We start from the raw sequence: 72,089 nt of genomic DNA, 5'->3' as shown, positions 1-72,089 counted from the left end.
GCCATGTGGCACGAAAATAGACTTGGTTTAAGTCACATTTCTCACATTTCACATGCATACCTAAACCACATCATTTTGGCATCAATTTCACATCTAATAAGCAACCAAAAATGACCATTTCATGTACATTTCATACCATTGTATATCCATTTCTTTACTACTCATCAAATGTCTATAAATTAGCTCAAAGCATTCCAACTCCACATGATTCATCATTCACCACTTACTATCAATTGCATTTATCACATGCCTTAAATTCAAACTAAATATCCAACCAAATCATTCAATTTAAAACCAAACCAAGTTATGCCAAAGTATCATTTCAAATTTATATTTAAACATACCATTTTTTAAGCCGCATTGCCACCACATTTGCATTCATGGTCAAGCCACAAATAACCAAACATATACATGTCACTTACCAAATGTCTATTGAGCTATTTGAACCATAATCAAACATACCAAGATATACCATTTCACAAGGAAATTTACATACCAAACTAATATAAACATAGCTTATACACATTAAACTTTACATCATTATTAAACCAAATCTCATGGCTAAATACATATCAAACACATATGCATAAATAGCCAAAGGTCACTTATACACTTCATAAACCCACTAGCCTATACATGCCACATAACCAAAATCACAAAGCTTTTGAAATACCAAAACGATAGCTGGATAGTGTGATGAAATCTCTGACAACTTGCAACCCGAGCAAGCCTCCGAAACACTATAAACATAGGAAATAAAACAAAGTAAGCTCTACAACTTAGTAAGCTCGTATGATAATGTATTCAACTTATCAAATAACACATATTAAGTATTTACAAATTACAATGTTACTCATTTGCTATCATTGTTATACCATGAATCCATACCATAGCTAACCAAGGGTCTTACAAGCTTATTCATTTCCATGTTCATATAGATCTAATATATTCTCACCAATTCATTCACATTTACATATGCATAAGTAATTTAAGATATCCCACATTCAATCCAATATTCATTACATATTCATAATCAATATAACCATATAGATTTCTCATAATTATCCACTTACTCATCATGTGAAATTCGATACCCTCAATAAGCATTTATATAAATAAAAAACTTACATAAACTCAAACCTTTCCATGTAATATACACGAGCTCACATCTATTTATCAATATTCTTTTATTCAATATAAGTATAAGTATCGTACGCACTTGTACCATTTATTTCGTTTACACTTTTATTCTCGTCTTGACTTTTCCCGTTGAACCATTCAGAATCTCTAAGGATACTCAAAAATCTCGTATAACTCGCAAATGCCATATCCTAGATATGGTCTTACAAACTATCATATATCGATGCCAATAGCCAGCTATGGTCTTACACGAATCTCAAATCGATGCCAATGTCCTAGACATGGTCTTACACGAATCTTATATCAATGCCAATGTCTCAGACATGGTCTTACACGTAATCCCATCTCAGTATCCTAAGTTATTCCTAATGTTCGTATGAGACTTTCGGATGTCGTAACTTTGTCGATTCATGCTCGTACTTATCCAATCAACATTCAATTCAATTCGATGATAAATGAACATTTAGAACACAATTTAAAAACATTATTTAACATACGAACTTACCTCGTTCGTTGAAACGACGAATTAGGTCGACTAATCCAATACGTAGTTTTTCTTCTGTTTCTAGGTCCAAATCTTGTTTTTCTCAATCTATATAATAACAAAATTTACTTATTTAATCACTAATTCACTCAATTTAACACAATTTACACATTAGGGAAATTTTACACTTTTGCCCCTATACTTTCATATTTTTGCAATTTAGTCATTGTCGAAACCGTTTTTTTTGAAAACAAAATTTTAGTTGTCGACTTTAAAAAAAAAACTGGAGTCGCCACCAATCGCTTATTAAGGTGTGATCGGCCCACCTTAAAAATAATTTTGGTCTGCGAAATTTTAGAAAATAGGTTCGGGAGTCAGTTACGCACGAGGAAGGATTAGCACCCTCGTAACGCCCAAAATTGGTACCGAATTGATTTTTTTTAATGCTTTGGTGTCAAAAATTTGAAAATATTTTAAAAGGAAACGAATAATAAGACATTCTTATTTCAAAGAAATAAAACACCACACAAAGTGAGTTAGGGCACAATGTTTTTAAATCTTCAAAATACCCGAATATTGCCTTTTGCTTTTGAAAATTCTTATTTCGAGAAGAAAATGTCATGACCAGTAACTTAGGACCCAACATTTTGAATTCCCGAGAATAAGCTTTTTATTTAAAATTTGCGAATTTATTGCAAAACAAATACTTGGCTTTCTAAATTCATCGAAAAAAATAATCGCGATCCAGTAAGTTAGGACACAATCTTTCCCGAGAATCGTGAATGCCAAATATTTTGGAATTTATAAAATAGGATGATTTCAATACTTTGAGAAAATCAAAAAATATATTTTTTGAAAAGGGATGCTAAAAAGGTTAAGGTATAACATGAAACAGATTCTCTAATTTCAAATATAAATGAATAAGTATTTACAAATACATATACAAGTAGATATAATATACAAAAAAATTTACAAATATACGTACACATATATTTAATGCATACATAGAAGTGTACATATAAAAGGAAGGTAAAGAAATATATACAACAAGCTCACAATAGTTTCTAAGAATATGCATGCAAAACACGTGTATGTATATGTGAAAATTGTGAAGATAACAATTATCAAAATACGCATATGTATATATATTTACAAAGAAAAGTATAACTATATCGTGAAAAAAACAAAATAAAAATAAAAACATATGTACATAAATCAATAAAATAAAAATATAAAATTATATATACATATATATTTACAAAATAAAGAATGTGTAAGTATGTATAAAATATGAGCATGTGAAAGAAAAATAAAAACTATAAAAAAGAAATTTTAAAAATGTGCGAACGAAATGTATGCATGCATGTATATTATACATAAAATATGCGTATGTATGAATGAAATAATAAAAATAATAATGTTAATAATAATAACAATAAATAAAATAAAATAAGGGTATAGCATAATTATGATAAGAAACTAAAATGGATTAAATTGAATTAAAAACGAAAAAATGGGGCAGATTTAGAATAAATTTAAAAAGAAAGGACCCACTTGAACGCGCGCGCGACAACAGAGGACCAAAAGGGGAATTATCCCATCCTTCCAAAACGCAGTGCAACGGGGGACCCAATTGAAACAAAAATAAAATATATGGCCCAATTTCTAAAATAAGTAAAAAGGATTAAATTGAAAAGTGTTGCAAAAAAGGAAGGGCCAATTGCGCAAATAGACTATGTAACGTCAGAGCGCGCGGATCCTCCCATTCGGGTCGGGTCACCGCGCGGGTATGGCCACCTAAACGGCGCCGTTTTGCTAATACAATTTTAAACAATTTTTTTTTAAAAAAATTTCATTTGTAGCATAAAGGTAAAAAAAACAAAAAAAAAGAGCGCCAAAAGCTCTGCTAGGGTTTTCAACCCCTTCTCCGCGCCACCGCCGTTCTCAACCAACCGGCCAATTCAAATCCCGGTCATTCTAGTCCGGATTCAAGCGAAGCAGGCTCGGGTTTCAACGGCGTATCCTTGAAGGTGATATTCCCTTTTTATTTTTTTGTTTAATATACAAAAATTCAGAAAATAAATAAAACAAACTAAGAAATAAAAAAACTAAGATGAAATTCACCTCTTTTGATTTTATTTCACTATTTTTCCTTCAATTTACAGTATTCTCTCTGTATTTTTTCGATTTTCTTGTGTATTTCCTCCCCCGTATCCTCCCTTTACATATTTCTAAATGGCCTTTTAAATAGCCGAAAATGGGAAAAAATGAAACCAAAATCTAAAGAAATCCCTTCTGTTTCTCTTTGTTGGCCGGATCTTTTGCTATTCTCTTTCGCTTGTTGCAGGTACGTGCTTGTGGGGAAGGTGCAAGATTCGCGACGGCGCGATGTGCGGGATTGACGAGCAAAGTGCGGGAGCGAGGGGCGCGGCATTGGCGAGGCCGTTGCGGCGCTGAACTTGCTGCTAACAGCCTAGGGTTCTGCAATGGTTTCTGCTTTGGGCTAGCGGGCTAGGGTTAGGTGTTGGGCCATTCTAGGTTTAGTTGGGCCCGAGCATTGTTGGGTTTGTACAGTCATTATCACATAAAATCATAATTTCATGAAATTAAACACAAACCCAAGCTAGCCAAATTTTTATTATTGCCATAACAGCCCACATTTTTCATTTATTCACACTTTTGTTTAGGTCACCGTAGATCAATTGACCAAGTCCACTCATTTTATTCCAGTTTAGACGGACTACTCTTTGTAGAAGCTAGTCAAGCTCTATATCTCTGAGATCGTAAGACTGTATGGGGTTCCTGTTTCAATAATTTTTGATAGAGATCCTCGCTTCATTTCTCGATTTTGAAAGAAATTGTACAATGCTCTGGGTTCGAGATTAGACTTCAGCACTGGATTCCATCATCAGACCGATTGTCAATCTGAGTGGGTGATTCAGATACTGGCGGATATGTTTCAGAGTTGTGTAATAGATTTTCGAGGTAGTTGAAAGGATTATCTACCGCTAGTTGAGTTTGCCTACAATAACAGTTTCCAGTCTAACATTCAGATGGCACTTTACAAGGCTCTGTATAGTCATAAGTGTTGTACTCTGCTATGTTGGACTGAGTTGGGTGAGCATCGAGTTTTGGGTTCTAAGTTGGTTTCCAAGACCGAAGACAAGGCTAGATTGATTCGAGATTGTCTGAAGGCGGCTTCTGATAGACAGAAGTCTTATGTAGATCTGAAGAGGAGAGATATTGAGTACTCTGTGGGTAACTTCATTTTTTTAAGGTTTCTTCGTGGAAGAAAGTTCTGATATTCGATCGTAAGGGCAAGTTGAGCCAAAGGTTTATTGAGCCGTATCGGATTTTGAAACATGTGGAACCGGTCACTTATCAGTTGGAACTACCTCTAGAGTTAGACCATATCCATGATGTGTTTCACGTCTCGATGTTGAGGCAGTATCGATTTGATCCATCTCACGTTATTTCTGTTGAGAAAATTAAGATTAGACCAAATTTGACATTTGAGGAGGAGCCGATCTAGATTTTGGATCATGATGTTAAGATTCTGATAAGGAAGTCTATTACATTAGTAACGGTTCTGTGGTAGAATCATGGCACTGAGGAAGCCATATGGGAACCTGAGGACTCAATGCGTCAGCAATATCCTCATCTGTTCTAATCAGGTAAATTTCGAGGTCGAAATTTCTTTTAGAGGGTAGAGTTTTAACGCCCTGATAAATTTATTTTTGTATCTGTGAATTCTAACACAACTGTGTATCTGCTTCAATGGTTAAGTGTTTTGGGGGTGTGTCTGAGGTCTTGGGTTTAAGTCCTACTTTTAGCAAATTTTGTTATTTTTCCAATCCTAACATTACCCTTGTTGAGTGGGTTTATATTAAACCATTTGCTAATTTATATTAGAATGAGCCTGTTGGTTCAAATGGTAAGGGAGTTGTTATGTTGGAGGTCCTGTGTTCGAATCCCTACGTGAGCGAGGGAATTTATTTTTGCTCGGTTGCTTGTTAGAGTTTCGGTTGAACAGAAATTCTGATGAAGTTGAGATTTAGTAGGTTAGTGGATTTAGTGGGTTAGTAGGAAGTTAATGTAGATATTATCAGATTTAATTATATATTTTTTTCAAATCTCGGCCTTCTTCCTCATTTCTAAATTTCTGACATTCTTTTTGCTTCCTCCCCTACTCTCCTATTCTGTTATTTTCTCTTCAATCTGAATCCTCTTTTTATTCTTTCAAATTACGGTTTTTCGGTTCATGGTGTTCGTACGTGTTGGTAAGTGGTGGTAGTATCTTTGTTCGAATATGGAGTTTTTCCTTTGAAGTTGTTTTAAGCGATGTTGTCTTTTTTGTTCGTATTGAATTGGTGTTTTTGGCAGCAGAGAATCATGGGGTGTAATTTTTTTCTCTTTCGAAATCGTAAGCGAAATCATTCGGGGAATCGGGTAAACTCTGAACACTCGAATTTCACCGTTGTCAGTTTCATTAGCCCAGTTTAATTGAGAATTTAGACTGATGTTGGGAAATTTATATATCAATTTTAGGTTTTGGTGGTATCAAGTGTGTTCTCACATCAAAACTGAACCAGATGTGTTCCCAAAAAGTAAAAAATAAGTTTCAGTGAAAGCCGAAAAACCAGTTTGTCAATGCCATACAGGCGTGTACCTGGCCGTGTGGTCAACGAGGGCATGGCCGTGCGTAAGACACGACCATGTAGTGCGCAAGACACGGGATAGGCCAAGTTGAGTGTGTGGGCCACACGAACGTGTGGGTTTTGGGCCAGTCCGTGTGGATCACATGGGCAAGGCCACTATGGCCGTGTGGGCCCATATTTTTTAAATTTTCCCTAAGGTCGCATGGGTCATTTCGATCGGCTGTGGGCCTACCGTAGGGTCGGTAAGGGCTAACCAAATCCTATTTTGTGTGCTATGACATTCTGATAGACTGATATGAGTAAGATACTAAATGTATGTCTGACTATACTGTTTAAGCAAGCATGTTAGACATGTTAAATCTGTTATTTCTGTATTTGTATTTTGTATCTGTATTTGGGGTGGGATTTGTATATATGGAGGAAGTGATTTGTATAGCGACATTTCGCCTATATTCTGGTAGCTTGACTGCATATTATCTGTAATGTATCCATCGACACTATATGGTGTGTAAGGATGGGTGAGTGTTTTTAACCCCACATGGTGTGATGGGATGGTCGGAGATAGTGTGTAGAGGATGGGGGTAGAACTCACTGTATCTGTTCTATTTATCTGATTCTGTTATTTGTATCTGTAAAGGACTTAGGTCTGAATCTGAATCTGATTATATATATGAATTCTATATTTATTGTATGTCTATTTCTGTTGGGTTACACACTGAGTTTATGAAAACTAACATCTGTTGGTCTGCTCTATTTAGGTAATCCACAGACTTAGGCGGATCAGTGCAATGAAGTCTCATGGTGACCACGAGATGTAAACTGATTTAATAATGGTTTTAATTATTTTAAGTGGTATTTCTCTGAGAGTGATGTAATTTTTGGACTCTCTGGACTGTTGGATTTTATGTCTGGTTTCGAAGGTGTTTTTAACCTTTATTACAACATTTGACTAAAATCGCAGTTTTACGAAAACTAAAGTTTTTCCAAAAATACGAACTGGATTTTCGAAATATAACGAAGTTACACACTGAGTTTATGAAAACTAACATCTGTTGGTCTGCTCTATTCAGGTAATCCACAGACTTAGGCGGATCAGTGCAATGAAGTCTCATGGTGATCACGAGATGTAAACTGATTTAATAATGGTTTTAATTATTTTAAGTGGTATTTCTCTGAGAGTGATGTAATTTTTGGACTCTCTGGACTGTTGGATTTTATGTCTGGTTTCGAAGGTGTTTTTAACCTTTATTACAACATTTGACTAAAATCGCAGTTTTACGAAAACTAAAGTTTTTCCAAAAATACGAACTGGATTTTCGAAATATAACGAATTTATTAGACTTCCACTGTAAATTGTGTTTTGGCAAGATAAATTAATTAAATAATGTTTTCAATAAAAGTTGTATAAACAAAAATGGGTTACAAAGCTTTAATGAATTTACACCATTTTCAAAACCCATTTATGGTAACATTACAAGATTCAGCCATAATGTTTAGGCCGGGTTTGGGGTGTTACAAAATGTGCCAACATGAAAGAAAAAAAATGCTTTACGCTAACTTGTCACTCAGGTCTTCAACTTAATCCAATTTGTTAGATTGTAACAAAGTATGTATTGGCCAAAACTAGAAATCACAAACCTTTAACCTGTTGATGCCTAATAATGTTATGTTTATTACATTTATTTAAGTAGTATGTGACAATCGTGATGGAATTTTAGTTCCTTCAAATTCTATTCCTGAATATGTGGATGAGAATGATTTGCAAGCTAAAATAATTTGTTAATTTCTATCCATTATAAACATTAGTTGAAATGATTGGAAATCTCACTCCAATCGCCTTAAATAAGTGTTATGGACTTATAGCTTCTTTCATCTTTGACTATTGATTTATTTATTTTTATTATTTATTGTAAAATTTATTTCTTTTTATTATTTATGTGAACCACAATTCTTCAAATAAGAGTTTTAAAATTTTGACTTTTTATTCTCAGATTTTTTTAAACTTTTGTTACGTTTACTCAATTATAAGTTTCGTTAATATATCTGATAAGTTAAATTAGTATATTTTATAAGTAAGTTACTCTGTTGTCTTTGTTTTGAGTTAATTTTTAATGCTTTAATTTGAATTGTTGATGGATATTTGTGTGGAACATATTTATGAGTATAAAACTTTGATGGAATTATAGCCCTTGACCATTTTGTAATTTTAATTGGTTATATTTATTTTTGAAGATGAATGACTCAATATCATTGCAAAAGTCCCAAAGCAAAAAAAAAACATTACAAGAAGCTACACCTATTTCTCTTACTAAAGTTGTCCGCACAACAAAGAAGGGAAATACTCGAATAAAGACCAAACCAAGGGCACCTTGTTGGCAACATTTCAACAAATACTCAGTAGAATATGGGGAGAATAGGGAAAAATGTAATTATTCTGATGACTTTTACACAATGGAGACTAGGTCTTCTACCACCAGTCTAAAAAACCATTTGAAGACTTGCTCAAGAAAACCCTAAGGTAATAATAGCTCTGATCTTAAGTAAGCAGAACTTGCATTTGTAAAGTCTAGCCAATAAAATGTAGATTTGTCAACTTGGGTGTTTAATTAAGATGATATTAGAAATGCATTGATTCATACGATCATTGTGGATGAATTGCATTTTAAATTTGTAGAAGATGAGGGTTTTAAGTTCTTTATTTCTATAGCATGCCCAATGTTTCATTTTCCATCTCGTTGGACAATTAGAAAATGTTGTCTTGATTTGTATAATTCCATGAAAAATACATTAAAGCAATCTTTTCAAAAAGAGACAAGTAGAATTTATTTGGCAACAGACACTTGGACGTCATTGCAAATGATATCCTACATGCTTCTAATAGCACATTGGATAGATGATGAGTGGAATTTACAAAAGAGAATTATAAACTTTTTCCCAATTTCTGCTCATAGAGGTGAGAGCATTGGTCAAGCCCTTGAGAAATGTCTTCAGGATTGGGGGATTGAGAAGGTCTTTGCTGTTACTGTTGATAACGCATCTTCTAACAATGCTGCTATTGGTTATTTGAGAAATAAGTTGGTTCATTGAAAAGCTTGTGTTGTGAATGGTAAATATATTCATATGAGATGTGCGACACACATTATTAATCTCATTTTTCAAGAAGGGGTTAAGGATGCTTCTATATCTATGGATCGAGTTAGAGGAGCCGTGAGATATATTAGAGCATCACCATCAAGGTTGTCTAAATTCAACCATCGGGCAGAAGAATAAATGGTAGGTACTAAGGCTCATTTATGTCTAGATGTTCCTACTAGATGGAATTCAACTTATATGATATTAAATGCGGCTAAAAAATATAAATGTGTGTTTGAAGCTTATGTTCATGATGATCATAACTTTTTTCTAGACCTTAGTGTTGGATATTGAGTCCCCACATGTGATGATTGGGAAAATGTTCGAAGAGTTACGAAAGTACTTGAGCCTTTTCATGAACTTACATTGAAGGTGTCTGAATCATTACATGTCACCTCTAATACTTTTTTTAAAGTAGTCACAGATGTGCATTGCCTTCTCGATGGGTGGAAACATTGTGGGGATTTAGACATAATGTCTATGGCTTCAAAAATGAATGACAAGTACAAGAAGTACTAGGGTGATTCAAAAGTGATGAACTTGCTTATTTATCTAGTAGTTATCTCTAACCCACGGTGCAAAATGGATTTTCTTGCATTTGGAGTCAACTTATTTTTTCCTACTATTGTAGATGACATTATAAGGATGGTCAATAGAGAATTGCATTGTTTGTTTGATGAATATTCTGCAATTGTTAGGAAAATCATCACATGAATGTTGAAGTTGAATCTAATTTTCTTATCAGAGCTCCAAGTTCAAGTAAAAATGAAACAGATCAAGTAAAACTGAAGATAGGCTTAGTCATGCAACAATATATGAAGAAAAAGCAACGTGTTGGCTTGGAAAGTAAATCTGAATTGGATAGATATTTGGTAGAAGATTGTGAAAATATTTCAGATTCATTTGATTTGTTATTGTGGTGGAAAGTTATAGTCCAAGATTCCTAATTGTTGCGCAAATAGCTCCAGATGTGTTATTCGTTCCTATCTCAACCGTTCCATCCGAAAGTGCTTTCAGCACAAGTGGACGTGTTTTAGATAGTTTTAGAAGCTCTTTGACTCCAATGGTTGAGGCTTTGGTTTGCACACAAGATTGGCTTCGAAGGTCAAAAGATCCTATCAACCTTGAGGAGTATGTGGAGGAACTTCAAAATATAGATGATGGTAATGGACTAACTTTAATCCAAAAGGTTAATTGATTATTTTATTTATTTTATAAACATTCTCACAATTTAACTAACATTTTTCTCTTTTGATATTTATTAGAATTTTCAAAGTTATCAGAACATGAAGATGGTAACATACTTAACTACAACTCACAAAATTGAATGTTTATTTTTAATTTTTCTAGTAAAGATTTTCATAATTTAAGAATACATTTTTATTTTTGTTACAGAATTGTCGGTACTATCTACAGTGTTTGAAGAAGATGAAGCTTGAAGATAGTTTGATTTTAACTCTTTGGAATAGATATTTTGTTAATGCTTATGAAAACTTCAACCTTGCATTTGCTTTGTTTTGGTCAAAACAATTGGTTAAACTCTGGATTTTAGTGTGTGGGAAGCTTGAATTTATTTTGTTGAATTCGAGTCTTGGAGCATCACACCATGACGATCTATATCATACTTTTGGTGTATCATATTTTGTGTAGTAGTGGCATGTATCCCTATATCATGCTTTTGGTATATCATTTTTTTTATCTTGTATATAAGATAGTTCTTGACGCATTATTATGCACTATGTAGTTTACTCGAATTATGGCCATAATGATTGTCTTGTGACGTTATATAGAGTTATTTTGCATGCCTAAAATAGTTCTTTACATGTAATTATTTAGTAAATTATATTGTTTATGTAGTTAAATAATATTGTACTTCGTTTACTAGTTAAATAACCAGTCTAAGCAAACGCAATATTGAGTATAAATAATATGATTCATTAACTCGACTCGACTCGAAAATTTTTTACTCGATTTGACCCGATTTGAAAAAAAATTCAAATTGAGTTCGGTTGCTAAAATAGGATTCATCAACTCGACTAACTCGAAATTTTTTGACTCAATTCGACTAAACTCGACCGAATACTCACCCCTACTCCCAAATACATTTTCTTTCGTATGCTTCTTTGTTTTCTGTGCAAGCCACCCATCCAAAGATTACCCAACAACTTCAAAGCTTAAATGTAAAGGTGGATGACTCGAGCTAGTTGATGCTTCTTCTAAGGAAGTTCAATAACCTCTTAATCTTTTGTATTGGTCTACACATTGAGGATAATGTGTAATTTAAGTGTGGGGGATGCACATTATTTTATTTTGATTTGTTTTTATTCGTGCTTTGCATGTTTTCGGCTTTTATGCCATATTTAAAAAAATCAAAAGTTTTCAAAAATATTTTTCTTTTATTTCTTTGATGTTTGTTATTGTGTGCATGGTGCTTGGACATGAACTAATCAATATTTTTGAATTGTGGCATGGTATTGTGGATTAAGTTTTTTGAATGTGTTAGTTTTTAATTGATGCTTGATGAATTCTTTGCTTTGTGAATAAATTGTTTAGTTAAATTAATTACAATGTATATAGGATAGAGTTAGTTGAAAAATTCTTTTTTTATCCAAATGATCAATAAGAATGAAAATAGGTGTGTACATTTATGTTTCAGAAATTTTCATTATTAATTGAGATGAGTAGAAATATGTTTCGATTTCGTATTCGTTGAAAATGCTAAGGGATGACCTAAGACATTGTTTTGGTAGCCTAGAGCCCAAAATACTAACCTATATGCTACATTACCTTAGTCCCCAGAATTTGAACATTAAATTGTCCTTTCTTGATGAGCCTTTATGTTTGAAACCTTAAGTCAAAATTGAGTTCGAAACTCAACCCTTCATAGCCCCTAAACTTTGTATTGCACTATCAAATGGATGTTAGGATATGGACATTAAGGGTTAGGTAGGAACAATGTGTGGTTTATTACAAAATTTACTTGAGTGACTAGTGAAAAAAGGTTGATTTGGCTCATAATTGATTCTTACTAAAAATTGTGCATAAAAAGAAACAAAGAAAATATGAAAGAAAGAAAAGATAGTGAGGATCAAAAGCATTGTGAGAGAAAATAACAAACAGATGAAAAATATGTTCAAAGTAAGAAAAAGAAAAGAGCATAACATTAATGTCTCAAAATCATAATGTACAAAAATGAGCTAAAATTGACCCATCTCTTCCACATTATTGGAGAGATAAGGAAGGTGAGAGAAGGAAAAATAAGGCGGAGAGATCAAATGATCACATTTGGTGGGAAATGAGAACAATGTCGTGTGCTATACTATTCATAGTGCTTGACCGTTTTGAGCTTATCTTTCTTTGAATCTGTACCAACCTAAGCCTCAAAATGTTAGCCACTAATTCCTATGTGAGCTTAGTGTCTCCTTTTACAAACCGAAACTAGTAAAAACTTATTGTAAATGAATAAGTTTATTTCCTTCATACGTAAATACATCATATCTTCATGTCTTATTGTGATGGAATAATGTATACAAATTTGATTTTCATAAACTACCTCTACTTTTGTTTGCTCTATAAGTTTTTGAACTAAGACGATTTAATCTCAAACCTATGCGTTTACAATGCATCAATTAGGAGTTGTACAATAACAGAACTTGGTACATAATGTATGTTCGTTCATCAAATGTCAAATAAATTCCTTTTTCAAAGGTAGTTGTTTGTTTTGCGTGTTTTGTGTGTTTACTTGAGGACAAGCAAAGAATTAAGTGTGGGGGAGTTGATCTACCACAAATTTATGTGTTAAATTGGGCCCCGTTTGTCACTTAACAAGCTTGTTTTCAAATGTTTTCAAGTGTTTCTAGAGTATTTTGAGTATATTTACATAATTGTAGTTTTTACAAGTAGATTTTTGAAATATTCTTTTTTTCCTCATTTTCACTCCAAAATGGCCAATTGTTCCGTTAGGGAATTTAATGGTTGATTGAGTGTTGTAGGGAGTCATCGAATGCCCGAAATGAAGAAGAAAACGAGTCATCTACAGTGGTATTGTGATACCAACCCTTGGGTATCACAATATCCACCCCAAAGGACCCTTACTTGTAAACTATTGTAGGTATCACGATACCTAAGCCTGGGTATTGCAATATCGCTACCTAACGTGGAGAAAAATGACTATAGAGGGTAGTTTTTGTCCAACACCAATCAAAATACAACGTCCAAGGGCATTTTGATCACTAAAATGGTTAAATAAGATATTTAAAGCCATTTTGGCTTAGAACAAGAGGAGGTTGTAGTTTTAGGTTAAAAAGCTATTTAGTTTTAAGGTTTCTTTCATCTTTAAGCTTTGGAGTAAGGTAGTTTTCTTTTCTATAGTTTTAGGGTTTTAGTTTATGTTTCTTTCTTATTTTATTTAGTTTCATAGTTGCTAGTAGAGTTAGTTTTTGCTATAGCTTAGTTTTATTTACATATTAAAGACTTTAAACTTAGTTGTAATCACGCATTAATCTTTGAGTTAATGTTATTTGAGTTTTCTTTCTTTTTATCTGTTAAAGCTCTCATCTTTAGTGTTATTGTTTCTTTATATTTGTGTTAGTTGTTTCTAATGTAAGTTTATCAAGTTAAAAATCAAAGCTTTCATCTGTTTGTCCAAGTTTATGTTAATGGCTTCCTTAGTTGTTTCTTTCATGTTTGTTAGCTTTAATATGGTAATGGGTAACTAAACCCTATGAGGTTGGTTGATGGAGATATGGGTAAACTAAAATCTTTGGACAAAAGACTAAATCTAACAAATTGGACTAATTTGAATAGAACCAAGAACTTAGGTAGTGACGCCCCTAAGGGAATATCAAGATAAAGTGAGACCGAGAGGTAATCTTGTCTCACACTCATTCATTAGTCCCATATTAACTAATGAGATCGAGAGATAAATTGAACCTAATTCGTCTAAGTCAATAAAATTGAGATCGAGAGATAAAATGAAGTCACTTAGTAATTTAAGCGATTTAAGTCCCTTGTTCAAGGATCGGTGAAGTACATCAAAGTCAACAAACTACCATTAGTCATTTATTTGATAATTTCTTAGTTTTGTGTTTTTTTTCAATTTAGTCCTTAATAGTTAATTTAGAAATTAGTGTTAAAATATTTGTTTATTCTTTGTCGTACTATAACAATTAGTGAGTACCTAGCTAGACTCACTTCTTGCATATATTTTTTAATAGAATTCATTAAATTATCGACTCCTTTAGGTTCGATACTTGGAATACTTTGGTGTTCTATTGTAATACTATAAATATTACAACTAACCTGTAACACCCAAACCTGACCTAGACGTTATGGCTGAATCTTATAAATTACATTAACGAGATGTGAAATTATTTGTTTATTTTGAAAAAATAGAGGTTTGAGTTTGAAATTGAAATTGTAAAAATTCTAAGATTGACTAATTTTATCTCTTTGAAAAATATTTAGTAAAAAATATATTTTTTTTAAAAGCATCATTTAATTGTAATGTTGTTTGAAAACATCTAAATATGAATGATCTTATATTATAATTATAAAAATGATTTTTTTATAAAGAACCCTACAGCGGATTTTCATAAATCTATTTAGGAAATTCACGAATTATTATTTTGTTTAAAATTTAAGAAAAACATAATTAATTTAAAAAAATGAAATTATTTAAAATACTTAAAATCCCATAATTTTCCAGCATGCATGATAGTTTTAAAGTCATAAAAATATAAATCACAACCAAAATAAAGGTAAAGTCCAAAGTCCAAAAGTCCACAAAAACACAACCCAAAATCCAAATAGTTAAAAATCCAATAAATATCCATGATGTAAAATTTTCTGAGTGGCTCCACCATGTGTTGATCCAAGTCCTATGTTTGAGTGTTACCTACAAGGCTGAAACACTAATGGGGTGAGCTTTTTAAGCCCATTTTAAGCCCAGTGTGAGATTAACACAAACTCATTCACAACATAAAAATATACGATACAAAGTCATAAAATCACATATCTCAATATTTCATAAGCATATGGTGCCTGATCATATCAATGCATAATTCATAAAACAATGCAGATTTTAGGAAAACGGTCCTACCCATCTCCGCTACACACCATAATCGAGTTTATCGAGAACTCGTCTAACCAACACATCAAATTATGAATAGTGTAACTGTAATACCTCAAAAATTACTACAGTAAGAAAATAAGATATTATCCTTGATATGGTAAAGTAAGGAAATAAAGTGACAAAAAGGGAAATTTTGAGTTATGTCAACATTGGGAAGTATATTATGATGTATTAATTCAAGAAAGGACTAAATCGCAAAAGTAAGAAAAGTTTTGTGGCCCAAGAGTAAATACTCAAAATTTGAGGGGTTGAAGTGTAAATATGAAAAAGTTGAAGGACCAATAGTGCAAATATTTTAAGGGTGGAATGATCTAGAAACTAAGGAAAATGGATAAATTAGGACCAAATTGAATAGGTGAAGAATTATGAGGGACTAAATCGTAATTTTACCAAATTAAGTTATGACTCAAGGATGAAATTTTACAAGATCATAAAGGGAAAAATTGTCAATTAGAAAGAAAGAGAACTCTAGAGGGCAATGATGATATTAGAGATATTTTGATGATATTTTATAATTATTTAATTAGATAAATATTATTTTATTAATATTTTAATAAGATATTTTATTATTATTTTATTTAGTATATAAGAAAAGAAAGATGAAGAATTCTCTTCATCTTTCCATGCACCCACGTGAGAAGAGAAAAGAAGAAACAAAATTTCTTTTCTTTACAATTTGGTCATTTTACCAAAAAATTCACCATTTTCACTTAGAAATCAAAAAAATTTCCATAGCTACCAAGAGAGTAAAATAATAAGGAGATGATGGGGAGATAGAATATCAAGTTAGATTCAAGAAATAGAAGCTGGAGGAGAGAGAAAATCAAGTTAAAGATTGAAATCAATAGAACAAGGTAAGAACATCAAGATTTTAATATATTTTTAAGTTTGATATTATTAAAAAAGCATGAAAATGATGTTAAAGTCGAGTTTTATTATATAAGGTTCTATATTCTTGATATGTTAGTGAAGGGAAATAAGAGGAAGTGATGGGAAATATTGTAGAGAAAGGAAATGAGAGCGTTATAAACTTAGTTATCAACATTTTACACTAAAACAGTTTTGGACAGCAGCAGTAGTCTGACTTTGAAAATTTATCAAAAATTGTAGAAATTGAATTAGACGTTAATTAAAATATTAAATTAAATTTTATTGAGTCTAGTTTTACATAGAAGAAACGGTGTAAGCAAAAGAATTTCACATTATGAGATATATGAATTTTTGTGAGACAAGGTCAGATTGATTTCGGGTTTCCCTGTTCTGAATTTGGAAAATAAAAAATTGTAAAAAAAATAATTAGGGGTTTAAATTTATATGTTTAAATTTTTAATGAGTCTATTTTCAAGAGAAATAAACAAAAACATCATTCAAATCTCGTACTATGAGATAATTAATTTTTACTAAAGAAAGGTCAAAGCTGTCAAACAACAGAACAGAGATAAATTTGAAGATTTTATTGTACTTATTGGCTAAATATTAAATTCTGAAATTTTTATGGTAAAAATATATTTGAGTCTAGTTTCAAAAACATCAAGATGATCTTAATTTAGAATTTTTTAGCGCAAGATATAAATAATTTAGTGATTATGGCTCAAGTGGACAGCTTTGATATGAACATAAGTAAATGGTGGAATTATAGATAATATTATATATAAGCATGTTATATACATTAAGGATGTGAAATGGAGAGGAGAAAAATATATGAATATTAAGATAGCATGGGTTTACAATAAAACTGGTTAATTTGCATATTTTAGGCTCAGGGACTAAATTGAATAAAAGTAAAATTTTAGGGGAAATTTTGTAAAAATGTTAAAAATGACCAAATTGCATGAAATGAATTGTTTATTGTCTAAATTAATATATATTGAAAGAAATTATTAATATCAAGTGGGTCTAGAGCTTTAATTTTGTTGTATGATGATATTATAAAGTGATTTTGTAAATATTAATGTTAGTATCAAATTGTGAAAATAGTTAAAATATTAGGGTTTGGTATTAAATTTCTATTTTATTAAGGGTTGTATGATATCCTAGAATATTTGGATAAATTATTAATTGAGAAAAATTATTTGATTTGATAGATTAACTAGTTAAGGGACTAAATTGTAAAAGTTGAAAAAGTTAGGGTAATTGTGTAAATTTGAAAAATGGAGGGTATAAATTGTGAAATAAATTGGAACTGAAGTATATGCTAATGAATGAGTAATTTTATATTTTAGATTAAGATTCCGTAGATACTTTTAAAAAAAGGAAAAATAATGGAATAGTCCCTGAACTCCTGCAATTATTACAATTCAATTCAGGTAAGTTCATATGTTTAAAATTTCATGGTTATGTGTTAATTTAGGAATGGTATAATATATTTATTCATATTTTGTTGTTGAAATTAAGATTATTGTAAAAGTATGAAAACAGAATTGAATGTTTAAAATGAGTAGAACGCATGATTGAGTACGAACGTTCCGTGGCAAAGAATGAATTGACAGATAAGACAATGGTTGGACCATCAAGTCGGCAGCTCAAAGGACGACACTTAAAAGGCTTCTCCCAATAAGAGCTTTGATTCCCCCTTAAGGTACCAGGTATGATAAGGTAAGGCATGTAAGGCCTTGGTTGATAGATCGATCCCTTGTAGGTGTACTTTCCATAAATTAATTTCTAAAAATATTGACACCTCTCCCATGAACTTGTAGTTCGAATCCACATCAACCGAGACGTTTCCTACAGGAGGCAAAACTCCAGTGTGGGACAAGACCTTCTATTGAGGGTCCAAGACCAACCTCCCTTGAATAGAATTGAAAGATAAATTTATAAGTAAATAAATTTTGTATACAAATTTTAACAAATTTGAGTATTTATATTAAAATTTTTATTTTATTATAATGATGTAATGTACAAAAAAAAAGAGGCTTGTAAGGGGTTAATTTCGTAGCACAGTAGGGTCTCATATGTTTACTTTCTCTAGTTAAAAATACACTTGTACTCTAGTTAGGTATAAAAGTACACTTAACAACTAAATAATAATAATAATAATAATAATACAAGTCCCAAATAATTAAAATTTAAACGAGCTCAATCTATAAAGGACTTGAACAGAGAAGGACTGAATTCAAATTCCAATGATCCAAGTCTAAAATAAACCCTAATGGAATCCACCCGAAGACAGTAAAGCCCCTTGTACGTAACTTATGGTTAAAGCACTGACTAGTGTGACTAACCCATGGTTTTAAGGAATAATATGAATGAATAAACAAAGAAATCCAGATTCGGTCTTCAACTTATACCTTGATAATATTCCCATTGTCTTTGTTTTTGGACGGCACATTTCCCTCCAATTTCAGGTATACTATCCGAATATCCAAAAGTATATCTGCTCTGATTTCTTCAACCATCTCCCTATCCCTACAAACCAGACAAATTACATTACATGGATTGAAAAAAAGAAAAAAGAATTAAAACCCTCCTTCAAAACAAAACTAAATCTATACAATCATTGGATTACACATCTCTATCCCCCAGGCCACGTTTCATGTTTGAATCAAACCACACCCCATCAAGATTTTCAACCTTTTTTTGAAAGTCATATATATACAAACCATTGGAACTCCAAGAGAGTTGCAGACTCAACAATGGAGGGCAATACAACTCCTCATACACCGTCTTATGTGGTTATCGCATTCGATGCAACTAAGGATCATAATGAACGTGAGTTTAGAATTATCATCAATCATATACGAGTTAGAGGTGATATTCTGCGTGGTGGGGATACGCTTCTTATGCTTGGAGTTTTGCATAGAGTCACTCACCCTAGTAAGCACTCTTTTCTTTCTTCTTATATACCTATTAATGATGATTTTGATGTTTGTGTTTGAGTATATTGATTTATACTTTAAGTGATAAAGCAATCGTGATGGCCTACAGATTTTTGTTGAATCTATTAGGTGTTGGATGAAATTACATAAAATACAAAATATGAAAGTGGGATATGTATGATCAGTCAAATTAACTCACTGTTTTATCCTTTTCTTTTCCCCGGTTTGGTATAGTGGGTTACCAAAGCAAACCATGTCCAGAATCTTTTGGAACAAGCCTTCGTGCCATGGAGGAAGAACTCTCAAACAAGGTTGATTCATATGTTAATTTGCTCCACCAAAGTGCTGAAGAATGTGAAGAGCAAGGGGTACTATTTATTTCTTCTTCTTTTTATTTTTGCATACATACTATACTTAAACAAAAAAGTTCATTGCGGATTCAAACTCTGTTCATGTACTTTAATTGTGGTTTTGTGTATTTTTCATGTTTAGGTGAGCATTGGAGTTAAAATTACAGCTGGGGTTCCCATAAAGAATGTTGTTCTACAAGAAGTGGTTGCCTCAAAGCCAGCATGGGTTGTACTTGATAGGTAATTAGTTTGCAACCATCATTTGCCTTATATATAGTTTCATAATAATTATTTGTTTTCTTTGGAAAATGAACGCTTTTGTGGTTTAATTCGATTAATTCATACAGTAACCTTTAGAAGATGATATTGAACATGTCTGGTGTTGGATACGATATTTGATTGTATGGTATATCTCTAGTTTTTCATTACTGATGACATTCAGTCTTAGCAGACACCTCAGACGGGATTTGAAGTTATACCTTAAACAGATACCTTGTAAAGTTGCATTAGTTCAAGACAGCTTGAACGTTGATGTTTTGAGAAACCATACAATAAGTGAACCAGATATTGGAGACCAAAAGGTGTACTCCATGTCCAAGTACAAGTCTGTACCTCCATCCAACTTTCACTTTACTGAAAATATCGATCCTTCGGAAACCTCATCAAGAAGATACTCCTTGTCCACGAGTTACTTGGAAAGCTCCAAGAGTGGCCTCTTCACCCCTTCATCTACATTGAAATCAGAAGAGCATAACTTTTTATCTGATTTTGGTCCCTCTTCTAAGCTGGAAATATCGGGTAAGCAAGCAATCTTGGCAATTTTATATGAATAGACGCTATGAAAACTAGCTACGAGTATGTATCTGACAACAATGGAACATCATTTCCTTTCAGATACATATACCAAAGGAGGAAGTTTGCTATTTGACACACCAAATATTATCCAAAAGCAGCAAAGGTATGGCTTCCGCAACAAATCCACAGGATCACCTCTTCTTTGTGTTGCTTGTGGACTAAGGACTGAACTGTATATCGAAGATTCAAAGGCATTCACTTACACTGAGATTCAACAAGCCACTGAAGACTTTTCAAAGAATAACTTGTTAGGGGAAGGTGGATATGGTCATGTATACAAGGGTAAGCTCAAAGATGGACAGCTGATTGCAGCAAAGGTCCGGAAACAAGAAAGTACACAAGGATTTGCCGAGTTCAATTCCGAGGTATCTGTCTTAAGTTTCGCACGTCATAAGAACATTGTGATGCTGCTGGGTTATTGTTGCAAGGAGAACCTCAACATTTTGGTTTACGAGTATATATGCAACAAGTCCCTTTACTGGCATTTATTTGGTAAACTAAACATATCTTTACAGACCCAAGTATTGATTTGTGTGTCATTTCATCTTTACAAAATTTTCTATATGTTTTGGAATTGTGGATTTTTTTCTACAGAGAATACAGAAAATGTTCTTGATTGGCATCAAAGACGTGCTATTGCAATTGGCACTGCAAAGGGTTTACGTTTTCTGCATGAAGAATGCCGTGGTGGTCCTATTATTCATAGGGACATGCGTCCAGGCAACATACTTCTCACACATGACTTAGTCCCTATGGTCAGTTAAGTCCTTTAATCAACTAGGGCTGGTCCTATTTTTAAGGCCTAATAATCCTTACTACTTAGCCCATGTAATTTAGGTGTCTTTTATCAGATCACATCTTCATACCCAAGTTCGATTAACATTACAGTAGACTGTCTGCTAAAGCGAAAAGATTCTTAAAACCTTAAATGCTGTCTGTTTTAGAAATTTATATGATAATTAGCATTTTCTATGGAACTGCATGCTCATTGAAATGATTGTGTTTCTACACACAGCTAGGTGACTTTGGTCTAGCCAGATGGAAGATAAATGATGAAACACTACAGACAAAAGTTCTTGGAACATTTGGGTAGGAGACTTCTTTTCTATGACCTCTCAATTCATTTTCAGACTGAGTACATACACCATTGATATGCCAACTAGTGTAAAATGGACCTTTGGTTCATGTAGATATCTTGCTCCAGAGTATGCAGAGAATGGGTTTGTTTCAGTGAGGACAGATGTGTATGCATTTGGGATAGTTCTCCTACAACTAATATCAGGTCGCAAAGTAATTGACTACAAAAGCGAAGGACAGCAAGTATCTTTGAGACAATGGGTATGTAGGTCTCAATGAGTGTTCATATATATATTTTTTGGCAATATTGATTAGTTTTACACTTGTACCGTCTTGGTGTTTGATCATGTAGGCAGAACCACTGATCGAAAAGTTAGCACTACATGAGCTCATTGATCCTCGTATTGAAGAGTCATATGACACCTATCAACTCTACCTTATGGCTAAGACAGCTTACTTATGCGTGCAAATGAACCCTGAAATGAGGCCATCAATGGCGGAGGTAATGACCCTTTGATACCATATCATATACTCCTCATCATAACTAATTTTTTATGTTTGACATGGGTATACATGCTTGATTTTCATTTTTAAAATTTTCAGATTATACCTTCATGCCCTACCCAGTATGTGTTGAACACATATTATATGAATACTTCAAAAAAGAAATGAATAGTACTAATAACATCTTGTTTGATCTTGTTTTTGCAAAATCTTGTTTTAGATTAGGGGGTGAGTATTCCATCGAATCGAATAAAAAAAATTTTAAGGTTTGAAGAAGTAAAAGTTTTAAGAGAAAGCAAAAAGAAAAAAAATTTTGGGAGGGTTTGAGGGGAAGTAAAATTTTTTTAGGGAAAGTAAAAAAAAAAGATCTTGAAGGAAAGTAAAAAAATTTGAGGGGAGGGGTTAGGGGAAAGAGAAGTTGGAGGGTTTGGTATTTGGTCTGCTCAAATTATTTGAGTTATTTGAATTTGCAAATTTAATTTCATTCAAATTCGAAATTTAAATAAAATTTGAGTTGATTCGATTAACTTTGTACTCGATTAAAATAATTTAAATTTTAAATTTTTTTCAATTTTTTGGAGTCAAACAGAATTTTGCTGACCCCTACTTTAAATAGTAGTAATGAATTGATGGGTTGTCCCACAGGTATTGCGCCTTCTGGAAGGAGAAGCCGATCATTTCCACCAATTGAAGGAAAAGGCAGTTCCTCAATTTACAAAACGATGAACAATATTTACTTCAATTACTTGCATTTAGAATTTCATCTTAGATGTCACTGCTTTTCCAACATCAACATGGAAAAGGGTAAAAAAACCAATGCAATATACTGTTTTTGCAGTCACCATCTTAGTGACATTTAAAAGACTGTTACAGTCAAAACATCTCAATATATACAGATATAATTGTCGCATTAGGAGTACTGCTTTAGAACCATAGCCCTACAAACAAGTAGGATCTTCAATGTAACATGCTAGGCATAACGAAGTTTTGAAGTGTGAAGTCATTTCATGCATAGTGACAACAGTACTGGGTATTGGCTACCATGATCGGTCTCGAAAGTTCCAACAAGACAAGAATAAGATAAGGCTTAGAGGGGTTTTATGAGACACTGAAAACCTGTAATTTGGTTCTGTATGTTAAGACCGAAGTACAGTGCTTCCCACAAGGTGGGGCTTTGCTTGGAAATCATTAGCATTTTCAATTCCATTAGCGAAAAGAACCCAAGGCGTGAGAGCCGTCTAAAGTGTTTACTTTACCAATGTTCATGGACCCTGTCATTATTCGTATGCAATTGCAATGGTGAGCTTTGTATGAGTTACAATTATACAAATCATTATTCAATTATACTATTTTGTGCAATTAATTACATATTTACACAATCATTATCTAATTACATAACTTATTACAATTTTTTATAATACAAAACATTATCCATTTACATAAATAATTACAATATTAATAACTTTTTTATAATTACATAAAACATTATCTACATGTTGATTCTTTTTAGTGTTTAGTAAATTAAATATTTTTATTGGCAATTATCAATTTGACCCAACCATAATCTACATGTTGATGCTCCAAATGTTCAAACTAAATTATATATATCGTTCTACTCTTAAACCAGATTTCACGTTCTGTTTAGATAAAAATTTCAGTATATTTTAGTCATTGCGGTGTATTTTGATCTATTTCGGTCAATACCGACTTGTATCAATGCATATTGACTTGTACTAGTTGGTACAAAATTTTGATATTTTAAACTAACTTTTAATTATTTCATCTTAACCATTTAATTTTTTTATATCTACATTTTAATTAGTAGTTATTAAATTAAATTATTGAATCTAATTAATAATTTTTAAGCTTATAGTTACAAATAAGTATATTTATATGGATGTAATTGAGATATATGTGCTTGTATATATAATATATAATTTATTCTTTTACCAAAATAATATATAATTAATTAAAAATTAAAATTTAGACTACAAATATATATATGTGTGTGAAAAATATTTACATGGATATATATTATCAAGAAATTAAAAATTAGACTATAATATATATGTGAAAAATATTTAAAAATATCGGTAAACCCAAAACAGTACACTAAAACATGCCAATACAGATACGTACTAGTGTCACGGGGCTAGAGTTTTCTCTTGCGATCCGTGCGGCCTTAGGCGATCCGTTCGTCCAAACTCGCCCAAGTCAGCCTTAACTTAAGTGAGGATTCCTTAAGAACTCCTCCAAGGTACCAATTGAAGAGCGGAAGCGATTTGTGCCAAAAGAAGAACAACAGAAAGAATGCACACAAGGTGTTTGAGTAAATACTCTCTATTCTCTTATTCACAAAGAATAATGAAACAATTACAGGAGCCTGAGTACAAATGAGGGAGAGGCTCTCTATTTATAGTTGAGCTCCCCCAAAACCGACGGTCAAGATACATTTACATCGACGGACGAGATTTAACCATATCCCTTAATTTTAGGGATTTACAAGATAAGCCTTATCTAATCTAATCTTTAAAAGATATGATTCTATCTTCTAATATTAGTTACCATATTAGCCTAAGTTGCCATCTCTTCATTATTGGGCCAACCAGGCCTCAATCTGACAGGCTTGTCCAATAGCTCTTTGAATCGGGCCAGTTCTCGTAGGCCAAATGATCCCCATCGGAGCAATAGACCTCTATTGGATGCATTTGGTGCGATGGTCACGGGCTTTGAACTGCGGTCGTGACATTCTCCCCCACCCATTCTCGCAACGTCCTCGTTGCGACTTTCGAATGGCACCAACTGGATTTGCCTCGGTCTCGTCTCAACGCCTTAGCCTTTCCCTTCCTTCGGGACTTTTGCCTCGGCTTACATCGCTTCTTAACTCGAACCGTCCTACTCGTCGTATTTACTCTGGTCAACTGTCTCACATGCATCACTTCTTTTCCCTTGAAGTTTGATGCACCACCCACCTCTCCCATAGGTGGAAGCCTTGTCGATGATTCGGCCAACTCCGACACTTCACTCAACTTGAGCCTCATTGGTCCCAGCTTCACTGTTTTCATCGCAACTCTTTCCTCTAAGTCCGATGACAAACTCACCTCTTCCTTGGGTGGAAGCCCTCTGATGACTCACCAAGCTCAGACGTTGTCTTTCTTTTGACTCCGGCTTGCTTTGGACAGTTTCGCAACTCATGCGGACCACGGCACAAGAAGCACTTTACTCGCTTCTTTTTGCTCCTCTTTGCCCTCTTGGCTTCGGTTTTTCCCTTGCTCAAACCAAGCTTCTTGGGCTCCTTGTCTGCTCCATCGTTCCCCTCGATGGCAGACTTTCTCGGACACTTCCGCAACCTATGCGGACCATGACACAAGAAGCACTCCACTGGCTTCTTCTCGCTTTCGGCCTCCTTGGCTTCGACACCCCTTGCGTTCGAACCAAGTACCAAGGCCTTACCCACCGGCTTCTCCTTAAGCGCGGATTTCTTCGGACATTTCTTTAACATGTGTGGACTGTCGCAAAGAAAGCATTTCAGCTTGTCCCTTTTCCTCTTGGGTTTCTTCTTCCCAACTCGTGGTTTCCCATTACCACCATTGTCGCCATTGCCATTGCCATCCACAATATCTTCCTTGTGATCCATTTCACATACGCCCCTTTCCTCGGACTTGGAAGACCCAAGCTTGTCTTTCCCTAAACCAAGCTTGACCACGGACTCAACTACCGTCATGGCTTCCGACAGCTTTTGGACACCTCTTTGTTCCGCCTCCTGTCTGACCCACGGCTTCAATCCATTCTAAAAAGCAAGCAATGCCTCTCTTTCGGTCACCTCTGAAACTTGGAGCATGAGTTCCTTAAACTCTCGAACATACTCCCCCACTGTGCCCCGTTGTATTATCCCTTGCAAATTTGCTCGAGCTTCTTCCTCGGCAAATTCTGGGTAAAACTGTCCCTTCAATTCACATTGGAACTCTTGCCACGTCCCAATCTCATTTTGCCTTTTATCTGTGGTCCTACCTCGCCACCATAAAAGCGCAATGTCAATAAGAAATATTGAAGCAGTGTTTACCTTAACCGCATCATCCATGATGCCTTTGGTACAGAAGTAGTTTTCCATCCTCCACAAGAAATTGTCCACATCGCATGCAGACCTTGTCCCCACAAACTCTTTCGGCTTCGAGACCTCCTCATTACTAAGTGCTGCATTTGCCACTCCCTTCCCCACGGCTGCTCGGCACAAGGCCAACTCTCTCTCGAGCTCCGCTATTCTTGTGCTCAAAGCCCTCGTCGTGGCCATTGTTTCCTCCTTCAAAGCCACCATCATAGAGCTTCTTCCTTTGGAAATCTAGCAACTCTCGCACGTTATCCCTTTAGGAAGTGAGACACGTGGTAACAAAGTCCCTGGACTGCTCCCTCAAGTCATCAATGCTTTCCCCAAGGGCATTGCCTGACTCTTTTGCGTCCTCTATGGACTCCTCAAGTTTTCCCACGCGTTCCTCAACAGCCGACAACATCTCCCTCAAAGACTTCCTTGCCCGCCTTTGTTCGAATTCTTCTCTCGATATCCCAACGGTGCCTTCGAACCAACTCGAATATCACTTGGTTCAAAACTTGGCTCTGATACCACTTGTCACGGGGCTAGAGTTTTCTCTTGCGATCCGTGCGGCCTTAGGCGATCCGTTCGTCCAAACTCGCCCAAGTCAGCCTTAACTCAAGTGAGGATTCCTTAAGAACTCCTCCAATGCACCAATTGAAGAGCGGAAGCGATTTGTGCCAAAAGAAGAACAACAGAAAGAATGCACACAAGGTGTTTAAATAAATGCTCTCTATTCTCTTATTTACAAAGAATAATGAAACAATTACAGGAGTCTGAGTACAAATGAGGGAGAGGCTCTCTATTTATAGTTGAGCTCCCCCAAAATCGACGGTCAAGATACATTTACATCGAAGGACGAGATTTAACCATATCCCTTAATTTTAGGGATTTACAAGATAAGTCTTATCTAATCTAATCTTTAAAAGATATGATTCTATCTTCTAAGATTAGTTACCATATTAGCCTAAGTTACCATCTCTTCATTATTGGGCCAACCAGGCCTCAATCTGACAGGCTTATCCAATAGCTCTTTGAATCGGGCCAGTTCTCGTAGGCCAAATGATCCCCATCGGAGCAATAGACCTCCATTGGATGCATTTGGTGCGATGGTCACGAGCTTTGAACTGCGGCCCTTGACACTAGTACCAAGATAAAAATGATATGCCCACTAGTACGGTACAGACTACCTTATTGTAAAGGGCTTGTTTATATGGTATGCCCATTGGTATAATATAGACTCAGTGTGTGATTGAGTTTCTTGCCACTTTAGTTGAAAGATAAATGCCTGAGACTCATAATTTCTTTTCCACATGGTGAAGCGACAACAATGTTGGAAGATGTAGCTCTACTAACAAGCTTTCTAATCAACAAAACAGAGGCATCTAAAGATACTTTGTTCTATCTGTAGGCAGTGCTCTTCATATCAAAGGCATATTCTCTAAGAAATGACTGATTTCAATGGTTGCCAAGTGAAATAGAGGTTTACCATTTACTCCACGAAAACTTAAATCTAAATACGTTCTATAAATAAATAATCTTTGACCATTAGATCACACATTGAAATTCAATTAACTATAACAGAGAAAAAGATTGTATGAGAAGATGCGACACCTTAACGTATATAATCCCTATTTAAATCATGTCTTCTAATTAGATTTTTTAAAATGTCATCATGAATGAAAATTTTACATTTTGTTATTGTTTCATAAATCATTTCTCAATTATAATGAAGAGGTCATTTAAGCCCTCTATATTGTTAAAAATAGCAAATAAGGACAAGCTAATACTATTTTAGATATTTACAGTTGTAAATAAGTTGATCTATCATTAAACTTAAATATTTATTTTTTATTTAGGGATGAAATTTAGTAATGTTATATTAATAAGTTGTTGGGTGTAATGGTAAGGTATATTGCACTCTTAAGAGAGAACATAAGTTCAAACGTTAGAGACGATATTGTTGGGAGTGGCATCCACGAACCTTGAACATAAGTTGTAAAACGGATAAGAATAATACCCAAACAAAAATGCAATGTTACACATAAACTATAATTTTATATATGAAACTTTGATTTGATTCAATTTTCACAAATTACTAACATAACTATTAATATAGCACCATTTTATGTTTACATATTGTGCACATAAATAATTTTATTTATCTAATATAAAAATAAAATGATGTATTTATTTCTTTAAACATGTACATTTGAATTAAAATCAACGTTTCATGTATATATTTGAACCACGATCAAAATTATATATATATAATTACACCAAATCAAAATTCATATATAAAATTACACGTTAAATCAAAATTGATTTATAATTTTAAGATTTATCCCTTTATTTATAAAAAAATTAATACTTATTTTTTTAAACTAATAAGTAGATTCAAAAGAAAATTAAAAACATATCTTTAACATTTAAGTGAAACGAAAAGCATTGAAGCACAAGTCAACGCTTCACCAATAGTTATATCAATGGTCTAATAAATATGTACGAGGTTCCTATATTTTTTTTCAAAACTAAAAATTATTTTAATACTTTCAATAAAAAATCATAAAAATTTAGAAAATATATAAATTTTATGAAAATTTCTAAAAATTATGAAAAATTCAAAATTCAAAAAAAATATTTTTTAAAATTTATGAAAAATATAAATGTTTCCAAAAATTCAAAAAATAAAGTGTTATTTACTCCTTTTCTCGGTACAATGAGATTCAAACCTTAAGGAATATGAATACCCGATCGATAGGTCACAATTTAAAGTTCATGTTATTTACTCTTTGAATGGTAGTAAGTTCTTTCTAAATTCTGAGTTATTCATTCAATCTGTATTGAAGAATTTTATTTTAATTCAAATCAATTATATATCAAAATATTTTTATTTAAATTTAATTATAAAGTATATGAAATATCGGTGTAAAATAGTTTTTAAATAACAATACAAACTCTAAATTGGTTTGAATTAAATTTAATATTTTTTATTAAGTTAAAAAATACTTTTTCATATTTTCAAAAAAAAATATTTTTCTCAAAAACGATTTAATATGAACTGATCAAATAACTCAAATTTTAGAGAAACCTTATTATCATTAGAGGTATTCATGGGTCAAATCAAACCAAAGCTTGATTTAAAAAAAAATTCTAGCCTCGTGCCCATTTCTCCCAAATTACCCATTTCACTATTTAAAAATAATAACAAACTATTTTCTATTTAAATTTATTTATAAAAATTAAAATAAAAATTAATATAAAATTTTAAATTTTATTAGTATTTTAGGCAGTGAAACATGTCGAGCCAACCCAAGATTAAAAATAGAAGTTATTCAAGCCTGATCCAGAATAGATTAGGCCTATCGGATTATGTGAGTTGCATGACCCATAAACACATCTTCTCTAATTACCGTTCAAGAAGTAAAAAAAAGAAAAAATTAAAACTTTTTGGAGTTTTTTATATTTTTCATAAGTTTAAATTGTTTAAAATGATTTTTTTTAAAAAAAATTAAAGAGTTTTACTTTTCATAATTTTTTAAATTTATAATTTACAAAAAAAAATCATGAATTTTTCATTCAAAATCTTTGCGTGGTATGTATTATCTTGGAAACAGGGCAGAGCCCATAGTGGAGCATAAAGTTTAAAGCAAAGTTTCCCAACTATGGTGGAAATTTGCCACTCATCATTATAATATGCACTTGCTTGGAGAGAGAAAAAATAAACAACAATTTACCCTAAATTATTGCAAATTGTTGGAGGAAAGAGTAGCAATAATTCTTATATATATTAAAAAAGTAACATTAACAAAATGAGACACGTGCTTAAAATTAAAAAATATATATATGACAATGTATTAATAAAAAGAATTATCTTAAGTAAAATCCTTTAAAATATATCAGAAATATAAACTTATTAAGGGATTATGTAATAATTTTTAATACTATCAATATGTCAAAAATTATTTTTAATCAAGTGAAGGACGATTTTGGAAAGTAGAACTTTGGCATAAGGATAAGTAGGAAATATTATATGCTATAATAAACATACACGCGTGCTTCAATAGTTCTTTCAATAACGTTAAAAAGAGAAAATATTCAATGAATTTGGACTTTGAGCAATTTGTATCCAAGTTGGATTAAATTGAAACTTTGAGTCAAAGCCTTTAAATTTGAGAAACTTGATCTATGGGTGTTTTTCAACTTTTATTTGTTTGATGGTATATAAGTTTGATTAGAAATAATATATAATTATTAAGTTTTTTCTTCAAAAAAAACTTAGTGGTTTAATGATAGGTGCTAAAAGTAACAGGTTTTTAGTTTTATTCTTAATGTGTTTTTGGGTGATTGTTTGATGTTAATGGTGAATTTTACACTCTTAATCCTTTAAATTCATGTCTTTATACTCGGGAGAGCATTTGGGAGCAAAAAGAGCAAAAAATGAACAAAAACTACAAAATCGGAGCGAGTTACAGGAGCTACACAGACTGGATCATTCCACACGACCATGTGAGCCACACGGGCTGCCACGTAGCCGTGTCAATTTAGCGAATTACACTCTAAACAACGAAAAAACGCTATTTTTAGGGTTTTCAAGCATTTTGAGACCTATATATGACAAAAATAAGAAGATAGGAGTGAGTCGTCATAGAATACTCAAGAAAACAACTCGAAAAACACTATTGAAGCAGATTTTCGTCAAGATTAAAGATTCCCTTTTGATTTCTTTAGAGATTATTATGACTTTCTTTGTTTCTTGTGGTTATATTGTCTTTTTGATTTTTTTTGTTCAAGTATGAACTAATATTCTAAATACCTAGGGAGATGAACCCTATGATGGATTCTGTCGTTTGATTTTTATTTTACGCAATAAATACTTAGATCTTGTTCTCAATTATGTGTGCTTAATTATTGGTTTAATATTTCTAGACTATTGATCCATGTTTGATGTGCTTAAACCAAAGGAGGAATAGACCCTGTTTAAGAGTAAGTCTAGCGTAATTGAATGAAGTTGCATGTAATCCTAGAAATAGGACTACATAAATCTACTGGATTAGAGTCAAATTTAATAAGGAATTCATAGATTAAGTTAATGTGATAATAGGGGTTTTAATTAGAAAGAAATTTCAATTAATCAACCTAAAGTCAGTTGCTCTTATTCTTGAAGAAAGATAATAGCATAATTTAAGGATTTCTACGGATCAAGATACTAAGTAAAGAAATTGTGTAATTTAGATTGATAATGATAAATGAAATCTAGGTGAATCATTTCCTGGGTATTGTTTCTCTTCTTGGTTATTATTCGATTATTTTCCTAATTTGTTTTTTGACGCATTCGTAGTTAATTAATTTAGTTAATTTTAGTTTTAATCAATCACTCAAATTTATAGGTTAAATAATAGAAAGACGGTAACTACTAGTACTTTTAGTCTTCGTGGGAACGATATATTTTCTCACCGTAGCTATACTATTAATCAATAGGCGCACTTGCCTTAGTTAGATTTTTAGCTGGTTTATAACTGCATCAAGTTTTTGGCGCCGTTGCTGGGGACTAAAATATTAGAAAAACTTTATTTCTATTAGTTTAGCCATTTTTATTTTCATTTTAATATTTTTGTTTTTAATTTAACTTTTTACATTCTAATTTTTTGTTTGTTTGATTCTGGCAGATTCTTTTGGTTTATGACTAAAAGAAACTTGTTGGAATCGTAAGTTTATGATAGTGAAATCGAGAAAATTACTCGCAGAAATCGGAGAGAAGTTAGAGAAGTAAGGCAAAGTCAATATATTGTAATAGACGACGGTCAAGAGGAAAAGGATATTACTGTGGAGATGGAGAATAATCAAAATAATTAGTAGCCTCCTGTACCTCTTACTCCTCATACTATGTTTGATTATGTTAAACTTACTCTGATTGAGGTTGAATCGAGTATCGTTAGACTGACTATTGTTGTAAAAAATTTTGAGTTGTAATCGAACACAATTCAGATGGTACAGCAATATGTTCAGTTTGATGGATTGCAAGATGAAGATCCAAATGCTCGTTTGGCTAACTTTCTAGAGATTTACGGCTCATTTAAGATTAATGGCGTTACTGATGATGTCATATGCTTATGGTTGTTCCCATTCTTTTTTAGGAGCAAGGTAGAACAATGGTTGAATTCGCTTCTATAAGGTTCTATCACAACTTGAGATCAGATGATTGAGAAGTTACTATTGAAGTACTTTCCACCGGCTAAAATAGCTAAGTTGAGGAACAACATCTCTTCTTTTGTTCACATTGATTTGGAGACATTATATGATGCATGGGAGAGATTTAAAGATCTTTTGAGAATGTGCCCTCATTATGGGTTACCTTTGTGGTTACAAGTTTAAATATTTTACAATGGTTTGAATCCCTTGACTAGGCAACTAATTGATACAGCAGCTGGCAGAACATTGAATAATAAGACACCTGAGGCAGCTCAAGAGTTTATTAAGGAGATGGCACTAAATAACTATCAGTGGCAAGTCATGAGAACGAAACCGATTAAAGCAACCAATGTTTTTAATATTGATGCAGTTTCTATGTTAGCAAATTAGGTTGAAACTCTTGGTAAGAAAATTGATGGTTTAAATTTTTCTAAGCAGGTGAATTCGGTAGTGCAATGTGATTCAAATGGAGCGGGAATAATTAATTCAGAATGTTTACCTTTCTGTTCTGGCATGGAGCATGAGCAAGTCAACTTTATGGGTAACAATTCTAAACTTCAAAATAACCCCTATAGCAATAACTATAATCCAGGATGGAGGAATCATCCAATTTCTCTTGGGATGGTCAAGGTAATCAAAGGTAATCAAAGGTCACAACTCGTTTTGGGTTTTTAGCAACCTTATCAACAAGAAAAGAAACCGAACCTTGAGGAGAACTCAATTTCAAAACACTGAGACAGCTCTAAAAAAACCATCAAGCATCAATTCAAGGGCTTGAAAATCAAATTGGGTAGCTTGCTAAACCGATTTTGGAAAGACAGTAATGTAGCTTACCCAGTGACACTGAAACTAACCTTGTCATGCCCCAAAATTGGGCCTAGAATTTTTTAGGGTAAAATAGGGATTTTAGCTCTAGTGTGCTTGGGAATTTCATTAGCATGATATTCGGAAATGTTTTTGTCTATGTCATTTTGGAAATTAAAACAATTTTTTAAAATAATGTTCGAAAGACTTTCAATTTTGAAATAAAGGCTAGTTTTAAAAAGAATCTAAATTATAAGTTTTTGAAAGGTAATTAAACCAAAATTTAATTTTCATCATATTTTCCCCTTCATCTTTATAAAACCCACATTAGTCTCTTCTCCATATTTTTGTTTTGTCATCCATTGCATTCCAAAGCTTCTTTTATTCAATTTTGATTCTCAAACTTTATTCATTTGATTTTCATTATTCCTCAACCTATAAATCTCCATAGTATTTTAAGAAAAATATCTAAGAACACCATAGGTTTCTCCATTGTTAATTTTTTGGGTTTTTCGGGTTTTCGATCAAATGTTTGGTTTTTCATCAACTAAGGTAACGATTTCATTCCTTATTAGTTTTTGATGTTATTCGATCCTTTAGATTGAATTTTTAGTTGTTAAACCGCATGTTCTAAATAAAAGTAAAAATTTGGGTTGTTGATGGTGGATTTCGGGATTTTGGATAAAAACATGGTTTTAAAGTGTTTTTCAATTAGTTTTGACATGATTAGAAGGTTTCTAAACTTACTTTAAAGTTTTGTTGAAGATTTCCAAAGTTTTAATGAATTTTCGTGAAAATTGTCATAAACATGTCAAAAATTTTGATACCATGAATTGAGTAGTTTTTAGTAGTTTAAAGGTTGAGAATTAGTCGTAGGTGAATAATTAGATTAACGGAATCAATTTTAGGTAAAAAGATTAAGTATAGATTGAGATAGTTGAAATTCAAGTTTGCTAAGTCGAAGGTTTCAGTTACAAGAGAATTTAGCTTAGGCTTGTGTTTTGATTGTTTGAAGTGAGTCTTTGGTTGATTGTTGATTGTGTATATTGTGTGGTCATTATGTGTGAAGCATCGGAACCATTGGAGCCTTCTACGAGCAAGGCAAAAAGTAAGGAAAAGTTAATTTAAGCTTTCCGTAATTAGGTGAAAGTGTGATCGGCGAGTGTTTGCAATCGCTAGTTGTAGACACAATTCATACTGTTAATTGGGAGCTTAGGAATACCCTAAACCCTTATCCTAAGTTCCGTGTGTAAGCTTTCTATTTCTCTTGCTTTATTTTGGCTATTATGTGATTATGTGAATAATTGTGGATTGATTATTATGATACAATATTGTGATATGAGATATTGGTGATGACTATTGTGAATTGGGTTGTGTTGTGGGCATAATGTACATACCAAATAATAGTGATAATGATATGCTAAATAATGCAAATATGTAGAAAAAGCGAGCGAAATTTCGATAAGTATATATGACATGTAATATGTGAGAACACTTGTTTGCGATATATGATGTACTAATTTTAATACACAAATATGTGGTTAAAAATATGATGGCTCAATGAGCATTATTGTGCCACTTAAAATGCAATTAAATGTGAATCTGACAAGCATACATTGTGTACAAGTTGTGATGTAAATTGATGAATATGAACAGAGATTATGTGCATTAAATCGGTAATTAAAAATGTGTAATTGTGGATATTTTAGCCTTGTGATCTCTTAAAACTATTGGATATAGTTGGCATGTCAATAGGATTGTGAGTACTCACCTATATGTATTGTGTTTTGGGGCATTGAGGCCCTGGGACAGGTTGGAGAGATAAGAGAATGTTAGCTAAGCTCCATCCAATGGGACATGTTTGGTGTGTTTGAAAGTGTTAGCTTTATGCTTCACTTTTTGGGATATGTTCGTCTTTATGATTCAATTGGTGTGTTGGAGATCCGTGTATCCGATGTGTAGTGATAGAGCCCACTTTTATGTTTCCTAACCTCAAGTGTCAAATTATTGTTTAAATGTGATTTTATTTATTGTGATAATACGATGTGAGATGAATGCATAAACATGTAAATAATATGCTAAATGAGTCGATTTAAGTTTCATGAAAATGTTAGTATGTTCTCATAGTAAATTGCGTATGTAATTGTGGTTTGGGTCATTTTCATTTAACTTGTGAATGCATGTGAATATATCAGCTAGACTTTTGAGTTATTAAAGCATGTATACATTGTTAGTCTTAACGAATTATTGTAAAATAAATTATTTGTATAAAAGTTTAGTGTAGCCATACGTAAGAGAATTTTCTATTTTTATGATTTAATGAAGCGTGAATATGTTATTATGACTTGGTTAGAATATTGTTGTGAATGTGTTATAGCATGCTCTTGTTTAACCTTTAATGTTGTGTATACACTGTGGTTACTCCAACATTCATTGAGCTTGTTTAAGCTCACACTCTCTCTCTAACCATTGCAGATATTTAGCCTTTACGATGTGAGAGGTGTGGGGATACCAAGGAAGTGATCCAAGTTAGGCTTTAGTATTTGCGTAGGTGGTATTAATATTATTTTTTAAACTGTGGGGATAATGTAATGTGGTTAAACTTTAATTGATTATTATTGTAGTCCTCATGATATTTTATGGGTTTAGTTTTCTAGTACTTTTGATGGATGTCATAATTATTTCATTGGTATTGTTTTGGTTTGAATATTTGTTATGTTGAAGTGCCATGAACTGTATGTATGGTCAATAGACGTTGAATGATGTGGTAGAACTGTTGCATGATATTGCCATGATGTTTTGGATATTTTGTAGCTTAATTATTCCTAGGAACTATAGGCTTGAACCTTGGTATATTATTTCTTTCTCAGGCATGTTTTTGATGTTTTGAACTGTTATTTTGGTTATTTTGACATTGGTTTAAAAAGGTAAATCATGCATGTTGATTAGATATTTGTTGGAATGGATTAAATGCTTAGATGTGTTGTATTTTTGTGGTCTAGAGCAAATGTATCGATATTCGGTTTTAAAAATGACACCTCTGTGATATTTCAATGTGCAGGAAGTTAGTATTGTAATTTGGTATCGATACCTTACCACAAGTATCGATACTCGGGGTAAAATAATCATTACTTTAATAAAGGTACCGATAAATAATAGGGTTTGATTTTTTTATGAGAAAAAAAATGTTGTTTTCGTATTGATTTTTCAATCAGTATCGATACCATATAAGAGAAATATCGATACCTTTGTTTCAATATCGATACCTACATAACTTGTTTTGGAATTTTGCTAAGTGGTTGTAATGCATGTTTAATTGATATCATTAGTTTGTTTGAAGTATGCTGAGCATGTTTTAATGTTGATTGATGTATGTTGGACTTAAAATTCGTGTGAATGCCTTATAATAAGAATGATTTGTTAATAACGTGACAAATTACTATGAGTTTGATGTGTGACGGTGGTGTAACGTCCTGTTACTCGGGCTCGGCGACCGGGCCGAATATAGGGTGTTACAAACCCAAATGAGCAAGTCCACGCAATCATTGTTCGAAATGTGGAAGGGTTAGTCGAGCCTGAAAAGAAACTGAATCTAAAAACTGTTAAGAAAAATGATGGGGTTGAAGAAACAAAAAAAGAGCATAAGTTGGTGGTTAGAGAATACAAACCACGAATTCCATATCCGATAACATTGAAGTAAGACAGCATAAAAGAACAATATGTTAAATTTCTTGAACTTTTAAAAAACTACATACTAACTTACCTTTTGTTGAAACTCTTTCGTAGATGTCCAAGTATGCAAAATTTTTAAAAGGGCTATTAGAAAATAAAAGAAAGTTAGACGACTTGTCAACTGTGGAGCTCAATGAGGATTGCTCGTCCATTCTCCAAAACAAACTACTCAACAAGCTTAAAGATCCAATGAGTTTTACTATTCCTTGTTTTATTGATAGTTTAAATGTTGAAAAAGCTTTGGTTGATTTTGGGGCTAGTATAAATGTTATGTCTTATAAAATGTTCAAACAACTTAGTCTCAGGGAACCAAAACCCACTAGGATGAATATTCAATTAGCAAATAGATTAATCAGGTATCCTAGGGGTATTATTGAATATGTACTTGTTAAAGTTGATAAATTTATATTCCCAGTTGATTTTGTTATATTGGACATGGATGAAGCTATTGAGGTACCCATGATCTCAGGTTGACCATTTTTAACCATTGCTAGAACTATTATTGATATGGGTAATGGAGAACTTGTGTTAAGTGTAAGTGATGAAAATGTTACTCTTCAAACACATGATTTTGTTAGAGTTCCTAGTGAGCGATATGATACTCGTTATTCTGTTAATGTTAGGAATCATACAACTCAACATTCTTTGCAAGAAAACTAATGAATACGTGTTCAAACAACATTCGTTTCAAGGTGATAGTAACCAAGAGATGAGTGGAGAGCAAATGGTACAACTCGATGAATTAGATGAATGGCGAACAAAGGCTAATGAGAACCCAAGAACGGTCAAAGAAATAATTATGCAACACCATAGTGTGAATGTAAAAAGGACGAACAAAATTCAAAGTTGGGGACAAAGTGTTGCTAGACAAATCAGATCCACGAATGTCTGCTTCAGAGCTTAAGTCTAGAGGGTCAAACCCATTTGTGGTATAAAACATATTTCCATACGGAACAATTGAGGTAACACACCCTAATTACGGCACATTCAAGGTAAATAGTCTTCGTCTCAAATTTTATTTTGATGGTAATACTGACAACGAGAGAGAGGAGCTTCGGCTCCAAAATCCACCTTAATCGTTAGCTAAAAAAATGAAGTCAAGCTTAAACTCTAAATAAGTGCTTCTCAGGGGGCAACCCGAATGTTTTTATTTTACTTATTTATTCATTTTAATTTCATGTTATTTTTTAAAAAAAATTCAAAAAAATTTATCTACACGGGCGTGTCCCAAGCCGTGTGCATAGTGGAGCTAATTTTTTTTAATTTTATTTTAACTCACATAGGCACAGAGAGTTACACTGTTTGACACATATGAGTTGAAAAAGCGAACGAGCATCGCACACAGCTTGGCACACAACCGTGTGTGACACACAGTTGTGTGTAACATGTAAAATATTTATGTTCGTTCTTCTCCACTTTTACTATCTCATTGTTTATAAGGATCGATCCCCAACATTTTTACATGTATAATATTTTCCTTGTAAGGGTGTTGTCAGATCTATTAAGAACCCTTCTTAAAGGGTCTTATCATCATAGATCATAGTGTTGGTGATAGATTTAAGATAATGAGGAGGAGGAGGATATAACATATGAGATTTGGTCTTTTATGCATCACTAATGTTGTAGGTCTTTTAAAGCTTTTGGCAGTTGTTTGATTGTTTCTTGGTTGATCAATGTTAATCCTCAGGTTTATTTGATGATGACGGGACTAAGATGCAAATTTTAGTTGTTTGATCAAGTTAATGCATATTCAAATTTCTCTCAAAAACTTTTCCTATGTTCATGAGATTTCCACCAATTGAAGTGGCTATTTGCACACGTGATAAACTCAAGACTTTTAGAACTGGATCGATGGCTGAATCGGTTGGACTATCAATTCGTCAGTTCAATTGGTTTGATTAGTTTATTTGATTTGATTAAATAAATTATTTAAAAATTTTTAAAAATTCGATTCAACTGATTTTTTTCTCCAGTTCAAACGGTTCAACACCCTTCTTCGAGTCAATATATTAATCGATTCTCAATTCAATTGGCCCGACCAACCGATTTGATCTGGTTCAAGCAACCTTGGGTAAACCACCACACATTTTTTTATTACAATAATAAATAAATAAATAAATTATATACTTAAAATTAAAAAAATAAAAGGTAAAGAAAAGATAATCACTCAATAGGCGTCAACGTCATGTGTTTAGTGTTGAGAGGAAATTAAAGCAGGTTATGAAAAAATTCAGTATTCCGTCAGGGTCGTTGATTCATGAACTATAAAAGCATATATAATAAAAAAGATGGAGAAATCAAATGAATCTTGTTTGAAATTTCTTTGAAAACGAAACATCAAAGTGTGTCTCTGTAGTTTATTATTTATGTTTTCATTAGGGCCCGAAAAGCACAGCGACAGCTGAATGATGCAACCAAAAATACAAAAAGGAGTTGGGGACGTGCGTCAACGCATTAGTTTGGTGTTGCTGCTGGTGGGGACCTCCAGCCAAATGCCTCCCTCACATGTGGTGCTGGATTCTACGCCTCCTTGGTGATCCCCAATCCTCATGTACTTTTCCCCCAACTTGCTTTGCTTCCCTCTACTCTTTATTACCCACCTCTTCTTTCTTTATCACTATTTTATATTTTATGTAATAATATATCTATAATATTTAGTCAATAAGGTTCAGAAAATGTAAAAATTAGTTAATAAGGTAATTTAATTTCTTTAAGATTATTAAAAGAATCCATTTTATAATGACTGGTTATAGTAATTCTCATTTTTACAATCATCCACTTTTTAACCATGTAAAATTTTGATAGATATGTCAATTAAGTATTAGCTCGATTGATATCGGTATTATTATCAGTACAGGAGGACGTGGATTCGAGTGCGCTGAAGCACATTTTATTCCCATTTAAAGATTGGAGAAAGGCTATGGATAGTTTTAGGCATTGTATCAAAAAGAACAAATATGATAAGAACGTATAATGAAATTAATGTTAAAAAAAACTTTGATAGATATAATATTTTTGTTATATTTAGGTATGTGATGGTGAGTAACGTGGAGCTTTTGTATAACTCAATTTTTTAATACAAAAAAGGTAGGAAATAATTAAGGACCAAATTTAAATTCTATTTTAATTCAATAATGATTTGAATTAAATTATTTTTTTAGAAAGGAACATTGGAGTTTGTTTATTACTCCACCTACCTAGTTATTTATATTTTGGCATATTTAAAAAGATATGATTTTTTAAAAATTAAAAAAATCCTTATTAAATTGTGAATTAATATCAGGCCAATAGAACTAAAAACTACAAATAGTATTAAAGATGGGTTTTTTTACTTAAATAACATAAAATAATTAAATAAATATTGAAATGGGATAAAGGAAGTAATGTTTACCAATCTAGACAGGAGGTAAAGTAAAAAATTAGTGCCGTTTGACCAATTGGCAGCACCCCTCTCCCCAGCCACCAAACAACAAGTTTTTTAAAGAAAAATAATTTTTTCACGGATGCTGCTTGGTCAATCGGCAATACCGGACTAAAACTTATTTTTGTTTAAAAAATAACTTTTTTAGAGAAAAACTCTATTTTTGGTGTTGAAAGGAAATAAAAAATTAATTTTTTTTAAAACTTGATGTGACCCGTGGTTGAGGAGAGGGATGTCACCTATTGGTCAGATGACACCGATTTTTTACTATAACTCCTACATAAATTCGTAAATATTACTGTCTTTATCTCATTTTAGTATTTATTTAATTATTTTATATTATTTCGGTAAAAAATCCAACAAATTCCCTTTTTGCTTAGGGTTCTTTTAGACAAATAATTTTATTTTCACAAAGCTGCTGGCTGGATTTTTAATTTTAGTTGTGGAAATTTTCAATTCTCTTTTTCAATTTTATTTGGTTTGTTGATAATATTTTTTTATTTCATAAATAATTTTAAAAAAATTTCATCTATCTCTTTTTTTCTAAATATTATTTAATATTTTATTATACTCTTAAAGGACACATGAACTTAACTTTACTTATAAAATTTAAAAACTACATTAACAATATACCAAATATTTTTCTTGGATAAAATAATAATTCTCAGAATATATGAAAAGTAGATTTAAAATTAAAAGCAACATATTTATGTTGTACTATTTATTCTATTTGTGATAGTAATTTTTTTAAAAAAAGTTAAAGCAAAATCCTTTAATAAATATCTCAGGATGAAATAAGATCAAACAAGGATTTTACTTTTTGTTTTCACATCTATATATATTTTTCTTAAAAGAACTTTGTAGTTTTTTAACTTAATTTTTAATTTTTTTTATTAGCATCTAAACTTGAATGTTATTTAAGAATAATAATGTGAAATTATCACCTGAAAAATGTTAAAATCTTTATATAAAATTTAGAAAAACAAAAATCAGTATTGATGAATTCAAAGTTCCATACCTTAACCAAAAAAAAATGTTAAATTTTAAAACTATTGTGGATAGAAAATAGTGGAAAGACAAAATGAAAAAAAAAAAACAAATTCAAAAGTTAATTACTTGAATTATTTCACTACAAAAAATAATACGAAGATAATGAAATTTCAATTCTTTTCTGGCTTTTCATATTTTCTTGTACATAAGAATCAAAATTATTCGGATTGAGTCTTACCTCAATCAGTATGAATATTGTTATTAATGTAAGAGAAGGTAGATTTGAGTGCACAGAAATGTATTATCTATCAATTATGAATTGGGGTGAAACTATAAGTAATTCTAGATATTGTGTAAAAAAAATTGTTATCGACTAAAAATTTAAACATAATTTTTTTTATCAAATCAGCAATTTTTACAAGCATCAAAATTGTATTCGAAGATTAAGCATCAATGTTTGCTTTGCACTTTTTCGGTTGATTCTAAACCATTAAATTACCTTCTTGGGTTACTTGATATCAACCTAAGAGTTCATGCTTACCTCTAATCATTGATCATTCATCATAATTTATTTAATTAATTTCAACCAAAATATCTTCTCTTCTTCTTTTTTTTATTGAGTGATATAATGAGTTTTAAATAGTGAAAAAAAATTAAAATGAAAATGTTAAAAATTTCAGTAATGATGAAAACAATTGGGAGCATGTGATCTCGATTCCTTCGAGAAAAAAAAATAAAATTGTGAAAATCCATTGACGTTTAGGTTCGGAATTAGATTCGGTGTCTCATGGTTCCAATTAATTGGAAAAGTTTGATTCATTTGCACCCTTTGTTTAACCTGCACCCCTAATTGCTTATCCAATTTCTTTACCCCCAAACCTCCTTTTATCCTCTTTGTATCTTCACGTTTTGTTTTTCTTTATACAAAGTAAAGCAGTTAAGTGTTGAATGAGGCTAGGCTACCATCCCAGTTTCTACTCAAACCATTCTTTACTCATAAAGTGGAAAGGCACCCAAGGTTTTTTAATTCCCCCACTTTCTGAACCAACCTTAACTCACCCTAACCATCCCATCATCCTCCATTTTTCATACCATATCAACGGTCCACAGCACTGCCTCACTAAACCACGTGCTTCACGCTCCTTCAAAGTTAATTTCATAAAGTTATCGCGGTTAAAAAATGTTTTTAGAATTAAATTAAAAAATCAATTTTTTATGACATATAGAACATTTTTCATTTTTTTATCACATGTCAATTTTTAGTTGATTACTTTTTTTAAATAGATTTAACGATTTAACCAACAAATGTTTATGTACCAAAATGAAAAAAAAGATATAATTAGGTATCAATTTATAGATTAAGCCTTTTTTTAAGTAGACTTAACAGTTTAACTAACGTGGTACCAACTTGAAAGAAAAAAATAGTTTAGATACTATTAATGACCAAAACAAGTTTAGGTATCAAAATAAGATAAAGAATATAGTTTAGATTTAATTTTTAATATTATTAAATTTAAATTTTCTTGATTTTGTTAATAAAATAACTTTAGGGTTAATTATAAATTTATTTAATTTATTAAATATAATCTATGATTTTTTCAATTTTAAGATTGATTTTATAAAAATTAGTTATAAATTATAAATTTTCAAAACAACGTTAAAGTTTTAATTAAACATTAAAAATTAATACTTCTTTCATCTCTTAGTACTAAAATATATAATTTGTATCAAATATATGAACCACAGTAAGAAAAAAAACTCAAATATCATATTTAAAATGTTATCAAATTTAATATCGTACCAGTTCTTAATCCGTTTATGCTATATTAATTTGATTGTACTTGTGGTTACTCAAATAATTCATTTGTAATAGTTTAATACTTATAATTATTCGGATTTGTAGTTATGATTATACCATGGTTATTACAATTCAAACAATTTATCAAATTTAAATATCAAATGTAGGAAGTTAAAATAAAATATTATTAAATCTCATATATTAGAATATTCATCACCCCAAATATAACTTAAGCTCAAGTCGGGTTGTTTTCTCCTCTTTATAATTCACAAAAATATATATATTTACCAATACTTTACAATCATCCACGTCAGCATCACTCACGCGCACAGCTGAGAGTGGGTTTAAACTTGAACTTACAGAAAATATAAGAAGAAGGTCGATTTTGTCGCCTCGTGTCATTACTGAGTAATAAACATAATATTTTAATCATTTTGTATTACAATAATATTATTTTATATTTTATTTAAATCCCAACGCCGTTCTTATCAGTCATATTTTTCAAGTGGTCTCTCTCATTTTTCCCAGCTTCCATTTGCTCAAGAAAAAAAGAGAAAAGCTCGAATTTTGGTTGAAACATATAGAAAGCAAAGCATGATGATTTTATGAAAGTGGTATTCCAACGTAGAAAAGCATAGAATCTCTCTTTTAAAAGATTCATTCACTCACCAAAAAAAAAAGAAAAAAAAAGAAAGTTTTCTCTTCGGTTTTCTCTTTACTAAGATAAGATAGAATGTGAAGAAGAAGAAGAAGAAGAAGAAGAAGCAAAGCTGTATAAGTTAAGGGTTTTTCAAAGGTAATTTAGTTTAGTACTTTTTTTAACATCTCTCCCGGAGATGGGTAATCTGAATTCTTTGTTCTTGTTCTTTTTTTTTTCTCTGCATGGAGTTCTTGTTTCAATTACTACCATATATGGCTGCGTATAAATTTGCTCGGTTTTCCAGTTAAGTCATCTTCTTTACTGAGTAGGGTATTCTTTCATGTTTCTTTTCATTTTGTTTTTCTGTTTTTTTCTCCTGAGAATTTGCAGGTTTCCTTCTGAGATGTACAACTTGGATTAAGGAATATTCAGCTTCTCTTTTGGTATTTTTATAGGATGAATTTTGCAGCAAGCTCTCACTAGTTTCAAGCTTTAATTAATTGATTGATTGTTAAAATTTCTTTCCTTTGTGGGATTACTATAGTGATAATGACTCCTTAGTGATAATGACTAATTAGTTAACTGGAGTAAATTCATATACAATTTCCCACTTTACTAGTATTATTTACTTTTAATTCCTCTTAAGAATTGACGGCCTTGATAAGATATTTGCAACAAACAGTGGTGATGCTGCTGATAGTGAGGCTTAATGGCAGTATGTAGACTGTTCCTGATACGGATGTTTCGGAAAAAGAAAATGTTAAAAATCAAATCCTTATGCCAATTCATAGTTGTTTTGGTCAATTTTGTTCTTTGCTGTCACATTGGTAGTACTAATTCTAATCATACACTACCTTTGGTTTGGGTCTTCGGGTTTGAACCAAACATATCCAAACTAAGCATTTTCGTAGGGAGGAATGAGAATTGAAAGCTATCAAACATTTAAAGCTGTGATTCACAAGGGATGCATTATTCTGTTGTATGATTTATTCCCGGTTTGAAGTCTTAGAGGGATTGATCCTTTAAGTCGAAAGATTGGGCATAAGTAGTGTTGCAAACCCGTCTTATGACTGGTAGAGTTAAAATTGCTAAGCAAGAGCTTGAGAAATGCCTGTACTGGATTTAGTAGTTGAGGTTTGTTGCATAGCTTGTATTAATTTCAATACTTCAATGTTCTTTGCTCGATGAAGTTTATAAAGATACATAGATATATATAAGTACATATAATGACGCTAAAATGATTTTGGATTCTCCGTATTTGCATTATTAATTTTTCCTCCACTTTATTTGCAGATTTTTGTTGCCATAATGTGAACCTGATTTCCATCCACCTAGGATTGCCAAATTAGGCAACCTTAACTACAAGCTAAATCATCAAAGAAGACCTTTTCTTGTTTTCTTCGGAAACAGTAGTTACTCTTCTTGTCGTGCACAAAGATTGAAGATATCGTCTATCATTGTAATTTACAGCTCCTTTGCTTGCTCCTCAACTACAAGCCGTTTGATATAGAACTTGTGAAGCTAGGCTTTTCAGTTTGTTTGTTCATATTAGGTAAATGTTCGGAAAGATTTCCTTCCTTGTCGGTGGCTTGCAATACTAGAGTGCACCTTACGATACATTTCACATGTTTCTGGCTGATTTGATGAATCTTAATAACTTGCATCTACATGTTTAAGTCAATCTCTTTTCGTGAGAATATGAAACTTTTTTTCCTTACATAATAGTTAATGTGTATCTCCTGATAACTGAGCTTATTCTGCTTTGACACAGAAAGAGAAACACATTTGGATTATTGTGAAGCTGCGGTTTAAATGGCTAAAGTTTGTTGGCCATACTTTGATCCCGAGTATGAGAACCTGAGTGTCAGAATAAATCCTCCAAGGTTCTACCTTCTTTATCCACATGCCTTTTTTCTTTTTCTTCTTTGAGGTCTGTTATCGTTATTGTCCCAAAACAAGCAACAAAATTCAACAACCTTGATGGTTGAGTCACTATAATTCCTTGGATTTACAGTTTGCAAAAATATGCAAATCGATCAAATGTTATGCTACCGAATTGTGTTTCTGTGTTATAAGGGGTTTTTTTCCATATAAAAGGACAGAGCATTGGAGAAGATTTCAGGCACATTTAGCAGTGAAGACCTTTCTATAGTTGTAACTCTTTGTTTCTCATACCTTTTCCGGCAGGGTGTCCGTCGATAACACGAGTTGCAGTGACTGTACTCTTATAAAGGTAAATTTCAATACAAAACAAACTTAATGGGCGGTATCAATCATTCTTAGTGCTAACAGCTAAATCATTATTTGCATATAGGTTGACAGCGTGAATAAACCCGGAATATTGCTGGAAGTTGTGCAAATACTATCGGACCTTGACTTCATTATTACCAAAGCTTATGTCTCCTCTGATGGTGGATGGTTCATGGATGGTAGGATAATGATATATACTAGATGTGTTCTGTTTATGTTAGGCGATAGAGCTTTGTTCCTATATTATGGAGGTCCTTTCAACTATAAAGCAGAATGTAGTTTCATCCTTTTCTTTACTGTTAAACAGATCAATTACGGATAAGCATCAACGTATATGGCTATAGCAGTAGCAGGAAAATGGCATTATGTTTCTCTCCCCCTCCGTTTTTCTCTTCCCAATACTGAGTACTTGACACTTTTTTATTCTTTGCAAACAGTGTTTCATGTCACGGATCAACAAGGAAAAAAGATCACCGATGGAAAAACCATTGATTACATAGAGAGGGTATGTGGTTTCTTTTCCTCTCGAACTTATCTTCTTTTTTTGCTAAATTATGATGCTTGTAAAATGGTGTATTTCTCCCTCTCTTTCTGCTCTTCTTGAGGCCTACTACCATGGTATGCGTTCATAGCACACTGTATTTTTATTTTAACAGGTTCTAGGACCTAAGGGCCACACTACAGATGGGATGAAAGACTGCCCTGGCAAACGTGTCGGGGTGCACTCTTTTGGTAATCACACTGCCATCGAACTCATTGGAAGGGACAGGCCTGGTCTCTTATCAGAGATCTCGGCTGTCCTTGCCAACCTTCACTTCAATGTTACTGTTGCGGAAGTATGGACACATAATAGACGAATAGCATGTGTGCTCTATGTCAATGATAATACCACGAGTGGGTCTGTGGATGATCCCAACAGACTGTCTATTATGGAGGAGCAGCTTAAGCACATCATGCGTGGTTGTGAGGACGATGACAATGTGGCTCGTACCAGCTTCTCCATGGGATTCACTCATATTGATCGCCGGCTTCATCAAATGCTGTTTGCTGATAGGGATTACGAAGGTGGTGGAGTGACAACTGAGGTTGACTATCCTCCATCCTTCAAACCAAAGATCACAGTTGAGCGCTGTGAGGAGAAAGGATACTCGGTTGTTACTGTCCGGTGCAAAGATCGAGCTAAGCTCATGTTTGACATTGTCTGCACGCTCACGGACATGCAATATGTAGTTTTTCATGCTAACATCTCATCCAATGGTCCTTATGCTTCACAGGTAATCCCATCATTTCTCATAATCTTTCAGAAAGGACCAGAAGAACTTCCGTCCATGTATTGTATCAAATTAGGTTATATGTGCATAAGTTATCCTAATGTCTTTCGAATCGTAGGAATATTTTATTCGCCACATGGATGGCTGCACACTTGATACTGAAGGAGAGAAAGAAAGGGTTGTTAAATGTCTCGAAGCCGCCATTCATAGAAGAGTGAGTGAGGTGAGTAGAATGTACCTAGCTGAAATGTTGCATTTCGTACACAAAATAAGCAGAAAAACATGATCCATGTAACGAATGCAGGGTTTAAGCCTGGAGCTTTGCGCAAAGGACAGAGTTGGGTTGTTGTCCGAAGTAACAAGGATTCTCCGAGAGAACGGATTGTCCGTTAGAAGGGCAGGGGTGTCAACAGTTGGGGAGAAAGCAGTGAATGTTTTCTATGTTAGAGATGCTTACGGTAATCCTGTAGATGCAAAGACAATCGAAGCACTTCGCAAAGAAATCGGACAGACAATGATGCTTAACGTAAAGAAGGATCCATCAAGTACGAAAGCACGGGAGGCAGAGACCAGCGGATGGGCTAAAACAAGCTTCTTCTTTGGGAATTTATTGGAAAAGTTCTTGGCTTGAAAGAAGAAAATCAATGTCCATGTATAGAATAATGCTAGCTATTGCATATCAACCATGGGAAGAACTTGTTATCCCTAGTTTGTTTAAAAATAAATGCTTGCGAATTGTGAAGCTTGTGAGCCTAATCCACTTCTGTTACTCTTACTATATACTAATTTAACGTTAATATCCAAACTCCAAAACAGTCGGATATAAAATTGAACATGGGAATTGAGTTCGTTTCTTACTACATCCATAAGCCCTTTTTTTTTTTAATTTAAGAAAATAGTTCATGCTTTCCCCCTCTCTCTCCTAGGGTTGGGCTTTTTCAATTCTGTTAAGTTTAAGGTTAGAGTTTTTTAAGAGTTTAGGGTTAGGATTTAGAGGTGAAATTGTAAAAGTTTATAGGTTGATTTGAGGGGTTAAGATCTGATAATGCACTTCAAAATACATACATTACATTCCATATGCTACGGCATAATAGGATTATTACTTCAAAAATCCATCCTAGGAAGTCAAGTTTTAGGGTGACAGTGCTTGATACAATCACGGGTCGAAGTAGACTTACATCGTTAATTTATCCCACTAAGCTAAATAAACAACCACAAACTAAAAGAACAAATAAAAAGAAAAAAGAAAAACTGCTTATATAGTTAATTTATCGCACTAAACCAAATCAGCAGTTTTCAAAGTCGAAATTCAACTCCAATTTACATGAATAAAAAATGGGTTGGAAATTTGAATGCTTCTTTGTTGAGTTTTGAATGGCTTTACTAGTTGTTCAAGCATGCGTTTGACTTGGACCGGGGATGACGGAATTACATACTCCAAAGGCACAAGAAATATGATTTTTTTCTTGCATTTCACTCTATTTATTTATTTATTCCACTCGCTATAAAAAAATTTTTAAATTTCAAATATTCTAATCTCAATCTTTTTAAAATTATATCTATATGTATACATTTTTTAATGATAATAAATAGATCTTATTTATGAATTAATCGATTAAACTAAAATTTTTTATTTTAAAAAATAAATTGATTAAACTAAAATTTAACGAGTTATTCAATCACATACCTATCATAAAACAAAAATCCTCGTACTTAGTATAAACCAAGAAAAAGAAAAAGTTGTTTTTCAAAAAAAAATTATTGTATATGACCAAATTTTAACACATTTCAACCCCTTGAATATATAACAAAGACCATGTCATTTTACCAAATACATATACTTATTAATATTTTTACTATATCTAACATTTGTTATTGTTATAGTGCTCGCCATTATCCGTTTCTGGACCGACCCACTATCCAGTTAGGGCCGACCCGACTCTTCTTACTTCAAAAGTATATAGCTCATTGTCATGTAGTTCGCCTGCATGGTTCGCCCATGCACTTCGCCACAATGCAAGTGAATTCATACTTGGGAGACACGTGTTAATCTTAAGAGAGGGTACATGTTAACATGTATGAGGCCTATTTGATCCTAGTACATCACATCAAAGGATCGTACCTTACAAATATATAAATAAACCCTCAAGAGAGAGGAGGAAAAACGAATACTCAACAGTTATAATTATTTTTTTAATAAAATCGACCTATTCAACCTATGGACTAACTAAACTAATAACTAAACTTCTTATCAGTTTAATTTTTAATTCGATTACTTTAATATTATTTTTTATATAGAAAGAATATTCATTAATTCAACAACGAATGAGGATTTTCTCATGGCGAAGTTAAAAAATTGCTTTAAGAGATAAAAAAAATGAATAATAAAAACTTTTGGAGATCAAAGTACGATTTTATCATTATATTAATTTATAATTTCATAAAATTTGAACAGACCATATAGCTAATTTATCATTTTTGGGAGGCCAAGACACCTACTTGCCTCCTGAAACTTCCCCAAGTCGACTAAAAATATTTGTAAGGTTAAAATATGTCATGAGTGCTTATGCTCTTCTCCAATTTGAAATTTTGTTTCTATATTTGTATTTTTAAAGTTTAATCCTTCTAGTTTTTAAATTTCAAGTTCAATTGTTAACACTATTAAAATTCTTTTGCTGAATTCAGGTTCATTACAATGTGATCTTTTTAGTTATATGGTTACCAAGTGAGTTTTTTTTATTATTATTTCAAAATGTCACACCAATAAATCTAACAAAATAATAATAATAGTGCTGACAGTTGGACTTAAATTTTTAAAAATAAAAGTATAGAGATTAAATTCCCAATTTGTAAAGAGTATAGGGGTTTATGGCATATTTTAACCTATTTGTTGTTAATTCGGTTTATAAAAAATGGAGAAATCTCATTCTATATGGTTACTTCTGTTTGGAGTTATCTGTCATTACAAGTTATTATAAATAATGGAATTATAATTATCCAACTATGACCATATATTACAGAATTTAATATTGAGTGTTCACAGCATATTTAAAATAATTATTTTGACATAATATTGGGTGGAATTAAATTTTAATATTATTTTTCCAAAAAAAATAATTAAATTGAATTCCAAAAACTGCTTTCACTATTTAAAATATATAAAAAAAATTTAATTTAATAACTATTTAAAAAATAAAATAAAAAAATAAACGAGACATATTATTAAAGTATATAAATATAAACATGGTATTAGCTGTAATAGCCTGGCTTTCCTTAATTTGAGCAAAGATTGATTTCTTCCATAATTTAATAAAATAAATCAATAAATGAAATGATGTTACTTTTAAACTTCAAGCATTAGTAATGGGCAATTATATATATATATATATATATATAATTTTATCATTTTAACCAAATAAAAAAATATTATTAAAATTATATTTTTTAAATATTAGAGGAATATACTCATCATAAATAAATTTCCTTTGAGTTTGCTTTTATTTAACATTAATGTTGAACTATTTTTAAATGTTTTAAGCAGTAAATAAAAGAGGAGTATGGAATGTTTATTATTATCTTTTAGATTAACTTGGAGAAAAAGAGAGCAAAGTTTGAGTGGCTGAAATATCTCATCTTTTTTAAGTGCATTTGAAATTGCTGGAAGATTTGTTTATGAAAGTTGTTATCAGATACTTATTTAAAATATTTCAAGTGGTAAATTTAATTTTTAAATGGGAGATTAAAATTTATTAAAATATTAATGAAGGAGCTACTTTTATATGCAGTTTTAAAATTTAAATTTTACATGATAAAAATTTAATTATTTTAAAATAAAAAATAAAATTTTGGACAAACATAATTTTTTAACTGGGTTAATGAGTTCCTAGTCCCTACTAAGTCTTAAATCACTTTAAATGCATCTTCGGCTTTTTTTCATGAAATAATTGAAGGCACTAATAAATGTAGTTAATGGGTGGCTTATCGTGCTTGGTAACAGGCTAGCCAGTCCAATAATTCTAGATTAGCCCTTCAATAGTTTTATTAACCGTTCTATGCATATGGATGAATTTTATTTAAGAGTCAGAATTGCATTTTGCTTCCTTTACTAAATGTTATATATTCCAATATATGTTCTAAATCAACATATAATGTCAATGAATATGCTAGTGATTTTTATGTAACAAATTTGTTTTATCAACATTTAAGATTGAATTATTTATCATAAAGATTCAATTTGAAAATTTTAAAAGCTCAATCGACAAACAATAATTGCAACCAAATATACCAAAAGGCACCGAAGAAGACGGTGGTGGCCGATTGGTTGATGATCAGAATACCAAAAAGGTTTGCTTCAAAGGAAAGAAAGGTGAGGAAGGCATTGAGATCTCGGTGGATCTACCACCGGAGCTTGTGTTTTCATGGAAAGATAGGTTGTTGAGAAAAAAAGCCTTTGTATCTAAGAATTTTTCCATGTATTCTAGGAATGGGATTGAGGAGGACCTTGAACTTTTTGAGGGAGACATTACGAAATCCACAATGAATGGAATTCCAACAATTGAATTTTTCGATAGGATGCAATAGTTATTAGTGATGGACATGTCTAGTATGGTGCTGGGGAAGCTTCTTGGACGGAACACAATGTATTCAACCTTACATAATTGGATTTCTATCCTCTGAAAGCCATCTTCGCTATTTCAATTCATGGATATTGAAAATAACTATTTCTTAGCTAAATTCCAAAGTTCAAAGGATTATGAGAATGTTCTTACCCAGGGACCTTGGATTGTGTTTGGGTAGTATCTCACGGTTCAGCCATGGACCCTGGATTTCAACTCGTTATAGTCATTCCCTAGTGTGGTGATAGCTTGGATTCGGCTCCCTAGCTTGTCGGGATTCTTATACAAAAGGAAAGTTTTGGAGGAAATATGTGGGCTGGTTGGCAAAGTGGCAAAACTTGACTTCATGACCGATAACAAATCGAAATGAATGTTCACTAGGTTAGTGGTATATGTCAACCTTGATCGACCACTTGTCTAGTAAATCCTAATCAATGGTAGGATGCAGAGAGTGGAATTTGAGTCGTTGCTGACTGTATGTTTCTCATGTGGTCGGTATAGACATGTGAAAGACTCGTGCTTTATCTCTACTATAGATCTAAGCAAGTCAGGTGAGAAGAAAACTTCGCCGAAAGGCGCGACCAATAGGTGAGGCGACGGTGGAGAGGGTAGAGGCATTCAGGCCATGTTGGTTGAGCAAAAAACTTGGCAGAATACAAGGGAGAGTAGGAATCAACGGCATAAAAATTAGGATTTTGATTCGGTAGGATCTAAATTTAAGGCTTTGCCTGGCCTTGACAATGGAGACGCCGAGATTGAAATAGCTAAAGAATGGAAACTGTTAACAAATTTCCAGAAAGGGGATTTTTTTTTTGGAAAATCTTACATGAGACAATTTAAAAGGAAAGAATAAGGTGGATGTTGGGCCATCTAAGGCGAACATGGAAGCATTAAATAGAATGGACCAAATGAAGGCTATTGGGCCTGGAGAGAGGGGTGACGTTGTGCCTATGGATGAAAGCGGGTCTGATATGGAGGTTGGAGAAACTTAATTAAGACGAATGGAAAGAAGGTCGGTCTAGAGTCTGGGTCAGTTTTAGAGAAATTGGGACTAGTGTCTACAACCTATACTAATTTTTTCCAACAAGTCGTTAGTCCAACCCAAACAGAACGCCTTGGTGATCCCCGATTCAACAGCTTCTTTGGAAATGCATGTGTTACAAGTGGCATCCACACATATGATTGAATATGATGTCATTTACAAGTGGCATCCACACATATGATTGAATATGATGTCATTTCTCTATTTCTATATGTTATCTAGTCTAACACTACATATTTCAACCCCACTTTTGAAAGACTAGTGGAATCACTTGTAGAATCATCTGTCGGGGTTTTAGATTTGGGGAGGCATTTGACCATCTCTTTTAAAAAGAATTATAACCTGAAGGCTAGTGGCTCCCCGGAGGGTGAGAGCTTTGGGGATACAGGTATTGATCAGGTGACATCGAAAAGGCATGGTTCTGAGAACAAAAGCAATCTTAACCATACTAGTAGGCCTTTTAATAGGACCATACGGGAGTGTGGAGGTTGATTTAAACTCATAGGGAATTTCAAGGTTCCAGTGTCAAAAATAATTAACTCGATGGTCAACTTATTAATTTTCAGATTCAATCTGTAGTTGGTAAAGGGGAGAAGGTCACTAGTGGTAAGCATCATGCGACAATGGCTCTGTTTGGCCAATAGAGGTTAGTTTCACTATTTGTTCATTTAATATTATTATGAGTTTTTCCATTTTTGCATGGAATTGTCAAGGATGTGCCAGTATTAAATCCTCGCGTATTTTTCGTGTGTACAACCTAGAGTTTAAGTCTAATATTGTGGGACTTTATGAAATGAGAGTCAGTGGGAGTAAAGCAAACTCAATTATTATGAAACTTGGTTTCCAATTTTCTTTTCGTGTTGAGACAATTGGTTTTTCGAGAGGAATTTTGATTGGTTGAAGAAATCATTATGTATTGAGGTTGTTAGAAGTTACCCCCAATTCATTTTGACGAGGGTATTTGATAGCTCCCTTTGACATTTGGCTTTAATCACCTTTGCCTATAACAATCCTGACAAACAGAAGTGGGGACTTCTTCGAGAATGATTGAAATTGACTATTTACGACGAAAAGATTCCCTGGCTAGCGATCGGGGATTTTAATACTATCCTCTTGTCTGATGAGAAGAGGGGTAGGCGGGTCATAGGAATGAGATACTCTTTATTTGGTGAGTTTTTAGAATCATGTGAGCTTCATAATTTAGGATTTAGAGGTCCAACGTTTACTTGGCATAAAGGTGGGGTCGTCCAAAGGTTAAATAGAGCAATTTGTAAAGAAGCGTGAGTTACTGCTTTTCCTAATAGCTTGGTGACTCACCTTTCGAGGCCCAAGTTTGACCACGGGCCTTTTTTTCTTTCTCCTAAACCAAAAGTTAAAACTCCCTAAGGACGTCCTTATAAGTTTCTGGCTGGTTGGGTCGAGCATCCGAAATTTTTAGATTTTGTTAAGAAAAATTAGAGTTTCAATGGTAGTATAACAGAATCTCTCGCTTGTTTCACTTCTTATATCTAGGTTTGGAACAAGGATGTGTTTGGGCACATTGAAACTTGAAAAAAATATTTACCTAGAGGCTCATGAGCATTCAGCGGGAGTTGGACTTGGTGCATTCGAATCATCTTTTACAATTAGAAATGGAGGTGCGCAAAGAGTTGGAAATTGTTTTGCACTTTGGAAACGGAAAGCTAGGTATGACTAGTTGTATTTGGAAGATCATAACACCAGGTTTTTACATAGGCGCACTTTATAAAGGAGGAAATTTAATAGGATCAATGCTTTGAAAAATGATAAGGGAAATTAGATTTTTTATGAAGATGAGCTTCAGTATGAGGAAGTTAGTTTTTTTCAAAAGCTTTATGGTGAGAAACCAGGTCCGATGAGAAGTCTCCCTCGAAGTTCCTTTCCTAAATTAAAGGATAAGGAGGTTCAGTTTTTGGGAAAGTCGGTCACGAATGAGGAAATTAAGAGAGCTATGTTCAATATGGCCCTCTGAAAGCACCAGGCAGTAATGGGTTCCACGCTTTATTCTTCTAGAATCAGTGGAAGCAAATAGGTAGCTCTGTTTGTGAATGGGTTAATGAGGTGTTTGCTGGAGATACTATTGATCCGGATTTGAATAACACCTTAATATTCCTTATTCCCAAGGTCTAGAGATCTTTTCATAGTTTCGACCAATCAGTTTGTGCTCGATTCTTTATAAGTTGGTTATGAAGATCATTTTCAATCGGTTTAAAGTAGTCTTTCCAAAGCTAATAGCTTAAGAACAGACAGGCTTTATAGCCAATAGAAATATCACAGGCAACATCATCATTACACATGAGGTAATTCATTTTATGAAGAGTAGGCAGAAGAATAAAAGATGGTTGGTCATCAAAATAGATTTGGAGAAGGCATATGACTGGGTTCGGTGGGAGTTTATTGAGACATCTTTACAAGATACAGGTATCTTAATTTTTCTCATTAATGTCATAATGTCTACCATTACGAACTCTACTATATAGATTCTATGAAATGGTGTCGCTTTGTAGAAATTCAAGCCAGCTAGAGGTGTCTGTCAAGGGTGTCCACCATCTCTGTACCTATTTTTCATGTGTATGGAGTGGCTTGGGCACAACATACGTTTATCCATCGACTCTAAATAGTGGACTCCGGTTAGATTGACCCGTTTAGGCCTAACTTTTTCACACATTTTTTTTCTAGATGATCTCATATTATTTAGCCACGCCAATGTACAACAAGCCAAGATTCTTAAATGAATATTGGATAGATTTTGTGAGTACTTAGAGGATCGAATCAATATGCGAAAGACCAATATTTGGTTCTCCAAAAAGGTTAATGATGATTTAGCTAGGAGGCTTAGCAATATCTTCGATTTTCATAAAGTGCATAACCTGGGCTTTTACTTGGGGGTGTCCCTATTTCACGAGTAGGTTACCAATAGTACATTAAGTTTTTTATGGATAAGATTAGGAGCAAGTTGCACAGTTGGGATGTATGACAACTTTCATTAGTTGGAAGGGCCACACTTGCTCAATCAATCCTTTTAACTATACCCAACTATTTTATACAGTCCATGATGATCCTTAAGGGACTCTGTGAGGAAATTAAACATTTGGTTACGCAATTCATTTGGAGGTCTTCTAGTAGTGGGAAAAATGGCCATGGTCAGTTGGGAATCCATTTGTCGGCCTCGACGGTGGTTTGGGCTTAAGGCGGTTACAACAGCCTTCATGATGAAACTCAAATTTAAGATTATTTTAGATTCTAATGCTTTTTGGGTTCGTGTCCTTATGGGAAAATATAGGATCCAAAATGGCTTACCAGAGACTTTGGCCCAAAGAAGTGGCTCTTTTCTTTGGAGAGGTTTATCAAAGGTATGGTCGCTCATACGAGAGAATTTACTTTGGTGAGTGGAGGATGGGATCAGTATCAAATGCTAGAAGGACCCTTGAGTTCCTATTGTTGGGCCTCTTTGTAATTATATCCCATCTCACTCCAATCTGGTGACGGTCTGCCTTCTTAGGGATATAGCCACTAAAGAAGGGTATTGGAATCTTGATTTTTTTCGACTCTGGCTTCTAGACGAGATAATTCGAAGGATTGTAGGGATTCCCCCGCCACATCCAACAATAGGTTCAGATATAGTTACATGGGGTGGTACAACAATAGGATCCTTCACACTCAAAAGTGCTTATGGGAGGATTCGGGAAGGGTCGTAGAATCCAAAAGAGGAGGTTTGGCAGGTTCTGTAGAAATTTCAAGGCCCTCAAAAGGTTAGGTACTTCATTTGGCTTGCCTTTCAGCAACAACTCCTTACTAACGTGGAAAAAGTAAAAAGGCGCATTGGTTATGATAGTTTTTATGGGTTTTATCGTCACGGATTTGAAGATGTGCTACACGTTTTAAGATATTGTCCTGCATCTAGTGATATTTGGGAGTATATAGCCCCAATAAATAAGCTATCTTGGTTTTATTTACGTGGCCTAGTGGAGTAGCTAGCAGCAAATCTACGGAACCATCAACAGATACATTTGGGGGACGTTGATTGACAATGAATCTTTGGTCTCATTGTGTGGCGTATCTAGAAAAATCGCAACCTTCTCACATTTCAGGATATTCTATGGAGTGCAAGGAAAATTATTAAAGTTTTCTACAGTTGGGTCAAACAGTATGTCTCCTTTAACAATAAGGTAACAAGGGCTGATTTGCAAACTACAAGCTCACTTTCTTCCCTGCGCAGTAATTGGATTTGATTAAGGTTAGATGGTGTGGTCAAATTGGATATCGCATTAGCTGCAACAGGGGGAGTATTGCAAAATAGAAATGAAAGGTGGATCATATGATATAACAAGTATTTGGGATTTTATTTTGTTGCTGAGGCTGAGTTATGGGGCATCATGGATGGTTTAGCGTTTCTTCTGGAGCAGAGATATGATAGTGTGCTAATTTAGACTGATAGCATAGAGGCAGTCAACGTAATTCATGATCAGTCTCCTAATAGTTTAGATTCGGTGTTGGTTAGGAGAATTCACAATCTTTTATCGAGAATAGGACATTGGATCCTTCGGCATATTCCTAGGGAGGACAACAGGAAAGCTGATGGAATCGCCAAATTTGTACAAGAGAGGAGAGAAAGACTACATGTGTTTGAGGCCTCCCCTTTAGAAAATTAGATTTATTTTAATGTAATTTTTTTGGATTTTTATGTTCTAAAAAAAACATTTAAGATTTAATTTTGGTAAGTTGAGTCATGGTAAATTTTGATATTCTTAATTTGAAATCTTAATTGATATTAAATTTAATATTCAAAATTTGAATCCAAATCTTTTCCATATTAAAAAAAAATGGAAATTCTAATTTCAAATTTCCTATCTCTTTTTCTATTCACACTGCAATATGTAATTGACCGAATTGTAATAACAAATTTGTCGCTTCTGTCCTCATCTTTATTTGAAACCTGAGAAATCAATAATCTCATTTTACCACCCAATTGGCTGTGAAATTGAGATGCATGTAATAGTTGTTAAAAAGGAAAACAAAATCACACACAAAAAATTAGGGGGAAAGGGGTAATATAATTTTTAATCCTTAAACTTCGTAATTCAGTCTACTTAGTACATATACTTTTTTTATCCAATTTAATACTTAATTGATCGATAAACTTGACAAATGTAAAAGTTTAACGCATGACACTCTGAGATTGTGTTACGTCGCCACCTGAAAATTAAGAGTATATATTTTAAAAGCTTTCAAATGATGTGCTGCAATCTCAAAATGAGATGTCATCGAATCTTAATAGAATTCAAGTTCAGGAATCAAAATGGACCTAATTACCAAATTAAAATATTAAAGTAAACAAAAAAAATACAAGTACCAAAATAAACTTAATTACCAAATTCAAGGACTAAAAATTATATTAACCAAAAAAAGAGAGAAAAGAATGGGTCAATTGTAATGGCCACCAAGAATACAAGATTCAGATATAGATATAGGAATCAGTAAATGGTCCCCCTCTTGCTTATAGCTATAACTAAAATCCCTATAATAATAATAATAATAAAACTCCATTACCGGGGCATCTCGTTTATTTCATTAAAAAAAATCATTTTTAATAATCAATTTTTTATTTATATAAAAAAATAAAAAATGAAATTTAAATACATGAAATCATATTTTTAGAAAAAAAAATAGAGGGAAAAAGAAAAAGGAAGAAATGGTCCAAAAATCCATTTAAAAATAGTGAAGAAAAAAGAAAAAAAAGGATGAAAAAGGTAATGGTCCTAAATCATGATAAGTAAAATGGTTTGGGCATCAACATTTGTATTTTAGTAATTTTTAGATAAAAGATGGGAAAATGAAGAGATAATGAGATAAGTAAAATGAAAATAAGAAATGGAAAGGAGAAGATAAGAGGAAATTTGTGAAAATGATTCGTTTCCTAATTGTCCTCAATAGTGTTATTATTTACATTTGCTAAATACTTTTCCTATGATTTCATGCAGAAAGTCATGGCCTCAACTCAACTAAATTCGCATGATCATAAATTCATGTAAAAATAAGATGACCCATGCAACTATTGGACTTCACCATCACCTTTTTTAAATTAGTGAAGGCAAAGCTTGAATTGTTTTGTATAATGGACGGGATCTTTTTCTTTTGAAAAAGTAGATATAGAGTCGGATAGGTGGATTTTTTAGACAGTATATATATAGAACGATTATGGTAATTACTTGTTTCGTCTTGCTTCACTCTATTCTACCATATTAAATTATTATTTTAGTAAAAATGTATGTGTAATAGAAAATATTATTATGTTTTATGTTTAAATATTTTTGATAAAATACTACACTCGATACTTATACTTTCATAAAATGTCTAGTGTGGTACTTGTATTTTAAAAATCATATTGAATTAGATAGAGGTGAGGTGGAGTGGGGCGGGACGAGGATAGATGCATCCAACATTCATGAAGGTGGTAGTAGTTTTTAGGATTATACATCCATAGTGAAGTAGGATAGATGATGGAGCAAAACGTGCCAACTGTGTAGCAATAGTGGATCTACCAACATTCGCCTGCTCCACTCCATTGCCATTCTTACTCAAAATGTGCCCATATGTCCCCCTAGAACTATTTATGAGCTGAGATACTGGATAAAAATAGTAAGTTCGAAAAATGAACTTAAACAAAAAAAAAAGTTAAGCCCATTTAAAATATGGGTCGAGCTTGGATTTCAATATTCAATGCTTGAGCTTGACCTGTTTCATACTTTTGTAATATATTTATTTATTTTATATATTATATAATTTATATACATAAAATTAAATATGTAAAAATACAATACAATACTATGTAAACATTACAAAATATATCACGTTGTCTAAATTTTAAAAATAATTCCATTATAGGTTTTTATTATATTTGCTTTTTTTTATACCATGCTTAAAACTCCACATAGTCCTTCCACAACCTTTAAATAAGAGAATAATGTATTTCAGTGTACTTGAACCCACATCTTTTTACATTGACAACAATATAAATACCAATTAAACTAAAACTCAATCAATAACATAAAATATATTTAAATTAATTATTTAATTAATTAAAGTTTTAGGGTCATTTTAAAGTCCAAGTAGACATGAAAAGATCGTACATAAACCAAACCCTACCCCAACCCCAACCCCAACCCCAACCCCAACCCCACATCTCTGTAGTCCCACTTCTTTATCTCGAAAAGGAAAATTATATTTCCCTTAATTTTACCCAATCAGAAAATAAAATAGTAATAATGACAAAGAAAAAAGAAAGTACAAAGAAACTTGTTCTTCTTCCCTTCCTTGTCGTGCGGCTTCGGTTTTAAACAAGGTTTATTATAACATTTAGCACTTGAATTTTTTTAAAAAAAATTTGGTATTTAAACTTTTTTTTGGTTCAATATAGTTCTAAAGCTTGACATTTGATACCCTGAATTTGAAACTTATTCTTAGTTTAATACTAGAGGTGTTTAAGTTTCGGTTAAAATCAACCGACCAAACCAAACTAATTAAGTTAATCGGTCAGTTAACCGATCTAATTCAGTTGGTGGTTGTTTATCGGTTAATTCGATTCGAAATCGGAAAATTACCAAATTAACCGAACTTTTAAACAACTAATATTATATATTACCAATTCGGTTAATTTTATTTTGGTTAATTCGGTTAAATAAACATTACCGATTTATTTTTTGATATGTTTTATACTTATTTTAACAAAAAAATATAAAAATTTTGGTTAATTTGGTTAACCAACTGAACTAACTGAAATAGTTTGGTTCGGTTAATGGTTAAGGATTTAAAAAGTTCGGTTAATTCGATTAATGCTAGTTCGGTTCGGATTGAACACCCCTATTTGATATTGAATCTTTTTTTAGATGCAATTTAATATACTTTTTCCTAATTTGATATCTATTTTTTTGGGTCTAATTTAATATCTAAACATGTAAAATGTTATACAAATTACTCAAATATACTAATAATGTTAATATAAAATAAAATTAATGTCAAAGTCTCTTCCTTTAAGAAATATAAAATAAAATTATTGCTTCAAAATTCCACAAATATATATATATTTATTTCTTTTTCTACTTTTTTTTCCCAAATAGATTAGAAAAAAACAGTAACTTGTTATTGAATTTTGACTCCATTCCCTTTCTTTACTGTTAAACAGGTAATGATGATAAAAAACCTTCACTATATATATATATGTGGGGTCAATAAGTTGGACCCACTAAATGTCAACCGTTGATTTAACACACGTGGCGGCATAGACGTCGCTAATCCTCTCCTCGTACGTTACTCCCTCGCTTTTTCTTTTTTTTGCACCCTCTTGTATGTCTTCTTTATAAACTCTTCAATGGAAACAAAATCCAGATGAATATGTAAAGAACAAACGAATGCAGCAAAATAAACAAAACCCAGAACGACAAAAGGTATATGATCATAATCTTTGATCTTCCATAATTTCATTTTTTTTAACTAAAATTTTGTTTTTGGGAATTTTCCCTTGTTTACTTTTGTTTCATCGATTTTTTTTTCTTATGCAATTGAGCGATGATTTTGAAGCAGGTTAAAATTTCCATCTTTTACAAGAAAAAGATCATCTTCTTTATGCTATCAACTTTTTTTTTTCTTTGGCTATACAATCAGATAAATTGGATTTGCTTTAGTTTCCTTTTTTTTTCACTGATTATGGCTAAAATGGTTTCCTTTTTTTTTCGTACCAAGAAAAAAAACATGCTTTTTTTTTCTTTTGAGTAACTTGTTTTATTATACGACCAGCAGAGTTTAAACTGAAAAGGATGGTATAATTTTAGCTTGGGTACTTGAGAAAAATTCAAAGGATTTAGGATTTTGATTGTTTTTATCTCTATTGTACATTTATGCTAGTTTCTCAAGGTTTTGGCACATGGGTTTCGTTTTTCTTTCTAGGCACTTGTCTTTTCTCACTGAATTCGATGGTTTCTCTTTGGTTTTTTAATCTCTTCTGACTATTCTTTTTATGCCTGGTTATAGGATCAAGACCTATAATCTATCTGAAAACATATGCATATAAGTTTGTGTGGAATTGGTGGTGGGAGAAGGAGAGAGTGAATATGATTGGTGAAGCAAAAGTTGGGAATGAAGACTTGAACTTATGCTTTGAGAAGCTGATGATGGTTGCAGCTGGGAATAGTGAGGGAGTTAAGATGAATGGTGTGGGGATCACTGAGTGGAAAGATATCCCTGTGGAGCTGCTGTTGAGAATCGTTTCACTACTCGATGATCAGACTGCTATCGTTGCTTCCAGTGTCTGTAGTGGGTGGAGGGATGCCGTTTGCTTGGGTCTCACACAACTCTGTCTCTCATGGTATACTATATATGGTCTTTTAGCTTTCCTTGTTTATGTTTCGCTTCTTGTTGATATGCTTTAGCTATTATTATCTCTCAAATGGTAATAAAATTTGGAATAATGAAAAGTTTTACAGTTTGTGAAGTATCTGATGAAGCTAGCAAACACATGTCATGTTTTTTCAAACCTTCTTATTGCTAAGATAATCAATAAGGCTTTCATGTTCGTGGTAGCTAGAGTTTTTAATATAATGCAAAAAACAAGGACATTTGCTGTTCTGTGTTTGTTTATCCATAGCTCTAAGATATAACCTTTATAGTTTCTGACATATAGCAGCTTATTGACTCATTTGTCTGGCCTTCTGTGGTAACGGATTGTCATTCCACGGTTCTTTTCTAGGCTGTCCCATCTTCTTCTCAATGCTTTATCCTCGATGGCAGCATCACTAGGGCAGAGATCTTGAGATACATGATATCTAACATGTTGGCCAGAAACTTTCTCGTCTTGCTTAACTGCATTTAGATTTGTTGTTGTGTCTGTGGAGTTTGCTCTGTTTTTGGCCTTTTTCTTATCTTCAATCTCGTGTTTTGGTCTTGCCTTTCGTAAAGATAAACGGATGGCTTACTCTGTGTCCTGTTCCTTTGTATCCTACTTGCTAATAACTGTGTTGTCTACAATCTTCAGGTGTAGAAAGAACATGAACAATTTGGTTCTATCTCTTGCACCTAAATTCACCAGACTGCAAACTCTGATATTGCGCCAAGAGAATCCACAGCTCGAGGACAATGCTGTCGAGACTATTTCAAAGTTTTGTCACGATCTGCAGGACCTGGACCTCAGTAAAAGTTTCAAGCTTAGTGATCGCTCCTTGTATGCATTGGCTCACGGTTGTCCTAACCTTAAAAAGCTTAACATCAGCGGCTGCACATCATTCAGCGACGAAGCTCTCGCGTATTTGACTAATTTTTGTCGAAAACTAAAAATATTAAATCTGTGCGGATGTGTTAAAGCTGCAACTGACCATGCACTGCAGGTATGAACAATATCATGATGGGTCATTGTTTACTTGCTGACAAAAAATCAGTTGCTTGTCTGTAAGAAGATAATGAATCGCTTGTATTGATAATAGGCTATTGGACGAAACTGCAATATGTTGCAATCTTTGAATCTGGGATGGTGTGACAATGTTGGCGATCTCGGAGTCATGAGTTTAGCATATGGATGCCATGATCTCCGATGCCTGGACCTGTGTGGTTGTGTTCGTATAACAGGTATCCCTTACAGTGGTGCTTATTAGCATCTCATAATGCAATGTAACATACATGTACGATCCTACTTTTTTCCTTGAAGCCTCAATATCTTGGTTAACATGAAAGCCCGTCTTATTTTCCCCTAAAATTTTGTCAACCTATCCCTGGACCATGTTTTACAGACACCTAAAGAGTATTCATGATCTCAATAACAGTATTATATGTTGATTCAATAACAACACTATGCATGTTCACTATATCAAAGAAGTTGAGGGTTTAAGCATGGCATGCTATAAAGAACATTTATTGGCTTATTGGTGCAGATGATAGCGTGATTGCTTTAGCAAATGAGTGCCTCCATTTGAGGTCGCTCGGACTGTACTATTGCCGTAACATCACGGACAGGGCGATGTACTCATTGGCTCACAGCCGAGTGAAGAACAAAGGTTTGACGTGGGAGTCGTCGATGAAAGGTAGATATGAAGATGATGGTCTAAAAAGTCTGAATATAAGCCAGTGTACGGCACTGACTCCATCAGCAGTTCAGGCTTTATGTGACACATTCCCTGCACTTCATACCTGCTCTGGAAGGCACTCCCTTGTTATGAGTGGTTGCTTGAACTTAACCTCCGTGCATTGTGCTTGTGCGGTTCAAGCTCACCGGACCTTCAACACTATTTTCCACACAGCTCATTGAAGGATATGTTCAACGTTCATATCTATAAATATTAATTTTTACATATAAAAGAATGCAGAGAAACTTTTAAACTCATGGTAATAATCATTGTCGTTGTAAATATTTTTATTATTTATAAAAAATATTAAAAAGTATTATTTGACAGAACCCTGATGATCTGCATTGTACTTGGCAATGTGTGGAATGAGTATTTGTTTGGATATATTTCAAATTCTCAATATAGTATGGGATATGGATATGGATATCGAAAAAGAAAGAATCAACAACATATATTTTGTAAAATTAAGAAAGTAACATGAAAGTTCTAATCCATCAACAATAGTCTGAAAGAAATGAAATGATGAGAAAACCTATAATATTACTCACATTCTTTTGCGCCACAAGGCCTCAACCAAACAATACAGTGGCCGACTCAAAATTTCTTTCCAGAACCCACTTTTACTTGAGCATCATAAATGGTATAATGTAATACTCGTTAAAAAGGCCGAAAACTTCTTGAATCCACTTCTGGTTAGCAAGTACTGACCTATATGTATATGCTCTCCCGAAGACACTGCAACAATGGAATCAGCTACTTGGACTTTCCTCTTTTACCACTTTTACCGAAATTTTTACCCTTTTTCTTGTTGGCTTTGCCCTTCATATATGACAGTTTATTATTTGCCTTCTTCTGCCTTTCCTTTCGCACTTGATCGAAATCTTTGATCTCTGAACGTACATGAGCATTAGGCACAGAATGCTGTGATTTCTTGTTCCCTCTGAAGTTTCTACCATTACCTCGTGACCGATAGTCTCCTGCATGAAATATTTTCCGAAATAAATAATGTATTCTTTCTATCATCAGAATAATAATAGCAATCAAAACCGGTGGAGAAAAAGTTCATAATCCAACCTGATGAAATTGTTGTTGCCTCACCATTCTCTCCGTTGGTGGTTCCCTTCAAATATACCTTTTTGTGAGATCGTTCTTTCCACTTCTTGTAAATTCCTGTTTTCTCAGTTTTTATTTTGGCACCACTCTCTGTCTTCACCTGCAAACAACAGAAAAGTATGAAAGTCAATTGTCCCGAACGACCACATACGCTACTGAGCTAGTTAACCAACTTTGCATTACTAATCACTACAGCACCTCCATTAAGACAGCCATTACAGACGATATTATTTACCTAAACAACCCTTGCCATTCTTTTATACAAGTCAAGAATTGCCTAGAATAGAGATTCATTAGGAAGATAATTGATAGAACCACTTACAAAAACTTTGAGGTCTAGGCAAAACAACAGGTTTGCAACCTGGAAGGCCTTATAAGTCGGGAATACAAAAACATAAAGGAGAAGTTATTTAAAATGAACAAGTGGAGCAAATTTGCTCCATATTGCACCGCAGTGAACAATGGGAAAAAAAGCAGTGGACCTAGGTCATCGCAGACTGAAGCCAAATGCTAGGGATGTATATGAATGAAAGAACGAGCATGGCCATCAAGCTCAATTAAGCACCAGAATAGTTCACTGACTATAGTAGAGATACACAGATAGCATCCAATTTAACTTAAACCAATAAGCTTGAAAGGTGAAACTAAAGGGAAGTGAACATCCAGAAAGGCAAGCACAAATAATATTGGCAGTAAAAAGTACCTTTCCACTAGCTGTAACACGTTCACCATTATTCAATTTGACGTACTTTTTACCCCTCTGCATGTAAAAGATTCATATGAGTTGAGCTAAAAACATAATTTGTTTAGGATAAAGATAAAATATCAGTATTCAAATAGTTCTATCCACCTTATCCCAATGATATCTGGATTTTTGTTTCTGCAAACCTTCACTATCGTCAGCAACAAGATCCAGTACAGCAGACTCCAACCTGCAAATAAAAAATTAATAGCGTGAATGCAACCATTTTAGAAGGGGGATAACTCCCAAATTAAATGTTTCAAAATTAAATGTCATTTTCAAATTTCATTTCACATTATAATAGCACAGATGCACAACGTTATTAAAGTAGAATCTTTTCTGCAGCAATGCATGCAAATGCACACGTGCTAATCAGATATGCAGTGAGCTAGAGACAGGAAAGGGTCAAATATACAAGGATTTTAGATAGCATGATAAGTTAATGACTTATCATGAAACATTCTCAAGCATAAAAATGCTGAGTTATATTCCAAACTATTCCAGGAAATTTAAATTTATACACCTAACTCCTCACTAGCAAGGGGAAAGAACCAAATTGGAAAATGAGCTAAGGTATCAAGATCTGAAATTTACCTATTTGATCCAAACCCTTCATTACTTCTTACTGAGAGACCAGCCTCTGTATGCTGATAGCAATATGAACACAAACTCGTTAGGCATTAGCAAGTTAACAAATTGAAAGAAAGCTCAAATTAGACAATAAGATTTAAAAAGGGTTAAATATCATAGACACATTGAAACCACAATAGAAAAGAATTGTGTCTGAAGATGATAAATTAACATACATGATTTGTTGGCACAGAACTTATGTAATACTCCTCATCCTTGAAGCTCCTTGCCTTTCTTTTAGAACCACGAGCCTCTACTATAGAAAAGAAAAAAAAAATTGTTACTGAAAAAACAAGAAATAATGAACGCTCCAAGAAGAGCCATCAGTTATCAACGAATACATATAATTGTTGGGAAAAATACACTTGGATACATGCATTTTTGTTAACAAGTTCTACCGACTTATTCATTGATTAAGTGTTGATTTTTTTTTATCCCACTTGAAGAGGTAGCTCACATTTGGCCAACAAATGTGACAGAAAGACCTAGATTATTTCTTATGAGCTTTGCTAGCTTCAACCATTCAAAACCAAAAAATATAGCTACTGTTACCCTCTTCACTCTGCCTGTCTGCCACTCTAAATAATAGAGAATAAATAAAATAAGACACTACTTGAACATTAAGGACTTCGTCAGGAAGGAAGACAAAGCTCCAATAAGAAGGAAGAAATTAAAAAATTGTAAGGAAAATACCTTTTGTGTCATTTATCTTTGAAGAAGTAATGTCAGGTTCGGTTTCCTGCATGCATCAAAGATCGACTTAAATAGAAAGAACAGATGCTATGAGACAATAAATAAAATTGAAGGCCAAAAAATAAAATGAAAACAAAGAAAATATTCATTATCAATCAGTTTTTGTAAATAAAATAGGTCTAAATAAACTTCTTCCCAAAGCCATAGCATTTGGAACCTCTCAACACCACGGAATTTGAAAATAGATCAGGAGAAAGACGTGACTATTTAACTAGTTCCAAAAATGACATGCACAGAAACCAATAAGAACCCTATATCAATATCAGAAGTTCAGTTTCCGTGCGTGGGTGCATGGTTGATAGGGGTGAAGACTCGCTGGATACTGTTATGGATATCATTACTAAATAACAAAAATTACCTTTTCCACATGATTGCTAAAGCGCTGCTTATGAACCAAATTAATGATCTTCTCATGCATATCTCTCTTCTTCTTCATCACATCGACCCACTGTATGACCAAAGGAATGCAGCATAATTCTCATACAAGGTTTTGAAGTGCAAAAAAGCAAGATATTCAAAAGAAATAAAGAAAAGGCAGAGTAATCAGAATAAAGAAAAATGTAAGAATCGAAGGCAAGAAAGTTAACCAATTTAAGAAAAAAATCATCATTGATAATAGAAAGAAAATGCCACAAAAATTGAGGAGTTACCTGAGAATGCTTTGATTTAGCAGCTTCACTTTCAGCTTCCAGAATGGTCTGCTTGGGTCTAGCATAAATCATTGATAGTAAGTTAAAATTTTGCAGCTTAAGAAACTTACAAATAACAATTTGACTTGGAAGAACACAGAGAAGCCAAAAAGACAGAAGCACTTAACCACAAAGCCCAGTATATCCCAGATGAAAGGCTTTAGAAATTACCTGAAAGCTTTCAGACGTTCAGAAAACGCAAGTGCTGCCAATTCACCTCCTTCCAGTACATTTCTAAAGATAGGATGCAAGCCTTCACGGGGCAAATCCTTTGCCCTTTTGATGGACTCCCTTGCAGGCAATGGTTTAGTCTTGGAATACAGACGAAAAGCATTTGTACATGTCCTCTGTAAAGTATTTAGTTCTGCAGATGAATCAATCATGTCCCTAACCCTATCTGAAATAAGATCAATAATGTTTTGGGGGAAACGTCCGTAAACAGATTCTCCATTTGCAATTGCTTGATCAATTTTATTCATTGCCCCATCCATATCTTGAAAAACCTCTTCTTCAGTAGGTGCCGCCCTGATTGGTCTTGACAGAAATAGATGAAGATCTAAAAGGTATGGCATATCCTCAGATGTCACAAAGGAAAATGCAGTTCCAGTCCTACCTGCCCTTGCTGCTCGTCCAACACGATGAACAAAAATTTTGGGCTTCGGAGGGAAGTCCCAGTTAATAACATTATCTAGTAAAGGTATGTCAATACCCCTAGCAGCAACGTCTGTCACAATAAGCAACATAGTTTTTCTTGATCTGAATTTTGAAATATTAATTTTCCGAGCATCTTGATCCATATCACCATAACACACAGAAGGCTCGATACCCTCCTCTCGAAACATAATATTAAGGAACTCTACATGATGTTTAGTGGAAACAAATATCAAAGTTTGTTGATCAGAACTAATGTGGTCCCTTGCCAAATACAACAGTGCGGCATGTTTTTCTTCCTGACGCAAGGTGAAAAAAACAAGCTTTAAGTCAGGGCTAATCTTGGTTTCTAAATCAAGCCGCACAAGTTGAGGGTCTCGCAGACCAGCCTTAGCAAACTCTGCTAGGGCACTTGGTAAAGTTGCACTAAAGAGCAAGGTCTGACGGTTTTCACTAAGCTGGGTAAGAATTTTATGCAACTGTTCAGCAAAACCCATGCCAAAGAGGGAATCTGCTTCATCAAATACCACATATTCCACTGTACGAAGTGTCATATCATCAACCTCAGCTAGATGGTGCATCAGTCTACCAGGAGTAGCAATAATAATATCAGGGTTTTGTGCCAACTCTTCAAACTGACTTTCCATGCTATCACCGCCGACAAGCAAACTAATCCGAAGATCTAAAATGAACACAAGAGATTATATGTAAGTTGTCATCAAGGAAGGCAAGCCAATTAAAACCAATTTCTTATTCAGTTACTACAAATCACCGATATTACAATAATGAAAGGACAAAGTAGATTTGTTAGGAGATAAAATCCTCAGTGGTCTCTGAAACTCATCTGTTACAATCTAAAGCTAATGTTCCATTTGGTTATTAGTTTTACTGATAGCTTTTGGCTCCCTCAAAGAGTGCTAAAAAGCGTGATCATGTTTTATTAAAAATAAACAAATGATTAGAACAAAAAAAAAATTCAAATGTAGTGGTTACCAATAAAACTAAATTCCTGCATTTTGCTGCATAAAATTCAAAATTCTAATTCTGTAATCATTCAAAAACATAAAAGATAAATTATGAATAATGAAAATTTAACTTTAAATTCCACATCATAAGAAGAAGGAACCTGTAAATTTTCCCAATTCCTTGGCAAACTTCAAAGTCTGCAAGGCCAAATCTCTGGTCGGAGACAAAATGAGAGCTCGGACACCGCCCTGAGGCACGTGCTGCTTCAGTTTCTCCAGCATGGGGACCAAAAAAGCCGCCGTCTTCCCAGAACCAGTCCGGGCCATGGCAACGACGTCGTTTCCAGCAAGAATAAGAGGCATGGTCTTGCGTTGAATCGGCGTAGGGACTCTGTATCCCTTCCGCTTGATTCCTCTGTAGACATTAGGGCTTAGGTTTAAGGACTCGAAGCCACCAGATTTTGCCTTCTTTTTTTCCTTCTGTTTTCGTTTAAGCTCCGCTTTGGAGCTTACAAAACGCTCGTCTACCGGAGCCATCGAACGTTTACAGCTTCCGTTTTCTTTTTTCCCGGAAAGTGTTTTTTTCTGGGGAAACAAACAGAGAGGAAGAGAAGAAAGCGGCAGATTTGGCTGGCTCTTTTCTTTTGTTCTGTTCACGAATCGGTTGCCTAAAACCCTCGGAAGGGGTTTTCTGTGTAAAGATTTTTGCGGCCTATTCCATCTAAAGTTATGGGCCTAAATTTGGGCCATAAAAAAAGTGAGCCTAAGAATGGAATAAAATGTAAAATTGGTTAAAATACGTTATAGTTCCCTGAATTCTTTGTAATTTTGAAATTCAATCCCTCCACTTTTCATATTTCAAAATTATATCTCAATGGATGTAAGTACAAAAGCAGTGGAATTAAGCTTTATAATTTCTGATGGTTTGAGTACTGACTAATTTCATTTACTCTATTTACGAATTTAATCAAATAAATTATACAATTAATCAAATGAATTACAATGTAATTTGGTGTGAGCTTATAAGTACTTCTAATTTATGAGTATTGATAAATTTCAATTATTTTTATTACCAAATACGATTAATCGTACAACCATATATCGAATTGAATCAAAGACATTAAGTTTATAATTTTTAATTTTTTGAATATTGATTAATTTCGTCTCCTCATTTTATGAACTTAATCAAATTAATTACACAATTAATTATATAATTGTTAATCAAATTGAACCGGTGTTAGTACGCGATAAGACAAGATGAACAACGCCATTTACGGTGGTCATTTTTTGATTTATTATCTGATATGGCTGAGAGAAGAAGGGAAAGACTAAATTATTTTGAATAACAGAAACATAAAAAAAAAATCAATTAATAAAACATTTAAGATAGATAACATGAGGAGAGAGAGAAAATCGATAACGAGTAAAGAGAAAAAAAAACCAGTTGAAGAGGTAGAAAATTATCCCATGGATATGTCATGAGTCGTGGATCAAAGTCCGTGACTAATGCACACAAAAAAATATCCTTTAAAACTCAAACTGATTAAATGAGACTTATTTGACTCACTTGAATTTATCTAATTCGTAGAACATGTAAAAAAAAAATCTATGTACTTGAAACTTTGGTGACCCACTAAATTACCTAAAAAAAAACTAACGTTACCATGATAAATATGAAAACTAATTTAAAAGATTTATAATCTTAGACAATTTGATTTTATAATTTTAGATGATTGTATAAATCTCTTAAAATTTTCAAATTGTAAATTGACTTAATCATCGTTGTAAATAAATCATAATCATCCCATTTTTATCTCATTATACTTCATTCCTCTCTCATTTGTAATTTATACCATTATATTCGTTCATAATGTAAGTCGCATGAACTGCGAGACTAAAATTTTAATATAATTTTTTTTTAATCCTACCAAATCCCAATATAATCAAACACCTCATTTTAATTATAGAAAAAAGTGTATATTTTTAAAAAATTCAAGTAAAGAGTTATTTTTGTTTGATAAAACCGACAAACAAATTGATTACCTAGGGTTTGTATAATCAAATATCAAAACATCCCAATGCCTCAAGCAAGATCAATAACAAGAGTTCATCTTTGATACACTAAGAATGTAATCTTTTAACATTACGAATGTTTCAATTACTAACCCCTTCGGAATCTAAAAATTCCATCAATGGTGTAAGATAATTTTCTTATGAGAAACAACTAAATCTTAAAACACATACAACATTCTCACTCGTAACCAGTTGAAATGACTACCTCTTGCAGTAACCAATCAGGCCAAAGTGAGCTTATAACTTGCATCCATTCATAATCATAATCCTATTTCCTGCCTTATGCTAAATAGTGTCCCCAATACCTGTAAAAGGAATAAAAAAATTACTGATTACAGAAGTGGTTCGCCAGATGA

The 72,089-nt window shown here is 33.0% G+C and overlaps 5 protein-coding genes and 1 non-coding gene across 11 annotated transcripts in view; 3 read left to right on the top strand and 3 right to left on the bottom strand.

The window, feature by feature from the left end:
- Positions 1–18,966: 18,966 nt before the first annotated feature.
- LOC107910403 (inactive protein kinase SELMODRAFT_444075) lies at positions 18,967–23,492 on the top strand. Its single transcript, XM_016838228.2, has 10 exons — positions 18,967–19,360; positions 19,597–19,730; positions 19,855–19,952; positions 20,164–20,510; positions 20,607–21,059; positions 21,162–21,322; positions 21,583–21,656; positions 21,758–21,905; positions 21,997–22,146; positions 22,794–23,492. The coding sequence occupies exons 1-10, from the start codon at positions 19,180–19,182 to the stop codon at positions 22,872–22,874; spliced, it is 1,827 nt and encodes a 608-aa protein (XP_016693717.1). The 5' UTR covers positions 18,967–19,179; the 3' UTR covers positions 22,875–23,492.
- Positions 23,493–32,481: 8,989 nt separating this feature from the next.
- On the bottom strand, positions 32,482–32,588 carry LOC121215005 (small nucleolar RNA R71). The gene has a single exon (XR_005910740.1). It is a non-coding gene; the product is annotated as a small nucleolar RNA R71 (small nucleolar RNA).
- Positions 32,589–43,618: 11,030 nt separating this feature from the next.
- Positions 43,619–48,075, top strand: LOC107910404 (ACT domain-containing protein ACR3). 5 transcript variants are annotated; one of them, XM_016838230.2, is made up of 10 exons: positions 43,621–43,968; positions 44,203–44,255; positions 45,106–45,364; positions 45,584–45,695; positions 46,000–46,045; positions 46,127–46,241; positions 46,500–46,567; positions 46,719–47,336; positions 47,452–47,556; positions 47,638–48,075. In XM_016838230.2, the coding sequence occupies exons 4-10, from the start codon at positions 45,625–45,627 to the stop codon at positions 47,962–47,964; spliced, it is 1,350 nt and encodes a 449-aa protein (XP_016693719.1). In that variant the 5' UTR covers positions 43,621–43,968; positions 44,203–44,255; positions 45,106–45,364; positions 45,584–45,624; the 3' UTR covers positions 47,965–48,075. The 5 variants fall into 5 exon arrangements, with proteins under 5 accessions (XP_016693720.1, XP_016693718.1, XP_016693719.1 ...); XM_016838232.2 differs by having other exon boundaries at positions 43,630–43,968; positions 45,106–45,271; XM_016838231.2 differs by lacking the exon at positions 44,203–44,255 and having other exon boundaries at positions 43,619–43,968; positions 45,106–45,271.
- A 13,223-nt stretch (positions 48,076–61,298) lies between these two features.
- On the top strand, positions 61,299–64,446 carry LOC107910407 (F-box protein SKP2A). Its single transcript, XM_016838236.2, has 5 exons — positions 61,299–61,453; positions 62,037–62,370; positions 63,037–63,385; positions 63,482–63,623; positions 63,926–64,446. Exons 2-5 carry the CDS (start codon positions 62,117–62,119, stop codon positions 64,297–64,299), a joined length of 1,119 nt encoding a protein of 372 aa, XP_016693725.1. The 5' UTR covers positions 61,299–61,453; positions 62,037–62,116; the 3' UTR covers positions 64,300–64,446.
- A 97-nt stretch (positions 64,447–64,543) lies between these two features.
- Positions 64,544–70,351, bottom strand: LOC107910406 (putative DEAD-box ATP-dependent RNA helicase 29). Of its 2 annotated transcripts, none has more exons than XM_016838234.2 (11): positions 69,822–70,351; positions 68,216–69,377; positions 68,006–68,063; positions 67,714–67,803; positions 67,296–67,341; positions 66,779–66,858; positions 66,567–66,619; positions 66,081–66,162; positions 65,934–65,990; positions 65,192–65,330; positions 64,544–65,094 (listed from the first exon to the last, which is right to left on the bottom strand). In XM_016838234.2, exons 1-11 carry the CDS (start codon positions 70,195–70,197, stop codon positions 64,871–64,873), a joined length of 2,367 nt encoding a protein of 788 aa, XP_016693723.1. In that variant the 5' UTR covers positions 70,198–70,351; the 3' UTR covers positions 64,544–64,870. The 2 variants fall into 2 exon arrangements, with proteins under 2 accessions (XP_016693723.1, XP_016693724.1); XM_016838235.2 differs by having other exon boundaries at positions 66,779–66,855.
- A 1,402-nt stretch (positions 70,352–71,753) lies between these two features.
- LOC107910408 (probable protein phosphatase 2C 11) overlaps positions 71,754–72,089 on the bottom strand; it is a 3,561-nt gene continuing 3,225 nt past the window's right edge. The window contains exon 9 of the mRNA XM_016838237.2: positions 71,754–72,038. The gene's annotated coding sequence lies outside the window, so the exon portion shown is untranslated. The remainder of the gene's footprint in view (positions 72,039–72,089) is intronic.

This window comes from Gossypium hirsutum, chromosome D02, assembly GCF_007990345.1.
Source record: "Gossypium hirsutum isolate 1008001.06 chromosome D02, Gossypium_hirsutum_v2.1, whole genome shotgun sequence".
Classification (NCBI taxonomy): Eukaryota; Viridiplantae; Streptophyta; class Magnoliopsida; order Malvales; family Malvaceae; genus Gossypium; species Gossypium hirsutum.
The sequence above is the reverse complement of the archived record's forward strand: the minus strand, read 5'-3'. Positions and strand labels throughout refer to the sequence as shown.

Coding starts and splice junctions, on each gene's coding strand:
- LOC107910403 (XM_016838228.2), top strand. CDS start 19,180: ATGGAGGGCAATACAACTCCTCATACACCGTCTTATGTGGTTATCGCA. Junction 21,657..21,757: donor AAAGTTCTTGGAACATTTGG/GTAGGAGACTTC, acceptor TGGTTCATGTAG/ATATCTTGCTCCAGAGTATG. Junction 22,147..22,793: donor TGAGGCCATCAATGGCGGAG/GTAATGACCCTT, acceptor GTTGTCCCACAG/GTATTGCGCCTTCTGGAAGG.
- LOC107910404 (XM_016838231.2), top strand. CDS start 45,625: ATGGCTAAAGTTTGTTGGCCATACTTTGATCCCGAGTATGAGAACCTG. Junction 46,242..46,499: donor TGGTGGATGGTTCATGGATG/GTAGGATAATGA, acceptor CTTTGCAAACAG/TGTTTCATGTCACGGATCAA. Junction 46,568..46,718: donor CCATTGATTACATAGAGAGG/GTATGTGGTTTC, acceptor TTATTTTAACAG/GTTCTAGGACCTAAGGGCCA.
- LOC107910407 (XM_016838236.2), top strand. CDS start 62,117: ATGATTGGTGAAGCAAAAGTTGGGAATGAAGACTTGAACTTATGCTTT. Junction 62,371..63,036: donor ACACAACTCTGTCTCTCATG/GTATACTATATA, acceptor TACAATCTTCAG/GTGTAGAAAGAACATGAACA. Junction 63,624..63,925: donor TGGTTGTGTTCGTATAACAG/GTATCCCTTACA, acceptor TTATTGGTGCAG/ATGATAGCGTGATTGCTTTA.
- LOC107910406 (XM_016838234.2), bottom strand. CDS start 70,197: ATGGCTCCGGTAGACGAGCGTTTTGTAAGCTCCAAAGCGGAGCTTAAA. Junction 69,378..69,821: donor GGAATTGGGAAAATTTACAG/GTTCCTTCTTCT, acceptor TGTTCATTTTAG/ATCTTCGGATTAGTTTGCTT. Junction 66,859..67,295: donor AAAGATAAATGACACAAAAG/GTATTTTCCTTA, acceptor TCTTTTCTATAG/TAGAGGCTCGTGGTTCTAAA.